Source organism: Mesoplodon bidens (genome assembly GCF_964165515.1).
Source record: "Mesoplodon bidens genome assembly, chromosome: 16".
Lineage (NCBI taxonomy): Eukaryota > Metazoa > Chordata > Mammalia > Artiodactyla > Ziphiidae > Mesoplodon > Mesoplodon bidens.
Window position 1 is genome coordinate 28,854,414 of NC_138173.1, and position 72,089 is coordinate 28,926,502.

The 72,089-nt window shown below is 38.5% G+C and overlaps 2 protein-coding genes across 2 annotated transcripts; both read left to right on the forward strand.

Moving 5' to 3' along the window:
* Positions 1–27,541: 27,541 nt before the first annotated feature.
* CA3 (carbonic anhydrase 3) lies at positions 27,542–37,115 on the forward strand. The gene is made up of 7 exons (XM_081258698.1): positions 27,542–27,823; positions 28,568–28,765; positions 31,159–31,277; positions 32,983–33,075; positions 34,139–34,201; positions 35,045–35,200; positions 36,152–37,115. The coding sequence occupies exons 1-7, from the start codon at positions 27,790–27,792 to the stop codon at positions 36,269–36,271; spliced, it is 783 nt and encodes a 260-aa protein (XP_081114824.1). The 5' UTR covers positions 27,542–27,789; the 3' UTR covers positions 36,272–37,115.
* Positions 37,116–51,839: 14,724 nt separating this feature from the next.
* CA2 (carbonic anhydrase 2) lies at positions 51,840–67,846 on the forward strand. The gene is made up of 7 exons (XM_081258730.1): positions 51,840–52,381; positions 53,494–53,691; positions 60,788–60,906; positions 61,333–61,425; positions 62,427–62,489; positions 65,325–65,480; positions 67,059–67,846. Exons 1-7 carry the CDS (start codon positions 52,348–52,350, stop codon positions 67,176–67,178), a joined length of 783 nt encoding a protein of 260 aa, XP_081114856.1. The 5' UTR covers positions 51,840–52,347; the 3' UTR covers positions 67,179–67,846.
* The last annotated feature ends 4,243 nt before the right edge of the window (positions 67,847–72,089 follow it).

The following is a 72,089-nucleotide window of genomic DNA, read 5'->3' on the forward strand; positions in this document are numbered from 1 at the left end:
ACCACAGTGAAATACTGCTTCACATTCACTAAGATGCCTATAATAATTTTTAAAGTGGGGGGGGCATTGTGCTATTCTTCAAATAGTTAAACATAGAATTACTATCTGACTCAGCAATCCTACTGCTAGGTATATACCCAAGAGAACTGAAAAGAGAGACTCAGGTACTTATACACCAATGTTTATTAAAGCATTATTCATAATAGCCAAAAATGAGAACAACCCAAATGTCCATCAAGTGATGGACAACAATGGATAAACAAAATGTCATATATTCATAAAGGGAATATTATTCTGTCATAAAGAGTAATGAAGTATTGACACAAGCTACAACATGGATGAACCTGAAAACATCATACTAAGTGAAAGAAGCCAGGCATGACAGACCACATATTGTATGATTCCATTCATATGAAATGTCTAGATAAGGAAAATCCAGAGAAAGCAGATTAGTGATTGCCAGTGCTGGTGGGAGGGGGAATGGGAAGGGATTGCTTAATAGGTATGACATTTCTTTTGGGGATGATGAGAATGTTCTGGAATTAGATAATGGTAATGGTTCCACAGGTTGAGAATGTACTAAAAGCCACCGGATTGTATACTTTTTTTTTTGTTTTGATTGTATACTTTGGTTAAAATGGTGAATTTTATGTTAGGTGAAATTTACCTCAATAAAAACACACAAGGCTGATAGGAAAATAGAGTTAGGATATAAGACTCATAAACTTCTCAGTGGCACATTAAAAAAAGATAGGAGTGTAATTTTAAAAAACAGATTGGATTCTAATAAAATTTGTAGCCCAGTTTTAAACATGTTAAGTGATTAAGGAATGAATAAATACTGTAATACATATGGTACTTTACTTTGAAAATCATCTGAAGTTTACTTGTAGAAGTGGGTGCCTTCACTTTCACCAGGCTTGCCTGTTTTGGATCTCACTTCTTTCACCACATGTACCACAGGAAGAGAACAAAGTGAGAGAAAAGAGAGATGAAAAAGAGAAGGGAGAGGGAAAAATAAAAACAAACTGAGAGGAAATGGGTATGTTAAAGAGTTTAGAGCAGGAGCCATGTGGCATTGGCCATGAGAAGGCTTATAGTTTTAGATTTCTGAGAACTGGTGACAGGTGTTAAAAGGAACCTTATAACACCAGATAAGGATGGATGTGGCCCAGTATTCTCATGAAGTATGTGTCTGGATGCATTTTATACAGCCCTATGCAGCTTCATTCAGCTGGGTGCAGTTTATTGCATTCACCTAATGGTTCAGGTTAGAACAACTTTAGATTTTCAAAACATGCATTAAAGCAGAACTGACTACATTTTAATAGTTTTTTTCATATAATTATGGCTAATTTTTTAATATTGCCCTAAAACTCAACAAATAGTAAGTTGTTAAAGATTAGTTTCACTGTAGAATCTAAAACCATATTAACACGTTTTTCATATTCTGTTACATTAAAATTTATGATCTATCTTGTTCTTTAAATAGATTGCTTACCCATGCATGATTTTATAATATCATCCTTTGGCTATTTGGAAAATATTGGTTCATTGAGTTACTAGCAAACTGACTCCAAAGACATTTTAATAAAAGGATTATATTCCACGACCACATAGTATTTATTCTAGAATGCAAGGTTGTTTCAACATATGAAAATAAATAATATGAAATAAATCAACATATGAAAATAATATGGTAATGCACCATATTAATAGAATAAAGGACAAAAGACACATAATCATCTCAAAAGATGCAGAAAAGCATTTGACAAAATCCATCACACTTGCATGATAAAAACATTTAACAAATCAGGAATAGAAGGAAACTTCTCCAGCTTTATAGAGGGCACTTACAAACCCCCATAGTTAATGTCATACTTAATTATAAAAGACTGAAATCTTTTCCCCCAAATCAGGAATAGGACAAGGATGTCCACTTTCACCACTTCAACATGCAATACAACATTGTACTGGAGATTCAGCCAGCATAATTAAGCAAGAAAGGGAAATAACAGGGATCCAAATTGGAAAGGAAGAAGTAAAATTTCTGTATTTGAAGAAGACATGATATATGAAAAAATCATGAAAAATCCAAAAAAATCTCCTATTACAGCTAATAAACAAGTTCAGCAAGGTTTCAGCATACAAGTAATGATGCAAAAATCAGATATATGTTTATAACACTAGCAATGAACATTCTGAAAGGAAATTTTTTAAAATTCCATATGCAATTGCACCAAAAAGAATAAAATTGTTACAAATAAAATCAACAAAAAAGTTCATGACTTATACACTGAAAACTACATAATATCATTGAAAGAAATTAAAGAACGAACACATGGAAAGACATCTTATGTCATGGATTGAAAACTTGATATTGTTAAGATGGCAATACTCCCTAAACTGATCTTCATAGTCAATGTGATTCCTATTAAAATTCCAGCTGTCTTTTTTTACAGAAATTGTCAATCTATCCTAAAATTTAGATTAAAATACAAGACACCCAGATAGCTTAAACAATCTTAGAAAAGAACAAAGATGAAGGACTCACATATATCAATTTCAAAACTTACTACCAAGCTATAGTATTCAAAACAGGGTGGTACTGGCATAAGGATAGACATATAGAGTACTAGAAGAGAATTTAAAGTACAGGAATAAACATTTACAGTCAACTGATTTTCAACAAGGATTCCAAGAATATTCAACACAGAAAGATTAGCCTTTTTAACAAACTGTGCTAGGACAACTGGATATCCATATGCCATAGAATGAAGAAGGACCACTATCTCACACCATATACAAAAACTAATTCCAAATGGGTAAAGACCTAAAATTAAGAGCAAAACTATAAAACTCTTAGAAGAAAATATCAAAGAAAACATAGATATAATTTTGTAACTTTGGATTAGGCAACGGTTTCTTACAGATGACACTAAAAGCACAGGAACAACAAACATGCATACATATATACATATATACAACTTCATCAAACTTAAAAAATTTTGTGTTTCAAAAGACACTAGCAAAAAAGTTAAAAGAGGGACTACCCTGATGGTGCAGTTGTTAAGAATCCACCTGTCAATGCAGGGGACACGGGTTGGATCCCTGGTCCAGGAAGATCCCACATGCTGCACAGCAACTAAGCCCATGTGCCACAACTACTGAAGCCCGCATGCCTAGAGCCCTTGCTCCACAACTAGAGAATCCACCGAAATGAAAAACCTGCTCACCGCAATGAAGAGTAGCCCCCGCTCCCCACAACTAGAGAAAGCCCATGCACTGCAACGAAGACCCAACGCAACCAAAAAAAAAAAAGTTAAAAGATAACCCATGGAATGGGAGAAAATATTTGCAAATCATACACCTGATAAAGGACTAGTATCCAGAATATAAGACCTCTTGCAACTCAAAAATAAAAAGACAAACAATACAATTGAAAAATGGGCAATGTCTTTGGATATGCATTCTTCAAAGAAGATATACAAATGGCCAATAAGCACATGAAAAGATGCCCAACAGCATTAGTCATAATGGAAATGCAAGTCAAAGCAACAATGAGATACCACTACACATGCACTAAGATGTCTATAATCAAAAAGTTGAACAATAGCAAGTGATGGCTAGAATGTGGAGAAATTGGAACTCTCTTACACTTTTGGTGGGAATATAAAATGGTACAACTGCTTTCTTTTTAAGATTTTTTTTGATGTGGACCATTTTTAAAGTCTTAATTGAATTTGTTACAACACTGCTTCTGTTTTATGTTTTGGTCTTTTGGCCATGAGGCATGTGGGACCTTAGCTCCCCGACCAGGGATCAAACTTGCACCCCCTGCATTGGAAGACAAAGTCTTAACCACTGGACCACCAGGGAAGTCTCTGGTATAACTGCTTTTGAAAACAGTTCCCCAAGAGGTTAAACAGAGTAACACTGTAACCAATAATTCCACCCATGGGTGTACATCCAAGAGAAATGAAAACACATGTCCACCCAAAAACATGTATGCAAATGCTCATAGCAGCTTTACTCATAATAGCCAAAAAGTTGAAACAACTCCTATGTCTATCAATTGATGAATGGATAAATAACACATGGTACATCCATACAGTATTATTTGTCCTTAAAAAGGAATGAAGTACTGATACAGGCTACAACCTGCATAAACATTGGAAAGATTAAGTGAAAGAATAGAACCACAGAAGATAACCTATTAAATGATTCTATTTATCTAAAATGTTAGATAGTAGGCAAATCTGTAGAAACAGAAAGTAGGTTAGTAACTGTCTAGGACTGAAGGTTTGAAAGAAAATGGGGAGTGACTGCTAATGGATACAGGATTTATTTTCATGGTGATGAAAATGTTCTGAAATTAGATTCTGATGTTTGCACAACTCTGTGAATATAATAAAGCCATTGTACCTTTGTACAATTTACAAAGGTAAATTTAATAATATGTCAATTATATCTCAATAAAAAACAGAGAGATCTAGTGATTATTAGGAGCTAGCAATGGATCATTTAAGAATAAATAATACTTTAATAATCTCATTGACTACCATTTTTTCATAAGTGGACCAGACATATAGATCAGAGAAATGACATACATGTAGGCAATGTATGTTGATTTAAATAAGTAATTTGACCCAATCACCGTTCCTTTATTTATTCAGTAATTCATTTTGCAAATTTACTGAGAACGTGCCTGAAGTATGCTGGCTATTGGAGATATATAGATCAACATGAAAAAATTCTTTATGGAATTAGCCTACTAATTAAAAACTATTTTGTAAGTTAGACAAGAGAAGTTCAGAGATGTTAAATAACTGCCCCAATATCACACAGGTAGTCCGTGACAAAGCAAGGATTTGAACCCAGTTACATTTGGACTCAAAACCCGTGATGTTCCATTACATCACACATCCAACAACACCGTGCTGGTAGGTAAGAATAGGAACTCGGTAACTGTGTAATTAGGGAGATTTACAAAGAGAATAACTGTATGCAGAGAATGTTAATTCATGGACTGATCTCAACCTGGAGGGACATCGCCAGAGTGGTCAAAGTGTTGATAGTCTTATCAACAACATAAACAAAGTTGATAGTCTTATCAACAACATAAATGAAGACACAGAAGGAAGACTGGTCACATTTTTTGTTGACAGAAAGCTGGAAGTGATAGTTAATATGCTCAAAAAAGCATCAGGATTCAAAAAGATTTCATCAGACTGGAAATATGGGCTGATATTAATACAATATGCAGGGACAACTGGCTTAACAAGAATTCATGTGAAAAAGACTTGGGTATTTAATTGAGAGCAAGCTCAATATCATTCAAAGGTCTGAGCCAAAAAAACTAAGGCATTCTTACCTTGCATTAAATGAAAAGTAGTGTACAGGAAAAGGAATGTAATTGTACTTCTAGTCACTGCTCTTGTCAGGCAAATTCTGAAGTATTTTGTTCAATTATTGTTAAGAAGAATATTGACAAAGTGGAATATGTTCAGAGGAGAGAGATCAGGAGAATGAAATGTGTCACGCAAAGAACTGGAGATGTTTAGCTTAGTATGAAGAGTTGGACCGTACAGTGGAAGTGGGAGGAAGGAAATGAAATAGCTTTTTTCAAAGACTTGAAGGCATATCTTAGGGCTGTAGGTTTAGTTTAATTCCATTTACTCTAACAAACAGAACTAGAACCCACACAAGATAGGAAGACAGATTTGTGCTTATGAATTATCTTCAAATAATTGGAGTTGTGGAAAAGAGAATAATCTACTTTGTAATCTACTGAGCAGTTACTCATGGGAATCACTCAAGAAGAGCCTGGATGACCACTTGTAAACTGGAGATCCCTGGAACTTCACTGCAGTTTGGATGAGATGACCTATGAAATCCATTTGAAGTCAAAGACCCAATAACAATTACAATAATAATCATTATTATTGTATCAGCTAATATGTATTGAGAAAGGTACTATAGAAAATATTCTACATGCATTATCATATTTAGCTCTGACAAGAACTTAATGAAATATTTTATTTTGCTCATTTCATAGATGAGGAAACTGGGGACTTAGACAGGTAGAGTAACTTTCCCAAGGATGCATGGTTTATTAGACGTAGCACTCAAACTTAGGGTGCTATGATTTCTAAGCCTCAGATCTTAATGCTTTCCTAAAAACTCTTTTAATCTCTATGTTAGTTAATGAGTTATGAGACTGTGATTGTGAGATAATTTAACTCAAATTCTATCTGTTCACAGTGAATATATTGGAGGGTATTGTATTGCTAGACATCTGAATAATTCAAGGTAAACAGGAACTCTTATCTTTGTGGAGAGTAAAAGTCTGTCCAGTGGAATTTCAGGATCGACATGTTCAGTGTTTAAAAAAGCAAGCAGCTTAGCTCATATTTTCATTCTTGGATTATTTTAAATAAGACAGTGCCAGAGTATATAAAAGCAGATAGCTTGGTTTCAGATTTTCACTCCTGAATTGAGATTTCAATATGTATGCCATGATAGCAGATGCCTACCAAAGAGTGGAAGGAGTAAGGGATGGAAATTACTGTATTTACTCTTGCGGTAGGCAGATAACTTTTCTGCAACTTACATAGTGGTTTTGATTTCTTATAAATAGTGAACCAGTGACGAACAGGTGGCCTCTGATATGCTGCTCAGAAAAACGTGTTTAATTTGAACTTGTAGGTCCCACCACAAAGTTTAAGTCTTTGGAAGAGACAAAGGACAACAGTGTTTTGCTTCAATAAATTCTTTTCTAGTTTAGAGTATTTTGAGGACAGTCAAATCAGAAATAAATTCATTCATTCATAGATTTTAGGTAACAAACAAATTACTATAGATTTTAATAAGTAGAAGAAAGAATATACATATGGTGCACTCACAAAAATTAAGGAGAATCTACTTGGGTGAGATGACCAAGAAAGGGCACTTGGAGTTGGTGACTATTTAAATTTTTTTTTTATTGACATATAGTTGATTTACAATGTCATGTTAGTTTCAGATGTACAGCAGTGATTCAGTTATACATATATAGATATATATGTATATTCTTTTTCAGATTCTTTTCCCCTATAGGTTATTAAAAAATATCGAGTACAGTTCCCTGTGCTATACAGTAGGTCCTTGTTGGTTATATATTTTATATATAATAGTGTATACATGTTAATCCCATCCTCCTAATTTATCCCTCTCCCCTACCTTTTCCTTTGAGAACCATAAGTTTTTTTTCTATGTCTGTGGGTCTGTTTCTGTTTTGTAAATAAATTCATTTGTATCTTTTTTTTTTCAGATTCCACATATAAGCTACATCATATGATATTTGTCTTTGTCTGGCCTACTTTATTCAGTAGATTAATCTCTAGGTCCATCTAATCCAATGGCATTACTTCATTTTTTTATGGTTGAGTAATGTTTCATTGTGTATAGATAGATAGATAGATAGATAGGTAGATAGGTAGATAGATAGATAGATATCACATCTTCTTTATCCATTCATCTGTCAATGGACATTCAGGTTGCTTCCATGTCTTGGTTATTGAAAATAGTGCTGCAATGAACACTGGGGTTCATGTATATTTTCAAATTATGGTTTTCTCCAGACATGTGCCCAGGAGTGGGATTGCATGATCATATGGTAACACTATTTTTAGTTTTTTAAGGAACCTCCATACTGTTCACCATAGTGGCTGCACCAATTTACATTCCCAGAGTTGGTGAGTTTTAAACTGAAGCCTGAGTAAAGGGAGAGAACCCAGGGGAAGAGCACTCCAGATAGAAGACACAGCAAGGTGGGACTTCCCTGGTGGTCCAGTGGTAAAGAATCCACCTTACAATGCAGGGGATGCGGGTTCAATCCCTGGTCAGGGGACTAAGATCCCACATGCTGCAGGGCAACTAATCCCGCGCACCTCAACTAGAGAGCCTGCATGCCACAAACTACAGAGCCCACGCTCCCTGGAGACTGTGTGTCACAACCAGAGAAGAGAAAACCCGCACGCCACAACTAGAGAGAAGCCCGAGCACCGCAGCGAAAGGTCCTGCATACCTCAGCGAAGATCCTGCGTGCCAGAGCTAAGACCTGACGCAGCCATAAATAAATAAATAAATAGAAGATGTAGCAAACTGAAAGGCGCTGTGGCTGGAAGGAGTTCAGTATAGTCTAGGCATACACAGAAGAGACAGCATTCGTCCAGATGAGGGATGTCTGTGTCTTGGACTAGGATAGTAACAGTGTAAATGGAGACGAGTGGATACACTAGAGGTATATTTTGGAAATTGAAATCAGACACTAGAATGAATACTATGCATGTATGCAATACCCTAGGTGCAACACATATGCATACAAATAACTCTAGAATCCCTATTCTAATTCTATATAATCTCAAGAAATCTTCGACACGTTTCAGTCTTTTATCAAAAGTCTTGAATATAAGCAATTCTTTTTCCTTAATGGGATCCTCCTTCAGACAATTCACTCTCTATTAGTTAGAAAATCCCTCCCTCCCTCCCTCCCTCTATTCCTTGCTTCTTGCATTCCTTCCTTTTTGCCTGCCTGTCTTCCTTCCTTCAGTAGTATGTATCAATATTACATGGCTACTTGTTGTCTAGCAATGGGCTAGCTACTGAGCATATGGTTATGACCAAACAGTGCTGGTTTCTGCCTTCATGAAATTTTAATTTAATTGAAAGCTAATTAACGCAGGGCAAAATTTTACCTCTTCTACGTGTCTATGTTTTTTAAGCTAGTAATTGCTGATTGCTTATTAATATCAGGCAGTATTCTAAACACTTTATAAGTGTTATCTTAATTAATCCTTAAAACAAATACATCCCCACTCTACTAATGAGGAAGCTGGGGCTCAACAAAGTTACTGTCCCTAAGTAAGTGGCGGAGATGAGGTTGGCGCCCAGGTCTCTGGAACTCTGAGTTCTACCTCTTAATTGCAATGTATTGAGGCCTCTTTAATTCTATTTTAAAACTAACTAACCAAATATATAAATAAAAGCCAATGAATGGACAAATAAAAACTTGCTCAAGCATCAACTGTTTCTTGCCACAGCTGAATCTGTGGTCTTCCTTTAGTTGGAAGGGAACTGGAGAGTTTTATACCTCCTTTTCTCAGGCTGCTCTGGTCTATGTGCATTTAGATATATTTCAAGAGAAGTCATAAAATGGAGCTCACCGGGCACAATATCAATGACCTATTAGTTAACCTGAGTCTCTAACTGATAACCATTCATTATCTCCTTATATGAAGAAAACAAGGTATTTTTGTATATTTCCATTGTCTCATTTTGAAGATAACTAAGTTGAAATGTAGAAATTGAGTTTTGTTTCTTGTTTCTTCCTCCTTGTGCAGCCACACAAATTTCACTAGTGGTACTACAAACTCCATTTGAGATCTGTAGCTTCATCACATGAAGCATTGTTTTACTAGAATCAAAATAATGCAAACTATTGTTCCCCTCTTGCTTTTTACCTCCAGTTCCACTCCATGTAATAGTCAGAGTGATCTGCAAAGGTGAATCAAGTCGTATTCCTCATCAGCATTACATTCTCCAACAACTGCCATTGCACTGAAGTAAAAGATCAACACTTCCCTGCAACCTACATGGCCCTACATGGCCTAGCCTCTATCATCCTTTCTATCCTTGCCTTATACCACCCTCTCCCTTGATTACTACCCTCCAGACAAAGTGTTCTTGGAGTTCCTTCCACCTGAAATGCTCTTTCTTGAATTCTTGCAATGGTTAATGTTTTTCCTGTTTCAGTTCTTTTATTTCACGTCCTCAGGAAACTCTTCCATAATTATCATATCTAAAGAAGACCTATCTTTTCCAGTCTCTCCAGTGGATTTTTCCCTATAAGCCAATGGTTATTGTCTGTTTATTTGCTTTTTGTCAGTGCCACCCAACTAGAATGTAAACTCAATGAGGAGCGCAATCTCTGTTGCTCCTTAATTTATCTCCAGTGCCTAGTACAGAGTTTATAGAAGCATGTAGAAGGCATTAAAAAACTGTGTTGGATGCATGAATAGGTGATATTCTTTCAATTACATTCTTTAGATATATTTTAAAAACCTACTGGATTTTGATAAAATATTATTCCATTTGGAATTTGCTGAATTGGGTATGTCAAATATACTAATAGGAACTTTAGAAGTAATAGTTACTATGATTAGTCACCTGTATCACAGGCTAAGAGGACAATGCTGGACTAGTCACTGAATAAAATAAATAAATTTTTGCACTACAGTGACTTGAAAATTATGAAATGAAATGTGATGACCTCAGAAGTTTCTATCTGTTAGTTGACAAAGAAACCATTTCTGAGAGACAGGGTTTGTGCTAAGATTTGTGACATATCATTTACCTACATCTGTAGTAACATCTAAATGGAAGGTATATGTTTGAGTCAAAGTATATTAAATTTATGAAATAAATGATTATAATTTATATTTTCCATGCACTTCAGTACTTATATTTCTGGATTTTAAAAATTACTCTGTTCTTGTTAAAAGAACAATAAAATTCTTTACAAGGTAAGTAATAATGAACAACTCTTTCTAAGTTACCACTGCCAAAGAGAGATCCTTCTTTATTTACTTAAATAATGTACCTTAAAAAATCAATGTAGATGTTAGTAACACAACATTTCAGCAATGTGAAAGTGTGAAGAAATTGTTGTTCCTGAATCAGAACTGATGGATTCATTTTTTGAAGTTAGTTTTGGGCTCATGTCACTTTTTAATTATGGCAAGGAGAAAGTTTGTGCAATATCAGATATACTAGGCTGCTATTTATTTCTCTTATCACCATGTCCCAGACTAGGCAGTGTTGGTGGTTGCAAACTGAGTGCTGAACCCTGGACAGCAATGCCCATTACTCACCCTCTCAATCAAATATCAATGTGGAAAGTGGTGACTTAAGCCAAAGGTGAAAAGATCTGACCAGCTGTTCCTCTCCAGCTCAGTTCTGATTCCTGTGTGAAGAAAGAATACCTTAGAAAAGTAATTTTGAGTCCGAATACAGTGATTGCCAAGCAAAGAATCTAGCTCTGTTTATTTTGGAAGGGCTACATGCATCAATCTGGCTGTGAGCAAGGTATTCATGTGTGTGCTTCTGCCCAAGAGGGACAGCAAGGTTCATCCATCTCATTTGAATGGAGATTCCTCTGAGTGAATTTTTTGTCTTCTCTACCCTGTCCTTGGCGCCTTCTGAGAAGAAGAATGTCTTTAAAGTCAATAATAAATGATTACTAATTATGCATGAAACTGAAAACCAAAAGTCTGGTCAGAATGGGCACCCTTGAGGATTCAAGCTCTGACAGTACAGAGGGATAAACTGTCCTAAGGGTTAATGTCAGTAGAACATAGGAGTTTAACGAAGGATTAACGAGGGATGGTGAGGCAGCAGGATAGATTTCCAGGCAGGAGGAGGACACTCTTGTTCTCTGATCATGTTATTCCCCATCCGACCCACCACTTTCCTATTGGTTCTTGTCTGTGCTTCTTACGTATCAAGTCTAAATTGGAACCTTCTTGGCCCTGAAGTGTGGATATTATTTCCAATTTTTCCAGGTTGTTGACATTCATAAATGCTAACAATGATTAGGTTCTCTGGTCTAAAGAAGCTCTGGCTCTTCCACATTGCAATTTACTTTTACATGTGATAAAAGTAATTTTCATTCAGTTATATTCCATTTTCAATAGGATATTCTGAAAAATTAAGTTATGAAGACTAATTCTGATTTCTATTAAGTAGTATTTTGTTTCAAGGTTAAAACATATTGGATCTTAGAAAATAATTTTTTAGTGTTAAATATAAATTCCTTAAAGTCTTTTGAATTCATATGATACTTATGATGTATGAAGAAAAACACATTTTACTAAAGACAGTTCTGATATGGAACTTTAATTCCAAAAGTTTCAGTTCTAGTTACACATTGAATTGGTTCCAGGAAAATATTTATTCTAGCATGTAACAAAACACATTTGTTTTAGACATCAATATTTATGTTGATGTCTTTCAAAACTTTTAGTTTTACAGGGTTTCATATGATTATCTGTTTATACTGCATTATGCTTTTCAAGCTACTTTTTTGTTGGGGACATGGTGAGCTAGGATTTCACAAAGGAGATATTAAAATTTTATCATAAACCTTCCTCTGCTAAAACAAGGCAGATAACTCATGTAGCAGAGCACAACATAAAAACAATAGTTCAGTGCAGTTATTTGCTCTCCAAGTGGAATTTCCTCTTCCTAATCTTACATTTCATATGAATGAGTATATACTGTAATCACCTTGAAGACAATGTAGCTTACCATATTGTGCTCATAGTTGTGTTTTTCTTTACATTGACAATAGTCAACTAAAGAAGTTTCTAGTTTGAGAAGATTTACCTTAAAATTTCACACTGGTTTAAAGTTATTTGAATACCAAAGACCAAACTATATGCCAGGGATTTCAGTTGATTGTAATTTATAAGAGAAATTAATAATTTCTCTTAAAAATTAAATTAAGTAAATAATTAAATTTTCCCCATATCATTACAAATCAAGAGTATATATTAGGTTGAGTAAAACAAAGTAACAAACAATGTTATAAAGCCATATCTGAATAGAAATTAGATTTTTTGCTATTTTTTTTTGGTTTTCATGATAATAAGCATTATATAATTTTAATGAATACATGTTAATGCCTTAGTACCTGTGAGAAGTATTAATTCCCCAAAAGATTAAGGTCTACCAACTTAGAGAATTCAAATATTATATGTGATATTTGATGATCATAGATATTCAAAGATGAAGGGACATTCCCAATCTGTAGTCCAGTCCTCTCATTTATGTATAAGAAACATTACTTGAGATGTTAGGCAGATTTGCAAAGTTACACACATAGTTAAGGATGGGACTAGAATCTGGGTTTCCCCATGAAGTTCAATGCAGTTATCAACTCCAAAAGTGGCTCATTTATACCTTCAATGCTGTCAAATGAATTTTTTTACCACATAGAGAAATGTGAGATACATGGCTATGAATTTATCAGAAATTACATTTTTTTTTACACGACAAGATAGTCCTTATCATTTAGAGTCAAAATCAGAAGTGTCCAAATAACTTCTTCTAAAGACAGCAGAAAAAAATTATTCAATCTTAGGGTATGAGGCATGCTGAGACACTATTGAAGGAATTTTTTAAAAGTAGTGCATGATGGCTTAATTTACAGTATTTTTTTTCTTAGTGGGACATAAAATAATAATTTATCCTAGGATCAATAGCATTTACAGTGGAGGAAATGAAGATATTTAAATAGCATTTTTTTATAGAAGGAATTTTTACTTTTAAAATACTGAAAATTGGAAATAGGAAGAGGTTAGTAAAGGGGTACAAACATTCAGCTATAAGATGAACAAGATCTGGGCTTCCCTGGTGGCACAAAGGTCAAGAATCCGCCTGCCAATGCAGGGAACACAGGTTCGAGCCCTGGTCCTGGGAAATCCCACAGGCCGCAGAGCAACTAAGTCCGTGCACCACAACTACTGAGTCTGCACTCTAGAGCCCGCGTGTCACAACTACTGAAGTCCACACGCCTAGAGTCCGTGCTCCACAACAAAAGAAGCCACCGCAATGAGAAGCCCGCACACTGCAACAAAGAGTAACCCCCGCTCGCCACAACTAGAGAAAGCCGGCACGCAACAAAAAAGACCCAACCTAGCTATAAATAAATAAATAAATAAATAAAATGTATACATATATATATTTTTTAAGATGAATAAGGTCTGAGGGATTTAATGTATAACGTGTTGACTTGCTAAGAGAGTAGAACTAAATGTTCTCACAATACAAAAGGATAAATAGGTGAGGTGATGGATGTATTAATTAACTAGATCAGAGGAATCCTCACAATGTATACATATATCAAATCATCACAATGTACACTTTAAATAGCTTACAATTTTACTTGTCAATTATACCTCAATAAAACTAAAAATTACAGAAAATTCTGCAATTCTATCAACATAAAATTTTTTGAGTAGATTATTTAAATTTTATTATTTATTTGGAATAAATATGATAAGATAGCTGTGTGGCATATTACACTAATTCAAAGACTTCTATTAGTCTTGATTACTTAATTTTGGGGAAAAATACTTAATAACATTAAAAGCCTATAAAATTTAAACAATGTGGATATTTTTCTGCTGTTATTCAGAAATTTGATGAAAAGCAATCTCTAATGTCTCTTAATGCCTTTAAAAGCCATAATTTTAGGTTTACCAGGTTTGTGCCTTACAATTAAAAAAAAAAGACATCTTGAATTTCTTCCTAAATGAAAACTCCACAGCTCTTAAATATTTATTCAATTAGCTGTTTAAAGTGAGAATAATGACAAATGTGAAATGTTAGTTTTCAAGTGCTTACACATACGTTATTTCTTTTGGTGCTAATAACCAAGTGTAGTGTGCAGGGTAGTTGTTACTATACTGAGAAGCTAACTGACTAGCCTAGGCTAGCAATACTTTACAGGAAGAGCCAGAAGTGGAATTGGAGTATTTCTAGCTCTTAGAGAAATGAGGTTGATGCTTGATTTTGCTCAAGGAAGAAAAAAATTTATACTGTATGGGAAAAAAAACCTCCCACCCCAGTAAAAAAAATACAAAAAACAAGTCAATGCAACTCTAACAGTGGCTTGGTCTTGAGTTAGAATAGCAGCAGAGAGGAAAAGAAAGCAGTTTTAACAGAGAACTGATCTTAAAGATGAACCAATGCCGTTTCAGTGTGAAATTTTACATAAACACTCACTATGTAGTCTGCAGAACAGTTGATGTAAACAGTTTAGCTTTACCAGGTATAGACAATGAAAAGGACAATGCAGTCAAAGAGAATAGTGTGTGAAAAGGCATAGAGGTAGGAAAAAATAAAGTGTGTTATGGGAAGAGTGAAGGACACTCTGTAGCTGAAGCAGAGGGTAGTTGAATTTGGAAGGAAAGGCAGGGATAAAGTGGAAAAGCAGGTTGGATAGACTTCTGAAGTCCCTGAATGCCATTCAGGAGAGTTTGCATTTCACTTTTAAAAACTCATTTATCAAATAATATACCAAAGAAGTGTTAAACTTTGTAGGAATAAGAGTGTTTTTAGTTCTTATCACAGGGCTTTTGAGTGTCAGTTAATTTTGTTACATTAGATTAATACATTTTGCACATAAATGGTCACATATGGTTAAAAAAGTTTACTTCAACTCCTACTGCATGAAGGGTCCATTAGATAGAGCAGCTCAAAATAGTTCAAGGAGAAGGTGACTGCTGTGGGTATTAATTTTATCTTACCCCCGCAGAAAGCATCCTTCATCTCAGTAATGTCTGTGGGTTAGCTCCTGTGCTCTGTGACATGCACAAAAGGCACTTTTATAACCAAAAAGGAATGAAGAATTTTAAGGGAAGTTGATTGTCCAACGAGAAACTGGATAGAATGAACAAGGCCACAGAAGGGTACTAACTTTGCTGAATAAAAATACACTGGCCTAGACTGTGATAAGTCCTTTACTATGGTGTCTCACTGAAGTCTCACAAGAACCCTGTAAGGCAGGCATTATTCTCTCCATTTCACAGATGTGCTGCTTGCAGCCAAAGAAAAATTTAGGCAAATGGCCACCTAAATGCTATGAAATGTCAAAACAAAACACAATTCTACCTGTTAATTTTGCAGACAAATACTGCCATTAAGTTATTGAAAACTAGAATTGATAATCTAAATTTGGTCCTAAGAAAAGTTATCATAAATTTCAATTAATGCATTTTCCTCAGTTTAAGATGCTATTACTGCATTTCAAAAGAAGAATTTGTATTTGGAAGAAAAGAGTGTGAATTTATGAACACTGATGATCAAATATTATTGCATAGATCTGGGGGGAGGGGCTCTTCACCTTTGGATTCATGCTCCCACTCTCAAATAAAGTGACTATCTCAGGTCAATACATTTAGTGAGGGACACCAGTTGGGACAAGGTCTCAGGCTGCTCTGCAACAAATTTGCTGTGAACAGGAGCCAAAATCTAAGATTTTTTCCAAGTAGCTCAAACTGATGACAAACTCAGGGACTGGGCCTATCAGGTTTTTACCTTTTTTACCTGGAAGAAGGTAAAAGTTTTGTTATATATGATAGTTAAACAGATTAATTTAAAATTTTGATTTTTAGAGGGAGAGATGGATAAAAGGGATCAACTCTATGGTGATGGGTAGAAACGAAATTTTTGGTGGTGAGCACATTGTAGTGTATACAGAATTAGAGATAGAGGGGAGATCAAGAGGGTGAAGGAGGATGATGCAGAGCTTACGTTCCCCCAAGAACACATCGAAAATACACCTACATGTGGAGCGATTCTCACTGAAAACAAACTGGACACTGGCAGAAAGACTCTTAATCCAACCAAGGCTCTAAGCAATATCTGCATGGAGTCAGGTAACAAGGGAAGATAAGGGATCAGATTGGGACCTGTGAGCCAGGGAGGGGACACAGAAGAGCAGGGGATTACATGGGCTCAGAGAACCTCCCTTGGGAGTGAGTACAGTAAGTCCCCTACAAACAAACTTTCAAGTTGAGAACTTTCAAAGATGTGAACGTATGTTCACATGTCTCAATCACATAAGTTAGTTCACATGTCTGGAGTACAGTGTCATGTGAGTGTATCCTCTACAAGTGGTGTGCTTTTGTGTACTTTACTCTAGAGTACTGTTGCTGTGCAGCATGAGGAGCTTATTAACAAAGACCTGATGGAATTGGAGGTCCAGAAAAAGGATGTGATGAGAGACAAGAGGAAGAAGTAACTGAAAAATTGAAGAGATTCATGAAGCAGGAAATGGTAAGTGGATTTTCTTTATTTGAGGAAACACTGTTAGTTTTTGAGGCACAGGACCCAAATGTAGAACGGTACATGAAGGTTGCAGCAGCCATTCAGAATGCAATCCAGTGCTACTGTGTCATCTATGATGAGAAAAAAAAAAAAGAGCTACTACCCAGACATCACTGGATTGTTTATTCAAGAGGGTAGATAGAATTGAATCCAACAAGGAACCAGAACCTGTGTCATCCAAGTCAGGCGTGAGTGAAATTGCAGCTTGCCCTCCATCTCCTATTGCTGATGAATCTTCAGCTCTACCATCTCTCACCTCCTCTACCTCCTCCAGTCAGTAACTCTTGTTTCCTGTTCACTCGAGGCCAACCCCTGTATGCCAACTGTTGTACTATACTATTGTACTTTTCAGGGTATTGTTCTGTAAGATTTAAAAATGTTTTCTTTATTTTTTGTGTTTGTTTTTTATGTGTTATTTGTGTGAAAAGTATTATAAACCTATTACAGTACAGTACTATATAGCCGATTGTGTTAGTTGGATACCTAGGTCAACTTCGCTGGACTTACAAACAAATTGGACTTACAAATGCACTCTTGGAATGAAAGTCGTTGATATATAGGGGACTTACTGTACTTCAAACCACATATGGAACACTCTAGCCCTGGGGTCTGACACTAGGGGGGCATGTCTCCTTAGCAGGTTTGAGAACCAATGGGACTAACAGGAGGGCTGTAATAAACCTAGACTCTGCTTATGTGCACACGCTTGCTTACTCTTGAAACAAGGCAGAGGAAGCAGATTGAAACTGCCCAGGACTTGCTGGTTTCCTGCAACAGCCCCAGTATGTACCGCAGCCTGAGTTGAGTGCTCACTCAGGCCCTGCTTGCTCTGCAAGCAGTTCCACACTGGGATGAGGGCTGCAGTGGACAAGAGAAGTATGCAGTTGTGAGGGATGTAGCCAGCTGGGAACTGAATGGGGTAGGGGCAGCCATTGCTAGCACTTACAGGGACAGTGAATCGGGATCAGTCCAGAACTCTGACTGGTGCTGGATCTGCCACAGCCAGTGCCCCAACCCATGCTGAGCACCTACTCCAGCCCCCCTTGCTCCAGCACTGTTCCTCCTGGGGTGAGGGCACCAGTGCTGGGAGAGGGGAAAGCACACACTTAGAAAGAATGGAGACAGCTCAGATCTGATCCTCAGGGATTCTGCACCAGCAACTTAGAACCCACTCCTGCCCCCAATAGGGTGGTGTTGGCCACTGAGCAGAGGAGAAAACGTGCTCACACCTGGCTCTGGCTTTAGCCATTCCATCTCCAGCCCCACCCCCTACCAAGGTGGTAGCTGCCAGCACACCCTGGGGAAAAACTTGACTCATGCCCACATCAGATCCAGCCTTCCCACCAAAGCCACTGGCATGTGCAGACTATTTAGGGATGCCCCATATAAGGACACCCCTCAAGACCAGGATAGGTAATGGTTTCACCTAATTTCATAGAGTCAGAAAAAGTTAAGCAAACTCAAAGGAAAGAGGAATTTGTTTCAAATGAAAAAACAAGAAAAAAACTGAAAAAAACAGCTAACAAAACAGAAATAAATAAGTTATCAGATAAAGAATTTAAAACATTAGTTATTAATAAGAATGTTAACTGAATTATGGAACAACAAACAATCAGTGAGGATTTTAACAAGAAACTAGAAAATATAAAACATAACCAGTCAGAGCTGCAGAATAAATAACTGAAATGAAAAACACACTAGAAGGAATTAAAAACAGATGAGATGATACAGAAGATCACATAAGTGATATGGAAGACAGAATAATGGAAATCACTGAGTCAGAACAGCAAAAAGAAAAACAAAAAAAACTGAGAACAGTTTAAGGAATCTCTGTGGCAATTTCAAACATACTAACATTCATAATACAGGATTGCCAGAAGGAGAACAGAGAGAGAAAGGGGTTGAAATGTATTTAATAAAATTATAGCTGAAAGCTTCCTGAACCAGAAGAGGGAAACAGATATCCAAGTGCAGGAAACAAAGAGGGTCCAAAACAAGATGAAACCCAAAAGACCCACACCAAGACATATCATAATTAAAATGACAAAATTTAAAGATAAAGAGAGAAATATAAAGGCAGAAAGAGAAAAATAGTGTCACATACAAGGTAACACCCATAAGACCATCATTTGATTTTTCTGCAGAAACTTTACAGGCTAGAAGGAAGTGGAAAGATATGTTCAAGCTGTTGAAAGGGAAAAACCTGCAACCTAGGATACTTTACCCAGAAAATTGTTTAAAATTGAAAGATAAAGAAAGAACTTCTCAAAGAAGCAAAAACTAAAAGAGTTCATCAATATTAAACCTATCCTAAAGGAAATGTTAAAGGGTCTTCTCTAAGTGGAAAAGGAAAGGCTACAGCAAAAAGGTAAGAATTTATAGGAAAGAAAAAAATCCCAGTAATAAAGGCAAATATATAGTAAAGGCTGTGGTTCAATCACTTATATAACTTAGTATGAAGATTAAAGAACAAAAAAATTACAAAATCAACTATAAAGACAATAAATAGTGAAGAGATAAACATCAAGATATAAAATATGACAACAAAAACACAAAATGTGGGGGAGGGGAGTAAAATGTAAGTCTTTTAGAATGTATTTGAACTTAAGTGGCTACCAGTTTAAATCAAGTAGATATAGTTATAGGTCAACATTTACAAACCTCATGGTAGCCACAAATCAAAAATCTACAATAGATACACAAAAACTAGAGAGAATGGAACACAAGCAGACCGTAAAGAAAATCATCAAACAACAAGGGAAGAAACTATAATAAGAAGAAAAGAACAGAGAAGAACTACAAAAACAACCAGAAAACCAGTAAAAAAAAAAACAAGAAGTATATACTTATCAATAATCATTTTAAGTGTCAATGGACTAAATGTTCCAAGAAAAAGATATAGGGTGGCTGATTGGATAAAACAAGATGCATTTATATGCTATTTACAAGATCCTCACTTCAGAGCTAGAGATAAACAAAGACTGAAAGTGAGGGGACAGGAAAAGATATTTCATACAAATGGAAATGACAAGAAAGCTGGGGTAGTAATACTCATATAAGACAAAATAGACTTTATTTTTTATCTATTTATTTATTTTTGATGTTGGGGGTAGGAGTTAATTAATTAATTAATTTATTTTTGCTGTGTTGGGTCTTCGTTTCTGTGTGAGGGCTTTCTCTAGTTGTGGCAAGCGGGGGCCACTCTTCATCGCGGTGTGCGGGCCTCTCCCTATCGTGGTCTCTCTTGTTGCAGAGTACAGGCTCCAGACGCGCAGGCTCAGTAGTTGTGGCTCACGGACCTAGTTGCTCCGCGGCATGTGGGATCTTCCCAGACCAGGGCTCGAACCCGAGTCCCCTGCATTAGCAGGCAGATTCTCAACCACTGCGCCAACAGGGAAACCAACAAAATAGACTTTAAAACAAAGTCTGTAACAAAAGACAAAGAAAGGAATTATATAAGAATAAAGGGATCAATACAAGAAGAGATATAACACTCATTAACATATATGCACCTAATATATATAAAGAATAGAATAGAAGTACCTAAACATATAAAGCAAGTGTTAACAGACATATGGGGAGATATTGACAATAATACAATAATAGTAGGGAACTTTTTAACACCTCACTTACATCAATGGACAGATCTTCCAGAAAGTAAATTAATGAGAAAACAGTAGCTTTAAATGACACATTAAACCAGTTGGACTTAATAGATACCTACAGGAAAATCCATCCAAAAGCAGCAGAATACACATTCTTTTCCAGTGCATATGGAACATTCTCCAAGACAGATCACAGTGTAGGTCACAAAACAAGTCTCAACAAATTCAAGAGGATATAAATTATATTAATCATTTTTTTCTGACCACAATGGTATGAAACTAGAAAGCAACTACAGGAAGAAAAATGGAAAAAACAATGGGTCAGGGCTTCCCTAGTGGTGCAGTGGTTAAAGAATCTGCCTGCCAATGCAGGGGACACAGGTTCGAGCTCTGGCCCAGGAAGATCCCACATGCTGTGGAGCCCATGCACCACAACTACTTAGCCTGTGCTCTAGAGCCTGTGAGCCACAACTACTGAGCCCATGTGCCACAACTACCAAAGCCCATGTGCCTAGAGCCCATGCTCCACAATAAGAGAAGCCACCACAATGAGAAGCTTGCACTTTGCAATGAAGAGTAGCCCCCGCTCGCCACGACTAGAGAAAGCCCGTGCGAAGCAACAAAGACACAACACAGCCAAAAATAAATTAAATAAATAAATTAAAAAAAACCAACAATGGGTCAATGAAGAAATCAAAGAGGAAATCAGAAAATACCTCGAGACAAATGAAAATAACAACACAAATTTCCAAAATCTATGGGACACGGAAAAGCAGTGTTAAGAGGGAAGTTTATAGCAGTATGGACCTACCTAATGAAACAAGAAAAATCTCAAATAAACAACTTAACCTACCATCTAAAGAAATTAGAAGAAGAACAAACAAAGCCCAAAGTGAGGAGAAGGAAGGAAATAATAAAGATCAGAGAGGAAACAAATAAAATAGAGACAAATAAACATTAAAAAATATCATGAAACCAAGAGACTTTTTTTTAAAGATGAACAAAATTGATAAGGCTTTAGCTAGCTCATCAAGAAAAAGAGAGAACTCAAATAAACAAAATAAGAAATGAAAGAAGAGAAATAGCAACAGATACCACAGAGACACAAAAAATCATAAGAGAATACTATGAGCAGTTCTATGTCAACAAATTGGACAACCTAAAAGAAATGGATAAATTTCTAGACATATGCAAACTTCCAAGCCTGAATCAGGATGAAATAGAAAATCTGAAAAAAATATTAGTAGTGAAATTGAATTTATAATTAAAAAAAAAAAAGACCTCCCAGCGAACAAAAGTCCAGGACTGGATGGCTTCACAGGGGAATTCTACCTGACATATAAGGAACAGCTAATACCTATCCTCCTCAAGCTATTCAAAAAATTGGAGAGGAGGGGACTTCCCTGGAGGTCCAGTGGTTAAAATTCTGCACTTCCATTGCAGGGGGCATGGGTTCAATCCCTAGTCAGGGAACTAAGATCCTGCATTCCACATGGCACAGCCAAGAAAAAAAAAATGAAGAGGAGGGAACATTCCAAAATTCATTCTACAAGACCACCATTACCTCATACCCAAACCAGACAAAGACAATACAAAAAAAATAAATTGTAGGCTAATATCTCTGGTGAATATAGATGCCAAAATCCTCAACAAAATATTAGCAAACTGAATTAAACAATATGTAAAAAAGATCATACACCATGATCAATGGGATTTATTCCTGGGATGCAGGGATAGTCCAATATCCACGAATTGACCAAAGTGATACATTACATTAAGGAAAGAAAGAATAAAACTCACATGATCATCTCAATAAATGCAAAAAAAAAGCATTTGACAGAACTCAACACCCATTCATGACAAAAACTCTCATCAAAGTTGGTATAGAGGGAACATATTTCAATATAATAAAGGCTATTTATGACAAACCCGTAGCTAACACCATACTCAATGGTGAAAAGCTGACAGATTTTCCTCTAAAAACAGGAATAAGACAAGGATGTCCACTCTTGCCACTTCTGTTTAACATAGTATTGGATGTCCTAGTTACAGCAATCAGGTAAGAAAAAGAAATAAAAGGCATTCAAATGGGAAGGGTAGGAGTAAAAGTGTCACTATTTGCAGAAGACACGATACTGTATATAGAAAACCCTAAAGTCTCCACCCCAAACTGTAAGAACTAATCAATGAATTCAGCAAAGTTGCAGGATACAAGATTAATATACAGAAATCTGTTGCTTTTCTATACACTAAAAGTGAACTCTCAGAAAGAGAAAAAAAGAAAATAATTCTGTTAGAAATTGTATCAATAGAATAAAATATATAGGAATAAACTTAACCAAGGAGGTGAAAGGCTTCTACTCTGAAAACTATAAGACACTGATGAAGGAAATTGAAGATGACACAAATAAATGGAAAGGTATCCCATGTTTATGGATTAGAAGAATTAATATTGTTAAACTGTCATTACTACCCAAAGCAATTAACAGATTTAATGCAATCCCTATCAGAATACCCATGACATTTTCACAGACTAGAACAATAATCCTAAAATTTACAGGGAACCACAAAAGACTCCAAATAGCCAAAGCAATCTTAAGAAAGAAAAACTGAGCTGGAGGTATCATGCTCCCTGACTTTGTACTATACTACAAAGTTGTCAAAACGGTATGGTACTGACATAAAAACAGATACATAGATCAATGGAACAGTAGAGAGTGCCCAGAAATAAACCCACACACCTATTGTCAATTGATCTATGACAAAAGAGACAAGAATATACAATGGAGAAAAGACAGTCTCTTCAATAAGTGGTGCTGGGAAAATTGGACAGCTACAATAAAAGAATGAAATTAGAACGTTTTCTCATAACATATACAAAAAAACCCCTCACAAAACCAAAAACCTCAAAGTGGATTAAAGACCTAAATGGAGGACCAGAAACTACAAAACTCCTAGAAGAAAACATAGGTAGAACACTTTTTGACAAAAATTGTAGCAATATTTTTGGCATCTCCTAAGGCAATGAAAACAAAAAGCAAAAATAAGCAAATGGGAACCTCATCAAACTTGAAACCTTTGCAACAAAGGAAACTTCAACAAAACAAAAAGACAACCTACTGAATGGGAGAAAATACTTGCAAATGATATGTCCAATAAAGGGTTAATATCCAAAATATATGAACAGCTCATACAACTCAATATCAAAAAACCAAACAACCTGATTAAAAAATGGGCAGAAGAACTGAATTTTTCCAAAGAAGATATATAAATGGGCAGCAGGCACACAAAAAGGTGCTCAGCATTACTAATCATCAGAGAAATGGAAATCAAAATCGTAAGAAGATATCACTTCACTACTGTCAGAATGGCTAGCATCGAAAAGTACAAATAACAAATGTTGGCAAGGGTATGGAGAAGAGCGAACCCAAGTACACTGCTGGTGGGAATGTAAACTGGTGCAGCCACTGTGGGAAACAGTATGGAATTTCCTCAAAAAACTAAAAATAGAACTACCATATGATCCAGCAATTCTGCTCCTGGGTATATATAAGAGGAAAATTAAAACATTACTTTGAAAAGATGCATGCACCCCAATATTCATAGCAGCATTATTTATAATAGCCAAGATATGAAAGCAACCTAAGTGTCCATCAACAGATGAATGGATAAAGAAGATGTGTCTCTCTCTCTCACACACACACACACACACAATGGAATGCTGCTCAGCCATAATAAAGAATGAAATTCTGCCATTTGCAACAACATGGATGGACCTGAAGGGTATTATGCTTAGTAAAATAAATCAGACAAAGACAAACACTGTGTGTTATCACTTATATGTGAACTCTAAAAAATAAAAGAAACAAATGAATTTACAAAACAGAAACAGATTCACAGATATAGAGATCAAACTAGTGGTTACCATTGAGGAAAAGGAATGGGTGAGAAGCAAGACAGGGATAGGGCATTAAGAGGTATAAACTACTATGTCTAAAATAAATAAGCTACAAGGATATATTGTACAACAGAGGGAATATAGCTGATACTTTATAATGATTTTAAATGGAGTATAATCTATAAAAATATTATACACCTGAAAATATTGAGTTGTACACCTGAAATTAATATAATATTGTAAATCAACTATATTTCAATTTTAAAAAAGAATTAGAAATATAAGGATGTACACATGAAACTTACATAATGTTATAAACCAATGTTACCTCAATAAAAAGTAAATTAAAAAAGAGATAAACTGAAGGCCAAAAATTATTTTTTTTGATTTTTTATTGCCATATTTACATTTGTATCCCAGAATTTGTTCTCTGAAAATAAAAATGTGGTAGAAAATACATATCCCTATAACATATAAGATATTTAAGCACAATTATGTAATTACTTCAAATCCTAATTTATGCTTTGATCTCAGAGGTGAATAAATAGGCAATTTCTCACTTCTTTTGTCTGTTTCTGATGCACTCGAAACACAAAATGTATCAACTTGCAGAAGATTTGACTTGGTTATATTACCTAGCATCTTGCAAAATAAAATGCCAAATCGAGAGTAAAAATATGTTTAAATTTTATCAACTTAGATCTTTCGAGTTTATAATTTTAACATAGCACCTGAAACTTCTACATTCAGACACTCCTTCCTCCCAATAATTTTATTTATCCAAATTATCTTCCTTGATTACTCTGTTTTCTCTCTCTGTCTCTCTCTCTGTCTCTCTCTCTTCCTTTCTCTGTATGAACACACTCATTTTGGGGGATAAATCTTACAAATTGCCCAATACATCAACTTTCCAATAATAGTACTAAGAGAAATACTATGTACATGCTAAGGGATAATTTACAGCTCTTTTTCTGGCATTATTTTTCTCAGTGTATACCTAACAGTTTTCATTTTTAAGTCAACTCCAGAAATCTCAGTGTCTTGGACACAATTTAGATTTTTCTCTTTGCTCTGCTGACAGGGAAGTTTGAAATTTATAGACAAACATGCTGGGGTAAATCAATTAAGATGCAGATGATTAATTTGGGGTTTCTGAAAAATATATTATGGTCTAAAATGACATGATATAAACTGTCTTGAAATTCCAATTTTGATTAACTCTCACAAGAAAGTACAATGAATAAACCAACATTAGTTTTCAAGACCACAAGCCCAAACCTATTAAACATTTCACTTTGCAAATTCTAACTAGTGTTTATGTGAAATTATGTGCTATTGTGCAAGTGTTTAATTTATTATTTTGCAGTCTTTTTAAAATTTTAATTAATGACAAACCATTTTAAAACTCTATGCATAAATAGTAACAATATGATGAATTCCTGGATTGTTGGCCTTGCTTGGTATAGAGACTTTATTAAAAAGTTTTATCTGTATCATTACTGTATCAAATAACATGAAATTTAGTTACCAATCTTCTAAACACATATAGCAGAAAAAGAGAGATGGAAACAATTTCGTGAATTGGCACAGGATCGTAATTTACTAATGCAAATAATTATGCAGAATATAACCTCTATTAACCACAAACTACAGCAGCACACTATCACAGTGAAGCAGAAAAATGACCCAAATATGCCAACTCAGTAGCCTTTCTAATCCAACACTGACATATTTGAGCTCAGAGTCTAAGGGTATTTGCATTGCTGTTTGCTTGGATTTTCCAAACCATCTCAGTTCTTGATTCACATCGCTATTGTGTGGATCAAATAATCCCTGGTCACAAAAATACGCTGGGGAGTGACTCCCCTGGCGTCCAGGTTATGAGTGTGGTTAGTCATTCCACATGCCTTGGGGATGAGCTATCTTTACCATGATGAGAGATTTCCTTTTCAAGTTTTGTAATCCCCAAATACAAAAGCCTAACATCAATAAAAGTCAAAGTAATTAAGAAAATGTATATTACAACCTTGTTCAAGACAGCACTGGAATTAGGCTTATCTCTTCTTGCTGTCTTTTTTAGAAATAAAATTAATACTGACCTGGAACAAAGAAAAAATTTTATATACTCTTAAAACTGTAAATATCGACTACACTGGTTCTTCAGTGTGAACTACAACCAGACATTTAAAAATATATCTTCGACATGTGCACACTGGATATTCCAGTTCTATTCTCCTTTTGTGTGGGTTATCATACTATAAAACAACTTGGGAGGGGGAGAAAAAAATACAAAGCAATTCTGGAAAACTTTTCCTCTCTCTTTTCTTCCAGTCTTCCATTATGTCTTGGAAAATGAGGTCATACGTTTTACACAACATGGCTCACTTTATGTTCGTGGCCTTCCAACACCCCAGAAGGTTCTCGACTTTTCGTGAGCAGACTTACAGCTCACGCTGTCGGTAAATCAGGCTCCTGCTCTGCGGTAACCTGCATCCAGATCTCTCCCCGATTCCCGAGACCCAGCCTTCGGAGTCCTGAGGACCAAAGGGACCCACGAGGTTAAGAAATGCTGTCTGGTGTGGTTCCAGGGATCTGGCATCGTCAATCTCTCAAGAATAACAGAGTTAGAGAACCTGCCCTCCGGCCTCTTTCTTCCCATCCTTTGCTGCTAGGATTTTACAAGTTGCCTGCAAGGGAGTCAGACGTGGGTCAGGCAAACAAACGTGTTCTTTCCAGCCACCGAAACCGGATCGCTGGAGCGAAATAAACCCGCAGAAGCATCTGGAGACCGCAGCCAGACCGGCAGCCTGCGCTAAAAGCAGCTTCTAAGAGAGGCTGCAAGTGCCGGCGGGCTGCAGATTTTAGTTGGAGGCTAAGCACAACTACCACGCCCCATCCCCCCTTACCAAAAAAAAAAAAAAAAAAAGCTTGGAGGAGGGAGGGAGGGAGGAGCGGAGGAGGCAAAAGTCGCCGGCACTTCTGCACATCTGCGCGCGGGGCTAGAGAGCCGTGCAGCTTTAGGAGCCGGGAGGGAGGAATAGAAGGGCCAGAAGAAGCGCTTCCAGGGAGAGGGGAGGGGAGGGGGAGGGGGAGGGGGAGGGGAGGGAGGGGAAGGATGCCCTCCGCCCATCTCCCCCCACCCCGACAGCTGTCCAGCTCTTGGAATTCATTGGCTTCCCCACTCCGCCTCCCAAATACCACCCCAATCCTGTTTAGCCCCCCACCCCACCGTCGCTGACCTAATAAGGCCATGCAAGTGTGGGGGGACCTATATAAAAGGTGAGGGCTCGCGGGGACTGTGCGCGGCGGAGGAGAGAAGGCAGCAGCCGTCCAGCGCCCAAGAAAACGACCATGGCCAAGGAGTGGGGCTACGCCGACCACAACGGTGAGTGGGGGCAGCGGCTCCCGGTCAGTCCGGGATGGTGCTGCTCAGAAAGTGTGCGACTCCAGTAAGTGCGGTGGAGTCGATGGAAACTAACATTTACCGGGCACTTCCCGAGTGCCAAACACGGCTGACCCTTTTACTTTATATCTGATTTAGTTCTCCGTGCTGTGGAGCTGTTAGTACACCCATCGGAGGAAACTCAAGCGCAGAGAGGTTTGGTAACTAGCCCAGATCACAGTGCCTCTGACGGAGAAGTCAGACCACCGAGGGCCAGTTCTCACTGTCCCCTTCTCCATGATACTGGGCAAGCACTTAACCTCTCTGAGCCTGGTATTGGTCTAAGCTGCTCTGCCTGCAGCTGCTGCCTACCCATGGGAAAAGGAATATGGATATGCTCTGAAATCTACCTAGGGTCAGTGTTATTTTATTCCAGCTCTATGACAGAAGATGGCATTGGTAAAACATGTGATGAAGTCCACTTCAAAAATAAGGCTTTGAGGCTATACTTGAGCAAATATATGGAAAATTTGAGGAAATACACGGAGTTAAATACAGTCTCCAGGTATACTATTAACAAAACTATGAACAGGTCTTAAACACTAAGCCTTGTATTGCCCAATCTAATATTCAAGACCTTTTCATAATCACTGGCTAGCCTCTGTGTATTTTGCTGGTTTAGTCACTTAGAAAGAGGGCTTGGATTGTGCCACCAAATAAATAAATCCCCTCAATTTGATTTCCCAGGTCCTGACCACTGGCATGAACTTTACCCGATTGCCAAGGGAGACAACCAGTCGCCCATTGAATTGCACACTAAAGACATCAAGCACGACCCTTCCCTGAAGCCATGGTCAGCAACTTATGACCCCGGCTCTGCCAAGACCATCCTGAACAATGGGAAGACCTGCAGGGTTGTGTTTGATGATTCTTATGACAGGTCAAGTAAGTATCACACTTAGGTAGAGGCACGTGACCATTTTCAATGTCCATATTGACAAAATGTGATTTATGGCACAGCAACAGAATTGGTGGGAAGCGGGGGGCACTTCTCTGAAAAAGGAGATGACATTTGACTTTGCTCTAGTCTTGAAGAATTATATTTATACATAGAAGAGGAATGTCTCACTCTCTAATCCTGGTCACCCAGCCTGCTACAAAATGGCCTCATGCCCAAGCTAAAAGTTGGCAATGCATTCCTGAAATGAAGCTTGATAGGGAGGTGATGGTAATGAGTCCAAATGAGTGTTCTTCAGGCTCTGATGGTCTACACCTGGGGGGTTTTCTACTTCCTAACCAAGGCCTGGAGAGCAAGGCTCCCAGTCCCAAAAGTGGCACAGATTCCATTCTACAGAGCAAGGAACATAGCAAAGAAACCAAGTAGGTACTCTCTTCCTCTGCTGTGTGGGTAGGGGCCAATCCAGGGGAGAGAGTAGACCCACTGTATGAGTCAAGAAGACTTGCCTTCAGTGCTTCAGTGGGGTTTATCTGACTAATCATTTTGGTGAGTGTTTTTGAAGAATCTGACAATTTCTCCTTGAGTTGTGATTTGTATTTGTGTGAAAATGAAAAAACTCATGTTTAAAGAAATCTCTTTATTTCACCTACACTATTAAGCAAATCAATGACATAAAAGACAGCTAATTAGAAATGCTTTATTTCACTGTGAATGAAGTAAGAATCTACCTTTAGCATTTTGGTGCTTGATATACAGTAATACATTTTCCTATAACCACATTTGTAAAAAATTTAAAATTATCCTTACTGATGTATAGGAATGATATTCTCAATGATGTTGTAATTAAAGAGTAATAGTTATAATTTCTACCTACTAGCAGTTTCCAGGTAAGAAATATCATAAAAATATATTTTCTTAAACAATAATCTCGTTGGTATCTGCTACTTTTTTTCTCTTTTCCATTTAAATCAAGTTCCATTCTGAAGGATTAGTAACAAAATTAAACAGTATCTGTTAGGTTGGATCACATGAAAATGACTTTTTGTAAGCAAACATGATTGACTATTGACAATTTCATATAATTCATCCTAATAAATTGGACTCATATGAACAAATAATAACTGTTCCTAGTGGTTGGATAGAAAAAATGCAGTTAATCAAACCACTCATTCCTACATGACCATGCTTATATAAGCCTTGTTCTATTGTTTTAGACCTATACTATGGCTTTCAGTGTGTCATTTCAGCCCCAACAATTGGTCAATCTTTTCTAGAATAGCTACCCTCTGAATTCTATTTTGAACTAGCTTATGTTGCTAAATTTTGATTTTAGGGTTTCTGTATAGTTTCCAATATCCTTTAGAAAATATTTCAACTTCTAAATCACTCCCCAGGCTGAATGAAGTGAAACCAAGTTAAGTGCCAGGTTGAGGTATTTGGACAGCAAACTCACATTCATGCTATGGAGAATCATCTTGTTTAGGGGTCTACATTGATTGATTCCCTGGGAAACTTCTGAATTTTCCATTTCATCTCATTTGAGTAAACACAGTCTGAATTAGACGTGGATGAGAGCTCTTGCCTGTAGTACTGAAGAAAAGTGTAGTGAGGCAAGGCATGGAGAAGGAATTCACATTTGTTCAGTGATGACTGTGCTGGGCACTGTGATGAAGAGTTTAAAGCCCTTAATCTCATTTAATCCTCACAGCAGCTCTGAAAGGTCAGTATTATTATCACCTTCAGAGAGATGCAGAAACGGGTTCAGAGGAGTTTAGCAATTTGCCTGCAATCACACAACTAGCAAGGGGTGGGGCCGGGATTGGAACGTAAGTCTGCCTGGCTCTCAGCTACCCTGTTCTCTCCAATGCACCACACAACAGACCTGTGCTTTGCTTGTTTTCATTGCCCATCTCCTGTTTTAATTTTATTTACATACATGTTAAATTGACATTAAAAACATAATAAAACAAGAAAACAAAATCAGAAGGACAGAGAAGAGAAAGCATTTATTTTGCTTTTTTTTTTTTTTTTTTTTTTTTTTGCGGTACACGGGCCTCTCACTGTTGTGGCCTCTCCCATTGCGGAGCACAGGCTCCAACCGCGCAGGCTCAGGGCCCTGGCTCACGGGCCCATGCCGAGGGCACGAACCCGTGTCCCCTGCATCGGCAGGCGGACTCTCAACCACTGCGCCACCAGGGAAGCCCGAAAGCATTTATTTTGATACAGCCCAAGACTTGAATTTGTGAGAAAGAGACCAGTGAGCTTGGGAATGGCACCATCAGTGCAGCCCATAAAGCTTAGGCTATAAGGGCTGTTTAAAGCAGGGCTCTCTGTAAAAGAAGCGTGAGTTCACTGCTGACCTAGCTTCTCTGAATCACAGTGCTGAGAGGTGGTCCTCTCACTGCACCCTACCGGCTTCGCCAGTTTCATCTTCACTGGGGCTCCTCGGATGATCACGGCTCTGAGCACAGCGTGGATGGAGTCAAGTATGCAGCGGAGGTAGGAGGAATTGCCGTTACCCACTCTGGATCTCACCCAGTGAAAACTGAAAACTGAACGATAATGACAGAATAGCATCCCATGCGTTTGCTTCAAGCCTGTAGTTATGAAAAGAGCTGCTATAGTTTAGCATAAACTGAAGCTGCCAAACATTCTAGGTTAGACAGTTAAGAGAGTGTAGGTGAGTTAGTGTCATGCGTGAAGAATTTCAAGGTTGTATTTAGAAATTGGATAGCAGCTTAATAATAATAATCTTTAAAAAGCCAGGGACCTGACTGGAACTGAAAAGATAATGGTAGCTAATACTTATTAAGTGCCTACAAGCACTAACTCATTTGATCCTCTCAGCACCCTATGAGATGGGCTACAGACAAGGAAACTGAGGCACAGGAAGGTTACATAACAAAGTCACACAGCGCATGAGTTCTAGACCTGTGCTCTACCTTATGCTGATTGGCTTCATAGTTCATCATCCTGCCCAGTGCTCGAAGCTGCCTCTTTTACAAGACTGTGGTGCTTTAAAAATAGCACTTAGTAATTCTGGCTAACGCTCATGCTCTAGTCTCTTAATGAAGGGTGTGCATATGTGTGTGTATGCTTTTATATGTACATATGTACTTATACAGAGATAGCTAGATATAGATACACACAATTTAATATGAACAAATACTACTCTCTGGTCCAGTTAACCCATTAAAGGAAGGCATCAAATTACAAGGAAATAAGACAAGCCTCCTGCATGTTCTCTGTATAAAGCCAAGCCTATAAGGGGTGACAAATGCCCTGGAGGTGAGGATAATTCCATTTGTACTGCCAGACTCTTCCAGAGTCAGACTCTGGTCAACCATAGGAGCTGAGACAGAAACCTTGGAGCCACTTGTGGACACTCTCTTAGGCAGCATCATTAGGCAGCCTAACTAAATTTGACTAAACAGTTGAACTAAACTATAGGAGACCCGAAGTACTTCCCTGTGATCATTTCTCTACAGCCCATCTAGACAGCCAGTGACAGGATAAATTAATTGAGAATGCCCTCCAGACATCTTCCCCCCAAAATGGGGAAAGTTTAGTATATTCCTTACAAATGTGGGCAAGGCTTGCAGTTTGGTCTTTACATGTGGGATTATCTCACACTTTGGGTCTTGAATAAAATACTTCTAAATTGCCATGAACTATTGTATTCTCTTGCCATTCTATATAACGCAATGTGAAAATTTTGACTAATTTAACTAGTGTCTATGTTATCACCTTAACATTATTAAGGTAAGGTTACCACTCGGTTCTAGACCATTTGTTGCTGAAAGGAGAGAGGCATGAAGACACGTAAGAATTTGTCCCCTTATTTTTCCTCTCCTACTTCCCAGTTAATTGTGACTTTAGAATGTTAGCAGATTCCTGTTTGTAACTCTGTGTTTCACTGTTTGATTTGGTCAGAAAAAGGATTAATGTTATACACAACTAAAATAATGTTTTGAATTGGTTTAACGAAAGTTCAGATTTCACCGATTCTACCTATCATAACTTTTAATTTGAACCATTAAAAGTCTTACCAAAATATTGCATGTTAATTTTTAGAATTCTGTCAACTTCTGTGAGAGTGTTCAGCAACCTTAGACTGTATAATTATTGGGTTTATTGTGAATAAGTTTATACTTATTTCCTTATTTTAGGAATTTACCTCATAACCTCTGTTCTATGGTTTCAGCTTCATTTGGTTCACTGGAATTCAAAGTATAACAGTTTTGCAAGTGCTCTGAAGCAACCTGATGGAGTAGCTGTGGTTGGCATTTTTCTGAAGGTAAGGTAAAAATTGACCATATATTTTTTTTCAAAGTTTAGTTCCTTATCAATGCTTAAGTTTTACTCCCTCCTTTTATTTAAAGGGCAGAGAGGAATGAATTTCAGTATTCGTTCAACTAGTCAAGATATTTCTGTTAAGATCAGCTCAAAATTTTTTGCTCTCCCTTAGAAGAGTAACTTTTGCCATACTTCAGCACCCCTAGCACTTCTAAGTTTTCCCAAGATGCAGGATGTATGTGTGTGTGTGCGTGTGTGTATGTGTGTGGTGTGTGTGTAGGGGCAGTGGAGATGGAGCCTTTGAAGGAGCTTATCTCAGTGGCAGTGAGGGCAAGGGCGGCATTGTTCATTACCCTTTCCTGCTACTCCACGTCAATCGCAGTGGAAACCAGAAAAGCCATTGCTGGGAACGTCTGTGATGCTGAGTCCCTGGCTGGACATCCACTCGGCTTAGGGTGGCCACCACTCACATGATCCCAGGCTAAGATAGCACATGGAATGTGTGTGTTGTTGAGCCAGCCTTGGTTTAGAGAGGACTTAGTGTCATTAACACATGAATTTAGTGCTAACATAATCTAGATTTTAAGCCAGAGGTGAAAATCTAGCTTCTTTCTTTTTGAATGACCTAATTTGTTTTATGTTCTGAATTCATTGGGTCATTTTCAGTGCTTGAACACAGTACTACAGGAAGTGGAGTGGGTCTGAGCAGAAAGACAACGAGTATAGTTTTAGATACATTGAGTCCATCCTAGCTCTAATTCTATTAAAAAGAAAAGTAGACTGACTTCACAGAGAAGGTCAAGGACATAGATGTAAACCAACATGTAATTTGTGGTTTTGTACTTCAGAGGCCTGGAGTCCAAGTTTAGTTCAGAAAATATATACTCTAAAATCTTGGGGGGGGGAATAAACTTATGTTTTTGCTTAGTACAAGATATTCTGACAGATTTATAAACACTAGTGGTAGATGGATGGATTAAAATTAGTTTTTAAGACAATCCTAAATTATGGAGAAGAGAAAAATATAGTTGTTGGTTTTCTTTTTCTTTTCTTTTTTTTTACAGATAGGACATGAGAAAGGCGAGTTCCAGCTGCTACTTGATGCGCTGGACAAAATTAAGACAAAGGTAAAAAAAATCATTTTCCCTCCCAGAACATAAAAGCAGGGTATGTCAATTTTTTCTTTTTACATTTTCAAGTGTATTTCTTTCACATAAAATGTGTTAGTAAGTTTGATGAATATGCTAAGCATACATATGAAAGCAAATGCTATTATATTTGTATGTATATTTTTATGGTTTATAGTTTTTAGAGCAGTTTCACATATATAAGTCTATTTAATCTTCATAGTCAACCTGTCAGATAACTACATTTTTAACGAAGTGTTTGAGAGAGAAGTTGAGTGGTGTTCCCTTGCCCAACACACACACACACACACACACACACTTACACACATGCAGAGGTACTAAATGTTTGGGTCCTAGTGTTTTCCTTTCTCTCCTGGGTGGCACCTGTATATTTTAAATCTTAACAGTAGATTCTTCCACTTAGCAGACTCACTTTAATTCTTTCTGTTCTAATCAAACGCTTTATAGTTTTACCACCAGAGAAAGTAAGTATCCTGAGTATGATACTCAATAAAAATGCAAGCCTGTTTTGCATCATCGAGAACCACAGCATTAACTTGTATGAAATATTTCTGTTACAGTTTAGAATGTTTGTCCTTTTTATTGAGAAATGATAGATTTACAGTGCTACCTAGAGTGAATAAGGAATAAAATTGACTGTGGCAAAGTCATACCATGCAAACTGGCCTCCCCCATCTGCCCTTTATTTCTGAAAGGCACGTACTTGTTCACAAGCTCCGTTTTCTCTGTTGCATTTGAAATCCATTCTCCCCAAACGGTGAGACGCTGCGGCAGGCGATGCGCATGCGCCCGCTCACCGCGCTGGGTCCCGCTGTCTCCCAGGGCAAGGAGGCGCCCTTCCCGAAATTCGACCCGTCCTGCCTGTTCCCCGCCTGCCGAGACTACTGGACCTACCATGGCTCCTTCACCACGCCTCCCTGCGAAGAGTGCATCGTGTGGCTCCTGCTGAAGGAGCCGATCACCGTGAGCCACGAACAGGTGAGCGGCGGCCGCGGAGCGGCCTTGAGAGCACGCTGACTTACCGTCGCCGGCAGGCTCTGTGAGATACAGATGCTAAACTGAAAATATAAAGCAGTAGATGCTTACCAAACAGCGCTGCGACTGGAGACTTCATAGTTTGCCCCGGTTAATGACGATCAGCCTGTTTAACTTAATAAAACTCAACTTCCAAAGGGTACCAGGCTAAATGCAAAAACAATTAAAGGTGGTGGTGATGCTGAACAATGCCCAAGTTTGTGCTCTAGAAACACGGAAGGGTACAGATCCATATGAGTTAGACTTTGCTAATTTGGAGAACTCCCAAATACTGAGCCCTGTTTAGGAGATGGAATGGTAAATACAGGCCTGGGGAGAAGATGCTGGTGGAAGGGATTGAACATCCTTGTGAGGTGTATACTGGTTCCCCAGTTTTACAGCTAAATAGGTTGAGGCTCAGATAGGTTAAGCAGTTTGCTCATGATCACACAGCCAAGGGCAGGATCTGAGATTGCAGCTCCAGTCTGTCTGCTTTCAATACCTTCGACCTCTCTCCTCAGACCTCCCTTCTAAGTGTTCATGTACATTGACTTCATTAACTTATGCAATGAAGGGCCAGTTGAGCTTATTATTTGCACTGTCTTCCACTCCTACATAAGGGATAGATTTCATACTGATCTGTCGAATTAAAATAATTGTTCCAGAATTCAGGAGGAAAAGGTTTTGACCAGAGGGTATGGTGATCCTGTATAAAAGGAAGAAAAGTGTTTTTACAAATTAAAAAAAAAAAAAAAAAAGGTTTTTGTTACTCAGAACCAAATAACTCTCACTGGACGTTGGAGACAAGTTTTGTAGTTTGCTTGTTTAGAAAGCTGGCGATTTCTAACTGTCACGCGCTTAATGTGTCCACTTGGTCCGAATGTCACGCTGACAGCCTTCCCTCGCCCCTTGCAGATGGCCAAGCTGCGTAGCCTCTACTCCAGCGCGGAAAATGAGCCCCCGGTGCCCCTGGTGAGGAACTGGCGCCCTCCACAGCCTGTCAAAGGCAGGATAGTGAAGGCCTCCTTCAAATGAGGCTGCTGGAGCTTGCCGTCTTCCGGGAAAGGAAACCGACACTGCAGAGCTTGGTTCCTTGCCTCCTTTTGGTTCTTCTTACTCCAAGTATATTTCACTTTTCCATACCAAGCAATGAAGATGAGAGATGTGATCACCAAGAAACCGGAATTAACTACTGACAAGATCTAATATGAAAGCATTTGGCCTTTTAAATAATCACCTTTCCTGTAAAAACAGCATTTCTAGTAAGGTTTCAAAGAAGAAGAAACAGTTGGAAGAGAAAAGGTAGAGAAAAATGGCTGTTGGGAACCATTTTTGTGTCATCTTAAATTCACAGAACTTCAGTTTACTCTTTTCATGTTATGAGTTATCCATCTTAAAGAAATAATGAGTAATTATATACGTGGGGGTAGAGGTGTGTGAAGATGGTATAGCAGTTCAGCATAAGCCAGAAATTAAATGACTGTGGACACCAAGAACTGAGATGATGATGTGTTTTAACCTTTCAATAAAACCAATAAGAGGTCCATCACTTATGAACATTTAAAGTACTGTAAAGATTGCCTGGTTTTGATTATCAGTGAAAGTAAAATACACGGACTAGGAGTTTTTTAAAAAAATTTGACCCATTATTTGAATGCTTTCTTTATAAAGATGTTGACTTTATCCTAATATTTTTCTTTACCTGAAGGAGGGCCATTTATTTTTCATTTTACTACTTTTATCTTTGCATGCTTATTAAAATAAAAACTGCCTCTGATATCTTTCTAATTTCAGCATGGGATTAGTGATTCCTAGAACATGCAGGAATGAATGCCTGCACTTCAAGTAAAAGCAGTTGTACTGATCATCAAAACTAATAAAGACATGAATGTAAACAGTTGAGTGTTGTATTTTTTAAGGAGGGAGAACATTGTAAGTTTGCTTTTATAACTGAAGTGACTCAAATTCTGAGTTGGGTTGGAAGTTACATTCCTTGTAGAGCAGCTGAAGCAATTACTGGGGGCTTTCCGAGGAAATTGCAGACCAGAAGAGGAATGTGTAGCCATACATTTGACAGTGTGGACTAGTTTCCAGAGGCCTCAAAGTTGGTTTAGGATTCTGGGGTCCAAACCAGTACCATGGTTGCTAACTTAGGGGCATGGAATCAAGTCAGACTGTAGCCTTTATGCCCTTATTTTTTTTAAATGTGCATCAAGGTAACACCAGTCTAACACTGCAAAAATCCATACATTGAGACCTTCAAAAATATCTTTAGACATAAGCCTAATTTTGCAGTTAGTGGCTTTGATAAACCTTTTATCACATCACTGGCTAATATGTTAACTTACTTTAAAAAATAGCAGCAATAACTGAATTACCCTAAGGAATGAAAATGGTATTGGGTCAGGAGAGTCCTGCAATGCTGGAAGTCAAGTCATGTGACAGAGCCCTAGGAGGCTAATGTTATTTAATGGTTTACCAGTTGGGTCAAGTAAAACCAGGTTGGTCAATGCAAACTGGTTGTGTTAATTAAACTCCTTGAAATTAGGAGGTGTGGAGCCTTCATCAGTTAGTGGTAATACAAAAACTGATTCTCTCAGGGTACTTGGTAATGCTGGGAGCACTGTAAAAATGTACCCAACGTACACTCTTATGTGGTGGAGGAACATATGACTTAATTCTAGCTACAATGGTGCTTACACAAGCTTACACAGGCTGGACAAGGCTGGAACTGTTTTAAGGGAAAAATGTCTAATCAAGAGAAGGTATCTCCCTAGACCATGAGCTCCATTAGGGCACAGACATGAATCTTGTACACTAACGTCCCCCTTTTTGCCTAGTATGGTATCTGGCACTTGATAAGCACTCAACAAACATTTGATTTCATGAACATAGATGAACCCAGGACAAATACTCATCTTCTTTAACAACACAGGATTAAGACTAATACTGTTTTTTGCTCATCTCATTCAGTTTGGGTGTCCTTGGAAAATGATCTCTTTAGCTTCAGGTGGTAGCCTTCCAGTAGAACATATATTCCCTGCCTCCCATCCAAGTCATTGCCAATGATCACAATTATCACCCAACTTAAAACTTCCTTTGGGGTTTCTCTGGTGGCGCAGTGGTTGAGAATCTGCCTGCTAATGCAGGGGTTTGACCCCTGGCCTGGGAGGATCCCACATGCCACGGAGCAACTAGGCCCGTGAGCCACAACTACTGAGCCTGTGCGTCTGGAGCCTGTGCTCCGCAACAAGAGAGGCCACGATAGTGAGAGGCCCACGCACCGCGATGAAGAGTGGCCCCCGCTTGCCACAACTAGAGAAAGCCCTCACACAGAAACGAAGACCCAACACAGCAAAAATAAATAAATAAGTTAATAAACTCCTACCCCAACATCTAAAAAAAAAAAAAAAACTTCCTCTCAACTTCTCCCTGCAACTCAAAGTGCTGAATTATTATAAATGTCCATTAGAATATTGAAACCACACTTGTGTCTTTATTCAGTGGAGGGACAATTTTCCTGATCATGCACAGTCTTCCAAACAATTACATTTTAGGCATACACAGCCTACAGAGGGGACATGGCTAGGAGCTGCTGTGGTGAAAAATGTTTCCACATCTGCCAACTTTTGTTCTTCAGATATAATCATTTCAGATATTTTAAAACTTCAGCAAAGGGCAGAAACTAATTTGAATGAGTTGTGTTATAATAGTCAGATGATTATATCCTTAAAAGTCTATGAATGGGGCATCATCAATAAGAATTTACTGAATATAGGGCATTGCTACATTTTGAGAGGGTGTATATAATTCCTACCCCTTTAATGGGAGACAGAATATATTTATGAAGAGGTAAATAACTATTCAGGACTACTGACCCAAAATTCTTTACGTGCAATCAGTGAATACTTATGTAGATGAATGGGAGGTATTCTACATAGAACATGTAAAACTGAAGATTTTGGTGTCTAACTATAATCATTTACATAATTAAATAAATATGCGTGAAATTGATCAACTATAAACAAGCTTGGATAGATGTGAAAAATTAGTATGTCAGTTACTCATATAAGAATTGGCACAAATAAAATTGTTCTAAAAGAAATGCATATGGTCCAAAACCACATCAGATACCATGTATAAATAAAATTAATGCGATTTTAGTTTCTCCTCTAATACCCTCTTATTTGATATTAAAAAGGAACTGTGGACATGAGCAAAATACATTATTTTAGCAGACAAAGAATAAGTGAGAAGTAAGAAAAACTGTAAATGTCATATTTTTAGAAATTCTAAAAATTTCAAGTTTACTATATGAAGATTTAATGATTTTTTAAAAATGACCCCTAAGGTAGCACTTAAAGACTTAAAATGCAAATAAGAAGACAAAATCAAGTTTGCATGTTATTTTCATTTAGATCACTGGATGGCAGCAACACATTTAAAAAATTTCACTTGGGGGCTTCCCTGGTGGCGCAGTGGTTGAGAGTCCGCCTGCCGATGCAGGGGACACGGGTTCGTGCCCCAGTCCGGGAAGATCCCACATGCCGCGGAGCGGCTGGGCCCGTGAGCCATGGCTGCTGAGCCTGCGCGTCTGGAGCCTGTGCTTCGCAACGGGAGAGACCACAACAATGAGAGGCCCACATACCGCAAAAAAAAAAAAAAAAAAAAAAAAAAAAAAAATTTCACTTGGGTCCCTAGATGACAGCCAAATAATTACAAAAATGACAAATGAAATGTCATTCACAGAGCAATGAGGATTTTTATTTTTAAATCCTGAATACCCTATTTCCTTTTCCCAAATGTTCAATATTAACCACCAATATCTATCTGCAACAGAAAAGATGGTGAGAGAGTCTTACATATTTCTGATAATTTTGTTTTAAAAACAAATGTCAATCTTTTTTTAAAAAAATATTAATTAATTAATTTTTGGCTGCATTTGGTCTTCGTTGCTGCACGCAGGCTTTCTCTAGTTGCAGAGATCAGGGTCTACTCTTCATTGCGGTGCACGGACTTCACATTGCAGTGGCTTCTCTTGTTGCGGAACACGGACTCTAGTTGCATGGGCTTCAGTAGTTGTGGCTTGCAGACTCTAGAGCACAGGCTCAGTAGTTGTGGCGCATGGGTTAGTTGCTCCACCGCATGTGCGATCTTCCTGCACCAGGGCTCGAACCCGTGTCCCCTGCATTGGCAGGCGGATTCTTAACCACTGTGCCGCCAGAGAAGCCCCTTTCAGAGAATTTTAATAGCCAAAAGTGAGGCCTGTGTGTTAGTAGTTGGTACACTAAAACTGAGACAAATGAGAAATGAACATTTTACAATCCTGTTCAGTCTTCTGGAGGCCTGGGTACAAGGTACACAGCACTCCCCCAATATGTGGCCTCAAGCAAGTTAACTTCTCTGTGCCTCATCTGTGAGGCAGGAGTGATAAAAGTACCTGCTCAGAGGGTTAAGTATTAAATGAGTTAATATATGTAAACCTCTTAGAGTAGTTATTCCAGACATAATAAAACCCTCAACAACAGTTAACTATTATCTTCTGTAAGTTAATTTTACTTCAACCAAGAAAAATTCCAATGGCTTATTCAATACTTAAAGTCATATTTCTTTCTTGATGTTTCTATGAGTAAGGTCATGAATCCGTCTTATCAATTGAGGTAAGACTAAGGAGTTAGTTACCATAATGGGCTCACCTAATGAGTTCCCTCTGTGCTTGGCATTGGGGAAATGGTTTCTAAAAACAATGGCGATAACTCTTGTCTGATACTTTTCAGCAGCAAAAACAAGTTGTGTCTCCATTAGAAACCAGCACGAAGCTAGAAGGGGTGATTTGGGGAGGATCAGAAAATTTTCTGGAGGAAGTTTCTATTCCAGAGCTCTGCACCTGACCTTCTGAGAAAATGTATGATTAACAAAACATCCAGAAACTAAACCGAAATAGAGAGGTGAGAGAACTATGGTGTTCATTCTGTTTTGCTGACTTTGGAATGTTGGCAGGATAGAGTAGCTCAGAGTGCTGTGTGAAGTGGAAAATCTGTCCTCACCATAAGTACAGGAAGTCTCTTGCCTTGAAATTAATTTGGGACTTGTCTAGGCATGTCATAAAATCAGAATCCTGAATGAGATGCACAAGTCATCCTGGGGGATGAGTTTATCCATTTGGGGGCAACTCAGCTCCAACTGTACAAAAGGAAATAAAACAGTCGAGGCTTAAAATCCAGGATCCAGGGAATGACTAGAGAACTAATTAACTACTTCAGATCTGAGGGCATTTAATGGCAACCACTTGACAACTTGACAAGGTGGATAATCACAGATAATCAGCAGAAGTAAGAGTGAGTGTAACAGTGCGGTCACAGGGGACCAAGTGCACTACAGAAGCATAAAACCCAGTGATTTAAAAACTAACTTTATCCAGGTGAGAATTGACTTTGTGCAGTAAACGAGGAATCAGATTCTCCCTTGTATTTAAATTATTCCCAGGTAGAAGAGCCTGGAAGCTCAGGAAAAATATTTTGGCCATTAAATGTACATATTCTGTTTCAGCATGCCCGTACATTTCTATCATACTCACTCAGCTCATTTGAAATTTGGATGGTCACAAACACATTTGTTCAAGGGAAGTCATTCCCCCAAGGACAACTGAGTCCCATGAAAGTATATGACAAATGGAAGTGTCTGAAAATACAGTGCAACTTGGGTTCAAAGAATTCACACTTCTCCCTCTTGTGTGTGTGATTGGTTTAATGGAACACAGGACCCCAGAGAAGGGGCCTGACATGGATAGGCAGACTGTACAAGCCAAGCAGAGAAGATGGAAGGGTGGGGCCCAGCCCAGGGAAGAACTGAGAACTAAGCAGGAAAAGGTGCATTTCGACAGTCAGCAATACGGAAACTTTCATCCAGTGAAGACCTATGGCTCAGGTTCTTGTACCAGGAATTAATTAATTTTAAGAGTAACAAGATTACTTATCAATCTATCTGTAATGTAAGTCGGTGTGTGCATGTGTGTATGTAAGTGTGATGAGTAGTGGGGGCAGGGAGATTTTAGGAGGGCAAGGACTTTCTCTGTCTTGTTATACTATAGAGGCCCCAGTACCTAGCACAATTATCTGGAACATAGTCAGTGCTGGAAAAGTACTTGTTGAATGAAGGGAGGAATGGATGGGTGGATGGACAGATGGACAGATGGAAGAGGCAGTGAGAGTCCTAAAATAATGAATGCCAGTCTAAGTTCCTGAGCTGGTGGGAGCTATGTCCTCATCCTAGGAAGATCAGTGACTGATATCTGGAAGACAAGCAGGTGTTTCCATTGCTGCCACCCAGGCTTGTCTGCACAGAGAGTGTGTGTGCCAGAAGAGAAAAAGTTTTACATGTATCCAAACCTTATCATTTGCAAGTTTAACTGAGTATAGAAGAGACATATTTTAAGAGATATAAAAGAAGATTCTCTACCAGAGTATTTATCTCTTAGCACCCATGCTTCTAATATGCAAACTGAAGGTAGTTGGCAATGAGCCTGTGACATTGGGCTCTGGTGATACTAACTGGCACGATTCATGCTCATGCTTGAACTTTTATAAATTTGCCTTTATTTTCTCATTTGTCACTTTAGTTCTCCATTTCATTCACCTTTGTGCTCATAGCAATTCCACATACATAATAAAGATAACTCTTTAACTCAAATGCTTGTGTTATGGCCAGAAATGAGCAAAGTATGATACTTTTGAAAATTCAGTAAAGAGTTTCAACTGACAGGTTCCACCCCACCCAAACAAATGATGGTCAATTCAGGTAAATGTCCTGCTCTCCACAAACAACACAGACATATACACCACATATATCCTCACACACTTGTAATTACTACCTGGAGCTTTACAATATAGTGGATGATTCTTTGAGAAAAACATTTACTCAGGCAGTGGTGGTGAATTTACCAGAAATCAAACTCAAGTTCTGTTTTGACAGGTGGGGAGGGGGGTAGGGAATGCTAGTTGGTAGCTCAATTCATAACTAGAAGTGTAAATCTCTGGTTGCCTCTATAATTTTTTTTTTAATTTAAAGAAGTATTTTAATGATATTTCATCAGAGGTCTAATTTCTTTCTTTTAGTTTGTTTTCCCTAACAAAGGGCCTGTTGTCAAGATTGTGAGGTGACTAAGCCTCTTGTTCTTAACAGCTTGATATGGAACATTGATTAGGCCCTTGTAGGGGTGGGGAGTTTCAGAGGAATTATAAAATAAGCCCAAGGAGCAAAGAAGAAAGTTTGCAGCTTGCTAAGAATGTCATGGTTTTAGCTGGGCAGAAGCATTCAATATTTGATATATAATTTTATAAGTATTTGCATGTGACTAAAAAAAGCCCTTTTCTTTAAAGGATTTCATGCTTTTCAAAAGCAATTATGTGTTGAGTATAAAAGAAATAAAAGTAGGTCAAGGATCTACCTGGAAGCATCAAGGAAGAGAAAAAAAATGAAAAGAAAGAGTCCACCTTCAAACATTACTCAAGAGAAATTGTACTAAATGTGGCTGTGACTGCTTAGGGGAAGGCCTTATCGGGCATGGCCATGGTGCCCAGCACACTGGGCATGAAATACATGGTAAATAGTGATATCAGTGTAATTGGAAAGAAGGAAAAGATAGCTAAACCAAGGGCACAGGCGACCTGAAAAACCTGGTCCTGGGTCACCTAGGCCTCTAGGCAAATAGTGGACTCCAGACTCTTTTTGGATGATGTAGCCACTAGGGCTCAGTTTTAGAACATGAACCCCCAATATAGAATTTTTAAAAATAAATTATATACTCACAGTATTATATTGCTATATATGTTATAAAATATAAATAAAGTGGAAATTTTCAGGGAGTGAAAAAATAGCTATTAAGAGAAACATTCTCATGTTTTTTTTTCCTGCCTGGAGTGGTCCTTCATGTGCACCCCAAGGTGTGTGCATTGCGTGTGGAGGCGGCTGGTTTGGAGCCATCCATTAACAAGACCAGCTTAGACAGTCTCCTGCCAGCCAATCAACTTCACTCTGTTCTATGATTCCTCACCTCACTCACTGGGCCACTGTTGCATTCACTGTCTCACCCAGTGAGGATTAGCTGAGTGTAGAAGCAGAAAGGATAACTCTATCACACGTGTTAGAAAAATAGTGCAAATAGGCCCTGCTGTGAATTGTGAGAAGTCTAGCACACAGTTTTGACTGACCAGTTTTGACCTTGGGTTGGGTGTTTTTCTGAACTGGTTATAATCTCTTTTAGCTCAGTCAAAGATGGCCAAAGAAAAAAACAAGAAAAAGAAGAAAGAAAAAGGCATCTCATCATATCAAAGTTAACTCAAGGGACATTTACTATACTATTCCTTCTGTCCCTTAAAGTATGGAAATTTATTCATTCAAGTGTGTATTCTGTACAAGGCACTATGCTCTAGAGGAAGAGAAAGAGAAGGAAGAAAGAAGAAGAAGAAGAAGAAGAAGAAGAAGAAGAAGAAGAAGAAGAAGAAGAAGAAGAAGAAGAAGAAGAAGAAGAAGAAGGAGAAGAAGAAGAAGGAGAAGAAGGAAGAGGAGGAAGAGGAGGCGGAGGGGGAGGAGGAGGAGGAGAAGAAGAGGAAGAAGAAGAAGAAGAAGGAGAAGAAGAAGAAGAAGGGGAGGAGGAGGGGGAGGAAGGGAAAGAGAGGCAGAGGCACTCAGAAATATGGAGAAAATTTGTGTGGAATAACTGAAAACGTTGTGACTTGTAAAACAAAGAAAACTTTTGTGAAGTGGTAAAAAAAGTGCACATACGTAGTAAGAAGCAAAGAAGTATAATGGAAATGCTATGGAGTTTCAACATCAGGGGCAATATTTTTAGGTTATGGACTACTTCTCTTTTATCCCCAAATCCTCATTTAGCCATCCAAAACTTTCAAGATGTCTTTTTTTTTTCAAGATATCTTTTCTTGCATAAAATAAACTTAATTTCTGCTTAGGATTAACCTGGATAAGTACAAAATGAGCAAACTACAGAATTATAAAATGTAACCATCTCTGTTTCCTGTGGCCTATCCATATATATTTTAAGATTATAAAAGTGCTGGTTTCCCATTTGTATGCTCTTAAGACAGTTTCCAGAAAACCAAACTTATCTGGATCTAAGGTTTCCAAGGGCTATTCTGGCATGAGTGACGCTCTCGAAGCATAAAGTAATTTACTTTACTCCTGTTCTTGAAATGACGGCTAAAGGCTAAGGTTCTCACTGGGGGAAAAGACATAACTACATGGAGACACTTGAGGGCACCCTAACCAACAGCCTAAAACAACAACAACAACTCATTAAAAGTATATATTCAAATTTAAAATTTGGGGTGGGAAAGTGTGTTTTGCCTCTAGTTTATGACACCAGTGAATCCTGACTCCTGTCCTTGATAAGGGGGAAAAAACTGCTTGTCATGCCTATAATTCCCCTTGCATGGAAAAGTTAAATTGTTCTTGTTACTAAAAGGAAGTCAAAAATTCCCCATTCAAGGTGGTGATTCATAAGCAAATGAGAAGTTTAATCATGTGATAAAGTTACTACTAACATAACCAACTCTCATGATTTGGTAGAAAAGCATTATTGAAGATATGCTGAAGCAAAGTGAATAAACAATCATTGTAAGGTGCAGACGTGAGATTTTATGCTTTTCTATCCAATCCAACCAACACAAATGAGTGAGAGCATATTATGGGCAAAGCACTCTCCTAGGGCTCATGTGTTGCTGGATACATACATAATTTTTACAAAAGCGTTACCACACAGATACTCTTAAGGCAGGGTTTCATGATCATGGTACTACTAACATTTTGGACTGAGTAATTATTTGTTACAGGGGGCTGTTCTGTGCCTTATAGGATGTTTAGCAGCATTTCTGGATGCCAGTAGCACACTAACCCCCCATCAGTTGTGACAAGCAAAATGTCTCCAGACACCGTCAGTTTTGCCCCCAGGTGAGAACCAATGTTCTAAGAAGAGGTGGACTTTTTTTTTTTTTTTGCGGTACGCGGGCCTCTCACTGTTGTGGCCTCTCCCGTTGCAGAGCACAGGCTCTGGACGCGCAGGCTCAGCGGCCATGGCTCATGGGCCCAGCCGCTCCGCGGCATGTGGGATCTTCCCGAACCGGGGCACGAACCCTTGTCCCCTGCATCAGCAGGCAGACTCTCAACCACTGCGCCACCAGGGAAGCCCAAAAAGGTGGACTTTTATTAAATTGAATACTTCATGGTGCCACGTGTGGTAGCTGCCATGGAACATAAAATATTTTAAATGTATAATTTGCATTTTTAGTGTAATTGTCTCACTTAATATTCTCATTCTAGTTCTAGTTGATTGAAACAATGTTTGAATTCACCAACTACTCTTAAAAATTAAATAGATTTAATTGCTACAGAAAAGTTGAAATGTTACTAGCTTCCCGTGAAAGAAAAAGACACACTTAGGAACTAACTTTTTAAACGTCTGAAAAGCAGTTTACTAAGGGAAGTTGAACTCATCTGTTTATTAGATGTATACTTGGTGCCAGCTCCTGCCACTTTAGTGATTGGTAAGAAACCTGAAAAATGACAAGTATGTCGATATAACTTTGTTTTACAGAATAGTAATGCATGCATAATCCGAATGCACTGTTACTATATCACCTTGAGGCCACAGAGCAGATGGCTAAGTACTCAAACTCTAGAGTGGGGCAACCTGGGGCAAACTGACCTACATCTATGCCTCAGGGCTGTGTAAAACCTTCAGAATCATGCTTGCAGCATAATCAGATTTCCAAAAATGTTATTTTTTTTATAAGAGTAGGAACTCCAAACATATTCCTTAAGTAAATGTGAGTTTTTTCATTCAAGTTAGAGAAACAGAAAAGCCAATTCATGATTTTACAATGGGAAGTACTATAATAATAATTATACCATCTATTCAATAAAGGAAATGTTCCAGAACCATATCTGCTATCTTCCAGATGTTAGTTCTCATCATAATGCTTCAGACCTAGAATTTCCCCCTAATTAACAAATAAAGCAAGTAAAGTTCAGAAGGATCGTGTAGTTCACTCAAGGTGATGGTAAAACAGCACATGAGTGTTAGAGCCAGAATCTGGACTCAGGTCCATCTTCTCAGAAAGTTCATTCCCACTGCACAGTTCTATGCCTCTCTGCTACACTAACAAGAATCCTAACGGAGCAGCTAAACACATCAGGCATCATGCTAGCTTATGTGACTAAATCACACAAATTAGCCCATCTAACACTCACAACAACGCTAGGTACTCTTATTACATTTGGGTGTAGAAACTCAGGCTTGAGGAGGTGAAATAAATCATCCAAGGCTGAGTAGAGGGTAAGTCATAGAAGCTGAATTCAAACTCAGGAAAACTGGTCTCTTGGCCACTATGTGATACTGACTCCCATCCTACGGTAGAAGAATGTCAAGAGACTCAGAGGCTAAGAGGGAAGCCAGAACCAGGATTAAAATGGCTTGATGGGTCAGGAAAAGGAGTTTGAATCTTTTTGTGAAAAGTCATCGTCAGATGGTCAAAGGCAAGGGAGTGAGGGAACAGCAAGTGCATTCTGGGAACCTCTACCAATTTCCTCATCCATAAAATAATCAGACTGGATAATCTCTAAACTCCTTTTAGTTCTGAAGCACACTATATTATTGCAGTTTGTATCATTTCCTTCCTTCCAACCTCCTGGTGGCTTCCCTGCACAATTAGTATAAAACTCTTCCCTGGGAGAAGGGTCTGAAAGGCTCTGCGAGTAGCTGCCCCTGCCTGCCTCTGACTTCACCTCCTTGTCTTCTTTTCCTGGATCACAATACTCCCATCACAAGGTTTTCTGTTCTAGAAATGTCCTTGATTAGGGCCTTTACATTTACTTTTTCCTCTGCTTGCAATGTCCTTCCCCGGATCTTTACTTAATGGTTCCAGAAATGCCACTGCCTTCAATAGGTCTACCATAACCACTGCACCTACAATAACATCCACTCCATTACTCATTATCTCACTGGAAATTCACTTTTCTTGTTGCTTATTCATTTACTGTATGCTACCCCCATCCATCCCCATGTAAGTTCCACGAAGGCAGGGACTCTGTGGATCTGGTGCATGGCTGCAGCTCGTGTGCTTCAGCCTGGCACATAACAGTACTTGACAGATTTGAATGAATGAATGGGTGGATGACTACAGTTTTTACAGCCCACATAGTACCTAAAAAATAGTCAACACATAACAGGAGTTCAAAAAACATATAACAGTAGTAATGATAACTAGGATTTATCAAGTTCTAAATATTGGCACTGTGCTAAATCTTTTATACAAATTATGTACATTAGTCCTTGCCTACTCTAGCAGGTGGGTAATTTCATTATCCTAGTTTTTCAAATGAGGAAATTGAATCTTTGCAAGACCAAGCAATTTGCCCAAGGTCAGAGTGCTAGTAAATTAGCCTAGGTTAAAAACCAAGTCTAATTTCAGCACAATGTTATTAGTTAACCGACTGGCTTCTGTACAGAGCAACTGCTATTGCCTCCATTTGGATTAGTAACTTCATAATTTCAAAGAACATTACTTGGGTAGTTACTAGTTGTGTCCTGGGGCTCATGCCAGATAAAAATGATAGATACCTAGGATTCAGGGTGAATAATGTGATACAGTTCCCAACCTCAGGTGGCTCAGTTTAATAAGAAAAACAAATATGCAAGTGTGCTAGAATGGCCTTCTCCATAGCCCAAACATTCCTCCCTCCCCCCACAAAAAGATGCATGCTGCGGAAAGCTCGTTCTTCTTGTTTCCCTGAACCTTGCCCAGATATTTAATTTTGCATTCATTACATTATATTCTAACGGTTTAGCACTGTCTGGGGTGAACTGAATAGCCACCATTTACTGAGTGCCTTGATGTAGCAGGTGATTTATACATAGTCTCTAATTGAATCCTTACAATAACCCTGAGGTGGGTGTCATTATTCCTACTTCACAAATGAGCAGCCAGCAGCTTCTTGGGGTGGTGGATTACAACTTGATGATCATAATAGTGTCTGATTAGAATGTGGTATTGAAAATACTTGGATGGATGAATATGTGTGCAAAGACCTACAGGAGCCCCAAGAAGGGATTGGCTCTTAGCCTCCATAGATATTTACTAGAAAACTATGATTGTAACAAACATGAGACTAGTTAACTTTTTATTATCTTATTAGTTCTGTAGTTAAATTGTTAATAAACTATGTATATTTCACTTTGTAAAATATATTAACAATGTCTTTACTTTGAGGGGGGAAAAGCAAATACTTTTCTATTTTATTTTACATTTTTAGCAAGATTAATATGTTAGAAGCCTTTTTATTATGATAATTAGAGCATAGACTTCAAGATTTTTATATTATATTTTCCTGATCTATAGCCTACCATTTCTTCCTCCTGGGGCAGGAAAAATGTGCCTTTCTTCAGGTACTGTACAGTTTCTTTATTTAGAATTATTCTTAAATGAACAAGTCTTTCCCTCTAGTAGAAACATTTGGGACAGGATAATTAATATTTTTTATATTTAAAAATCCAATCTTAGAGTAGTCTTTTGAACATAACTGAACCATGACTGCCTGCTAAGAATGCCCTCAGTAAAATAAGTGACATTCTGAATGTATCTACATGAAGGCACAAAGTAATCTCCATCATTGAAAAAAAATGGACAGAAAAAAGTATTGACAATCACTGTAATAAAAAAAGTTAATAAAAAAATGTAGATCTCTGCTGAATATCCAAAAGTGAGATATATTTTCTGCCCTGCAGTGAGCATGTGACATTCTCCCCAAGAGCAGCTCTGTGGGGAGGGCCTGCTCCACTGAAAATGAGTTCATTTTCCAGAAGTGAGAGAGAAGGGGGAAACTCACTTGAATAATAAGAATCTATTTTCTGAACTGCAGTTTGGTGGTGTTTGAAGTTTTAGAGATATTTAATAATCAAAATATACTCTTATTACTTCCATGTTATTAAAGCCACAATCCAGCTCCACAGAAAATGAGAGGGATACAAGGATTCCAGCAGATCTGAAAGCCTAGTTACCTTCACAGAATCTTTGGAACCCACTTTACATTCATAGACTTAGTATTCAACTCTTAGCACTTACCAACTTTACATCCCCAGGGCCTAGTGAAGAGTGTCGTAGAAACTGCAAGGCCCTCTCCTTTTGAATTAAGTAAATACTTCAAAATTATGTAAAGAATCAAAATTATTTTACTGGGCTCCACAAAAGACTAGGCAGCTACAGAGGCATAAGTAAAAGGTTCTTTGTAACTACAAGCTACATTTTCTGATGTTACTAGAAATCAAAAATAGCTCATTGCCTAAGAATTCACGGTGACATCAACCAGAAGACCCCAACACAAAGAGGTATACACTTTTCTGGAGTCTTAGGACAAAAACAAGTAAGTCTAAATATGAATCATATTTGTTTGTGTGGAATTGACTGAAATAAATAGTAAATAATGATTTTGAGATCAACATTACAAAAATTTATACTAACATTATAATTTATCCTTTTATTTATCTATAAGAGTAATATGATGTTAAGGCTGATAGAAATGTGTAAAACTGTGTCCTGCCGCCCCAATTTTAACTCTAATATTATGCTCTCAAAGATCACAGAGATCCACAGGACAGAAAATCTTTCTCCACTTTTTGTGGCAAAGTCCCTTGAGGGAAATGAATTCTGTCCCCACCTCAAAACAGTCCTGACTTACCCATTAGGTACAGGAAAAACAGTGACTCAGGCTCACAACCCTTTTAGATATCCATGAAAATTTTTCTTTTAAAATCAGAAAAAAAATTGAATATTTAGATCAAAGAAAATGTTTAAATATATAATATTAAGGTATTAATCTTTATATCAATACAGCCATAAATACCTGTATGTGTGTGTGAGCTTGTGCATGTGTGTATGTTTATGAAGGGACCCATAAAGGGAAAATGCATAGGGCCCAGGAAAGCTATAATGCTGCCTTGTCTCAAAAATATCCTGTCTTAAATTTCTTTCAGTTGGTTTTTAGGTATGCCAGATGCCAAGTTTCCTTTGTCAGCCAAGGAAATTCTCATCTTTTTGCAAGAAATTCTTTCTTTTACCCAATTCCTGTTAGAAAAGTGATTCTTTAGAAGTTTTGATTGCTTTAAATCAATATGTACTCATCTAGGAAGTCTCTCCCGCAAAGTTAATTTTTGAATGTAAAGAGAAAAAAGAAGATAGGAAGAGATGAGCGCTTTATATGAGACCTTGACAGCTCTCAAGGAAATGCGTTCTCCCTTGCTCGCCTCAGTTTGGACTTATGCAAAAGAGGCTCTCTCCTCTTTCTTGATTTATTCCACGGCGTTCCAGCAGGGGGAGCGTGGTTCTCAGCCCTAAGCGGCTCGCTCCCCAGGGCCTCAAGGGACCTTATCCCTATTTGCCCCAAGGTCATAGCTCCTAACCGAGCTTGCCGGCCCAGGGCCGGGGATACCGGTCAGCAACCCTCAGGGCTGGAGACCTCGGCGCGGGTGGGGCCAATGGGGCGGGGCGGGAGGGCTCGGAGGCCAAGGATGCGATCACAAAGGGGACAGGGGATGAGAGGCACCGGGCCCGGGTCCCGAGCTGTCAGCGCTGCCGCCAGCCTCAGCGCCCTGGAGGGGGATGGGGTGCACGTAGACGCTCCGCAGCCCAGTCCAACCCAGGAGCCCAGGAGCAGCTGCCGCCGCCGCCGCCACGCGCGCAGAGAGCTCGGAGCCTCGTGGCTGCCCAGGGACCGGGGACCCGGGCCGCGGGCCGAGGGAGTCGGGCGTTGGGAGAGGAGCTCTTGAACCTGGCCGAGCGCCCGCCGGGAGGGCGTTCTCCCCGCCCCCGGAGGCTCTCCAGCCCGGCCCGCCCCGAGCGCGGGGAGATCACCTCCGCCTGTCACCTCCTCCCCGCGTCGCCCAGGTCCAGGGGCCCCCTCCCCCGGGCCGCCCCCAAGCACGAAGTTGGCGGGAGCCTTATAAAAGCCGGCGACGGCGCGACCCGCGGACACACGTTGCAGGGGCCAGAGCAGCCGCCGCTTAGATCCGCGCCAACTCTTCAGACCGGACCTACGGCGCGACCATGTCCCATCACTGGGGATACAGCAAGCACAACGGTGAGTGCGGGCGGCGGGCGGCGCGGCGCGGCGCCCGGGGCCCCGGTACCCGCAGCGCCCGCACCTACTGTTTACCGCTGCCGTCCGGAGCACCCGAGGCTCAGATGAGCCTCCGGCGCCCGCCCCGCCCGCAGCTCCCAGGAGCGGGATGCCCCCAGCGCAGAGCCGGAGACCACTGTCGAGGAATCCCTGCGTCCCGCTGCGGCGCGCAGGGCCCGGGGAACGGGGTGCGCAGCCGCAGCCGCGGGACCCACGGAAAGCCACTCCAGGGTCACGAGCCGGAGACCATCCTATCCCGACCCAGGAATAAACTAGGAAGGGGTGTGAGGAAACATTTTAGTTGTTGATCGCAGAGAAATTAGGGAACCCCCTTCCCCCCACACCCAACTTCATCCTCAGCACCACCTGTGGCTAAGACTCTCAGCACGAACTGTTCCGGGGCATTTTCTTGGGCTGGTCTGGATTCTTTGCGCTGATTTCTGAGTTTTCCTTTCATCTCTCGACTTCTTATGTTCCGAGGTCACCAGGAACCCGGCTTTATCAGGGCCGCAGATCTGGGTTCTCCCAGGCCAGCAAACGCAAGGGAAAGATGTGTCTGGCGCATCTTTGAACATCTTTAGGGGTTTGGGGATCCCCAGGTCATGGGGATCCTGACCATTAAAGGAGGGGTGCCCGGGCCTGAGCAGTTGACTCTGTCCTTACATCTAGTCCGAGGACTCGAGGAAGGAATTCCGATCTGCTGGAGTGTCCTAAGTGAGCTTGCATATCCCAAATCCTAATCACAAACCCAGTGTCAGTTGCTCAATTTCAGTAAAAGGAGCATAAACATGGCTAATATTTATATGCCGCTCACTACTTGTTCTAAAAGCTTTCCATGTATTGATTCTAATTCTCACACCAACCTTTATAAGCTAGATGTTATTATTACCCCCTAATACAAATGAGAAAACTAAGGCACAGATTAAATGTTTTCCCAAAGGTTATTCAGCTGTTTGGTGGTGCCGCCAAAACTGGAGCTGAGCAGTTTGGCTCCAGAGTCATTGCCCTTTTCTAGGGGTCTGTATGTGCCCTTCCCCACATTGGGGGGTTCACATGTCTGTTCTCAAACCCAGGACCCGAGCAATGGCATAAGGACTTCCCCATCGCCAAGGGAGAGCGCCAGTCCCCTGTTGACATCCACACCCAGGCAGCCGTTCATGATCCTACCCTGAAGCCTCTGTCTCTTCGCTATGAACAAGCGACTTCCCGGAGAATTATCAACAACGGTCACTCTTTCAACGTGGAGTTTGATGACTCCCAGGACAAAGCAGGTCAGTGTTTAAAAAATAACTTGTGCATTTCAGCCAGTAGCTGTTTTCCCAGCTTAACAGGAGCAGCAGCAGGACCCCTGTAATACTACACTCTGATAATCTTCATTAAGTTGCAGTCTCTGAGGAGTAGGCTAATTACTTTGAAGTGGCAGGGGCTGTCTCTCCCTGTAAAATTCCTGGTTTTTATGTAGGGCATTGAATAACTGTGATATGCCTGGGAAAAGTCACAAAAGGCAAGGTGCCCTAGCAACAGAGATCAGCAAAGATGAGATTTGCAAAAAGTGAACTTTTAAGACTCTTTCTAAAATATTTGTTTCCCAGAATTGATGCTTATCCAAGAAAAAGCATATCCTAGGGTGATCTGCAAAGTAGCAGTGAGAAGAGTGATGAAAACCTAATACTTTAAAATCCTGAAATTCTTGGAAACATTGTATTTACAAATATTTTCTCAGCATTGGGCTAGTGTGATAAAGGTGGCTGTGTATCTTGGTATCCACCCAGAAATTCATTCCACAAAGGAAAATATTTTAGAGTTGGTTGGACATACCTGGTCCATTACTGACAAAACCAATTACCATAATTTATTTGTAGTGAGGCTGTTTACAGAATGCCCTTTGAATTGTTCTTTTTTTCTTGCTTAGAAATAGGAGAACAATCCCCTTGATTTCGTTGCCAGTGTCCTATTTTCCTGAGTGCTTTCCTCTGAAGGGCACTGAGTGAATGGAGCTACAAACACATTATGTGTGGTGGTGTGGGAGTCTGGGAGGCAGGGAGTATTGGGGCAAAATGAGGGAAGATAGAGACAACATTCAATAATGCTGTCAGAATGTTGGAGTAATGACCTATAGTACTCACATGGTATATAAATGTAATTATAGTCATTATAATAGAGTTGACTATTCTCTTTCAGTAGCTATCCAAAGTATTCAGTACAGTTTTGAAAAAATTCTTCCTTCCTCCCCTCTTGGGAGTGATAGTAACTTAACCTAAGTTTTTGTTTTCTTAACCATAAAATTGAAGTAGCAGTAGTATCTATTACAGAGGAAGGATTGAATGGGACAGACATATAAAACCTGGTGCCTGGCACCTAACAATTCCTCAATAAATGACCATTGTTCTTGTCGGGTCTACACACCATTTGACTGCCTTTATTAGGAAATTGTTGTAGCTATTGCATCTCTGATAAGTTTTTTGAATTAAGTTTTTAATTAGCTTTAAAATTACTTCCCATCACTTGATGGTATTTTAAAATCTTGCTTTTATATTGTCCCAAACATGCCATTTATTATATTAAACTATGTACTGATTTTATATATGACATTATTACATAGTAATATGTCTTACCTTGAATATGTCAAGTTCTGATGGATTTCTACATAAGCAGGAACTGATGAGAGCTAGCCACCTTTGTCTAACTACTTCTGGTGAATAACACATATATTACTAAAGCAACTGGCCATGTTTAGATTGTGAAACAGATGAAAATCAAGTGGTTCAGATAGAGGCTCAAACCCATGTCTTTAGAGACAGAGGTATTATTCACCTAGTTTTTATGCAAAAAAAAAAAATTCTTACGAATACCACTTATATGTAAGACAAGCTAGGCATCTTGAGGGCAGGATGGAGTCCTGGTCCCTCTCCTGCATCCCCAGAGGCCATGATGGCGATACCTCAACTAGAAAGACATAGAAATAATAGATGCTGACAGTCACTTTGATAAGTGCAACAAGGAAGTATTCCAAGGAAATATGGAAAGCAGGTTTGGAGTTGGCCTGAGCAAGTCAGAAAAGACTTTTCAGGGTGAATAAAGTTTGTGGTTGAAGGATGAGGCTTGAAGGATTTCAGTGTCTTGGAGCAGACTCCAGGCAAAAGGAAGTAGGAAACATGGGGGACTTGAGAGAGCCAGGCAAGAGGTACAGTAAAAACAAGAGCAGTGAATGTTAGAAAGACTTGTTCTCCTTTAAATATGAAAGACTCCTTTGTACTTTTGCCCATACCTCTTCAACATTTGCAGTTGTTTTGATTAAACAAGGAAGCTTTTTTTTTTTCTAGAATACAGAATATATTAAATGTTGATGTTAAGGGAAAACACATCTACAGGATAGAAAAAAGAAAACAAAGTGAAACAAAACCAATCATACCATGCAGAGAAACACCCTTTAGACTTTTTTTTTTTAAGATCCTAGACTCTCAAGTTAGAACAAATGGTAGAGATACTCTAGTCAAACCCACTTAAAATAAACATGAAGAAACAGAACACTCAAGAGTTTGTTACTTGCTAATCATCTCCTTCCTAGTTTGTTGGAATGAGACTAACTGGCAACCACTTAAAAACAGAAATTGAATAAGAATCTTTGAAGGACCATCATAGTTAATATTTAGTGTGTTTGTACTTGTACCATGTTTTTAAAAACTCATATACTTGGGCTTCCATGGTGGCGCAGTGGTTGAGAGTCCACCTGCTGATGCAGGCGGACACGGGTTCATGCCCCGGCCCGGGAAGATCCCACATGCCCCGGAGCGGCTGGGCCCATGAGCCATGGCCGCTGAGCCTGCGCGTCCGGAGCCTGTGCTCCGCAATGGGAGAGGCCACAACAGTGAGAGGTGCGCGTACCGCAAAAAACAAAACAAAACAAAACTGATATACTTTTCTGTTCACTTAAGTCAAAAAACAATTTTTCATTTTGGTCATTCAGTTTTTTAAAATGGACAGTTTATCATCTCTTCTTGTTAGGAATTATTTTCATGGTGTTAACATTTTTAGATATCCTTTATTTTCTGTAGTTAAATGCTTCAGTTCATTCACTTCCCCCCTCCACCCCCAGGGAGATTTCAGTCTTCTAGAACTTCTCATAGACTCAGATTTTCAGATGTATCCTAAGTGTTATCTTATACCCAAACTTAAATACTTGGGTATAAGGAACTGAACTGGGAGAATTTATTGCTGTGTTTAAGCTTGAGAGAAATCTTTTTAAATGTGGAATTAATAGGCTTTAACTAGAAGCTTGAGTTAAAGCTCTCATCAATCTTCTAAATTCCTTTAAAAATAAACCACCTTGGGCCTCCCTGGTGGCGCAGTGGTTGAGAGTCCGCCTGCCGATGCAGGGGATACGGGTTCGTGCCCCGGTCTGGGAGGATCCCATATGCCGCGGAGCGGCTGGGCCCGTGAGCCATGGCCGCTGGGCCTGCGCATCCGGAGCCTGTGCTCCGCAACGGGAGAGGCCACAACAGTGAGAGGCCCACATACCGCAAAAATAAAAATAAAAAAATAAAAAAATAAAAAATAAACCACCTTAAATTAATGAAAAATTGTTAATCCTGTTAGGTTTTTTTTTTAATTATTAAAAAATAAATCTTCCTGCTTGAGATCTTTTATTACATGGTTCATCTGGGATAGAAGAATAGTAGTCAAATTGTTAACTCCTGCTAACTTATTAACTTTTATTAATGAGTTTAAAACTCTCCTGCTTTGTAGCAAAGTTAGAGGCAAATATCATTGAAAAACCAATGCTCAAATTATTGGGCCAACCCATATACAACTCTCACATCATTTCTGCTTTTAGAAATTGGAATATTTTTATCCATTTTTATTATTTCAAGAAAGAGAAGGAAGGAAGCTGAGTTCACCTGTGCTCATTTCAAGCAGATCATTGTTTATATGATATAATGGATCGTCATACAAGAGTCCTGCTTGATTTTCAGGGACTTGCTTTTGAAGCTTTAACATTTTCCTTTTACAAACAATTATAAATTAAAGGAAACAGAACAACAAAAAATGGAAGGGCTTATCCTGCATACTGCTAACGGTGTGAGCAGAACCCTAAGCTTCTATAAAACTGACAAAAGCATTCTAGACACTGTATTTAATTATGTTCATGTCAAAGAGTTACTTTTTTTTTACTCTCCTACAATTGCCATAAACCTGAAACTGAAAATTTCTGTTCTCTTGAATCTTAATTGTGCTTACACTAGTGAAAGTGACAGCTAAACATTTCACTACATAAAAAGAAATGGAATGTGGGTGTCTATTTCTCAGATTTTTCTACACTGACCTTTGTTTTTTTAACCTTAGTAGGTAGCCCTAGGATTATTGACCACTGCCGAAAAACCAAAACCGATTTAATAAATTTCAAATTATTCATAGAGAAAATTATTCACCTGCTAGAAATGTGTTTTTAGTAGACTTATTCATTTACTTCATTAATAGGAAATTCCTTAAATTTTAGTTTTAAACTAAGGATTATTGGGAGTAGTTTATTTACATTTTGGAGTTAAGAGAGATGATTGACATTCACTAAGGTCTTTAGTTTGTTATTTGGATGCATCTTATATTAAGTAATAATAAAGTGATTAAGAAGGAAAAACATTTTTAACATTAAATTTTTAATTTGTATAAGTATCTAATTTATTTCAATATTACTGGAATGAATCTCTTTTCACAAGTAATGTATAATTTACATAAGTAATATGTATAGGAAGACAGATTATAATATTACATTTAGTGCCTATTTTGTGTTATATATATAGTATGTATAATTGATGGAATATCATAAAAGTTAAAATCTTCTGGGGCTCTTGGTTTTGAGATTTGGATTTAAATTAACTTTGGATGAGTCTTGGACAAGACATTGAGTCTTTGAGTAGAAAACCCCATTTATGTATCTCTATCACTTGTGGAAAACAGTTCTGTGGTACAAGAGGTGATTGACTCTTCAGAGCCCCACTAACAGATTTTACAGAGAAAAAAAAAAATTTTTTTTTAAGAATATCAGCAATTTCTGATATTCTTTAAAATTATTTTTGCATTAGAAAAATAGGTTTTATTTTAAACTGGGGTAGTTTAGAAAATGGCTTAGAGCAATCAAATTAAGTAAAAAAATAAGTAGATCCAGAATATTGCATAAGCTCCATCTTTAACCTTGTCTTTCCTATTTCTCAAATAAAAAGATGTATGCTACCTTTATTAGAGTTTATGGCAATTTATTATTATAACAATGTTTTAAGGGATTTCCTTGACTAAACTCCATGCTAAGAATTTGCTGAGGAGTGACCAATTAGTTGAAGAAGACCAGAAATTTTGCTTTTTGTAGCAATTAAACTTCAAGAATTTAATACTTTTCCTAATTACAGTGGGCTTCTAATCTACATAGCAACACAGTCTTATTTTAACAGGAGTTCAAACAGGTATCTGGGAATAATAGATTAGCCCTGAAAGTGTTTAATCTTTGAATTTAGAGTGTTTCTTTTTTTTTTTTTTAGTATTAGAAAGCCTTATTTAATAAAAGCTCATATACTCTTGCCTAATTCTAAATCTTTTCTGAAATAAGATCAGTTATCTCAGATGCTTATTACGGTTTTATTTAACTAATTTTGCCACCTGGTAGAATTAATGATGTTACAAATGGTTTTTATGATCAGCCAGTTAGTTAGTAGTTTAAAAAAGTTATTATAAAGGAATTAATTTTGGTATCAGTTTACCTTATAAACATATATTTTGTTTTAAGAGTATATATAATTATGAAAAATGGGAATTCCTTCATTTTGGAAAAAGTCTATTTTGGGGATATAAGGATAATTCTTTCTTTATCAGATTTAGAAAAACACTTCTACAATAAAAGTTGTTTTTAAGTTTCAAGAGATATGATATTATCAGAATACATCCAAATTCATGTTTCTTAATAGATCTGTAATGTAATACCATTTATAATTTGTTCTCTCGCTCTCTTTTTTTTTTTTTAAATTCTTTTCTTTTCCTGGCCTATTGTAAGGCAGATCTGGCAGCCAGAGGTTGTATCAGGAGCTATAGAAAGGCCCGACTGCTTAAGTATCTTCCAGCCAGCTTTATCTTTTCTTTGAATAGATGAATGGGTATTGCTACCATCTAAGCATATTTAGGTGAAGAGCGAACAAACTTTTTGTACAGACTTTGTCCCTTGGTTTTACAAAGCCAAAATTAGTTTGGGCTCATTACTCTGTGGAATTATAAACCAAAGCTAATAAAATACACTTATAACAAAAGGTGTTCTAATCCCAGTTCTAGAGAAATAAAATTGAAGTAGTAGAACTAAACTAATTTTAAAAGCTTTTATCAGTTAAGTCCCATTAATACATATAAATTAGGTAAAAGGCTTTTTGGAGGGAATGGGGGAAACAGTGATTTCTTACTATTTTAATCCTCTCTTAAGACACAGCTCATTAATTATCTACAGATAGACTATAGTCTAAGAATGTGATTTCTAATATGGATTTAAGTATAATAAAGTTACATTAATATCAGAACAGTAGAATCATGGGATGGTTATTAAAGTTAGAATTTCAAGAAAGCATTATGCACTGCATCTCACAGATGATCAGTCAATTCTTAGTGAAGTAGTAAGTAATTGGAGGTATCCTTTCTACAGATGAGCAAATTAAGATCAGAAAGTCAAATAGAACATTTTAAAGGTATAAAGCTAATTAGTAGCAGGAACAATCTGCTGTGTAAGGAAAATTGTAAGCCTGTGTATGGAAAATTGATTTTATGTTGTTAAGCTCAAGGGAATGCTTATTGTTTCACAAATTCTGGTAAGAACTGGTATCAGAGGTTAGCAAGGCCGGCTGAAGGTCAGTCACTGGGCCGTGGCAGAGGAGAGATTCCTCAGCTTGCCGGTGTGCAGCAGACAAGCACTGGCGAGCAGCTGTGGGCACTTCCTCCCTGATTCACAGAGGAATTCATAGTTCCCCTGAAAATTTCCTCTCTCTGAACCTGAACCTGAAACTATGAGGAGGCCCCCAAAAAAACCTGGAAGAGAGGTGCCACTGTGCTCAGAAAACAGATGGGAAAAGCATCCATCCCTCAGTCAACACAAGTGAGGAAAAAATAAGACAGTTGAAATGATCCTCTTCAGCTCTGTAGACTAAACCTGAGTCTAGATTTAATTTTCAGAGTGAAAATGTTGGTTCAGGCATAAATTTAGTACTACAAAATGGGATTAAAGATTGTAATATTCAGTAGTGTGTGTTTCACGTGCATATGTATGAGTGCGTGTGTATGTAAATGTGTGTGTGTGTGTATATATATATATATATATATTTTTTTTTTTTTTTTAAATTTTAGTACTAGAAGGAGGACCCCTCACTGGCACCTACAGATTGGTTCAGTTTCACTTTCACTGGGGTTCATCTGATGAGCAAGGTTCTGAGCATACTGTGGATAAAAAGAAATATGCTGCAGAGGTAAGATACACTTTTTTTCTTTCAAAAGCTTAATTTTGTAAACTCAAACCACCTCTTTTACAAAGGACCTTCACATTTGCTTTTTATAACTTTTATTTGTGATATTACGATTAATGCTGCAAAACTTTCTCTAAGACCTCCATTTGCACAAAATTAATGAATTCAAATCGGAGGACCTGTTTTAATGGAAATCTAGAAATAAACCTTCTGTCTTTCCTCAAAAGTATGCAACTCTTTGTCTTAGAGTTGTTGAAGGAATCACTTGATATTATGCCAATTAGAATTAAAATACAAGTTTAGATTTAAAATTATCCACATTTTCACTTTCTTTAGTAACCTCTAGCTGTGAAGAAAAGATTGCTAGATAACTGTGTAGGCTTTTATCATGTAAATCATTTGTTGTTTGTGATTTTGTCTCCACTTTAGCTCCACTTGGTTCATTGGAACACCAAGTACGGAGAGTTTGGAAAAGCAGCTCAACAACCTGACGGACTGGCTGTTTTGGGTATTTTTCTGAAGGTTAGTTGTTGGCCCAATTCTTTTTATCCCCTGTTTTCAAAAAAGATTAACCGGACAGAACATTCATAACAAATAGGACACTCTACAAAGAGCCTAGGAAATGCCTTTGGCTCTGAAGGCTTTTCAGGCTTATTTTCCTGTGTATCTGCTAGTAGCAGTAGAGATGGAGGTCAAAATTGCAGAGGTATTTCATAGGCACCATTTGGATGTAAATGTGAAGGTTATATACATGTGAAATGTGAAATGAGAAAGAGGCATATTTTGGATGAATACTAGTATTTTTTTTCATTCAACCTTAAGCTAGATAGTATTATTTTATGATAGTGCTAAATTAAGACCAAGTTTTGGAGAAGTGAAGCACAGTGACTCCATATTGGAGAATTCAGGCAACAAGAGTAGGACATACAGGTTGAGCTGCCCTCTGGATAGTTGTAAACCCAGTGGAGAAAGGTCTGGGCTGCAGGTTCATGGTTCTGGAAATCCTGGGTCAAGGTGGAAGCTACAAGTGTATATGAAATCATCCAAGGAAAGCATGAAGAAGGAGGATAAAACTGCTCAGCAAGCAACCCTAAGAAACTGCAAACTGTAAGGAAAGATGCTGATTAAATGACTAAAATTGAATACAGGAGTCAAGGGAGATTTGGGAGGCTGGAGAGCAGAAGGAAAGCCAAAAGAGGGGAGACTTTTTAAAAGGAGGGAAGACGATAGCGCAAAATCCTGCATGAAGCCTAAAGTAAGCACGTGAACAGTGCTCTTTGCTTTGGCAGTTGGAGATCACTGGTGACATTTGAGAAGGTAACTTCAGGGGAACTACAGGGGCAGAAGCAGAAGGAGGTTGTCAGTGAAAGAAGGGAGATCAAACTAAGACTGATGGGTGGCATGTAGCAAATGGTGGGTTTTGGTTCGCTATTTGGAGAAATTTTACCATAGAGCTGCCCTAATTAAAAGCTGGTGTAGTGCCAACTGGAATACACTATCTTGTCCCTTGTCTCTTTCTATAGATTGGTGATGCTAAACCAGGCCTCCAGAGAGTCATTGATGTGCTGGATTCCATTAAAGCAAAGGTATAGTTGAATTTTTTGCCACCTGAATAAAGTACCTATTTTCCATATCCCACTCATTTTTGAAAATTCTTTTGCTCAAATTGAATAGTCTCGGTTTGACGTGTGGTGCTTAGATAAGCAGTTAATAAAGGTAAAATATTGCTTATGTGTTTATTTAACTTATCTTTAACCCAAAGTTGATCCTAATGATTGTATAATTTTAAGACTTGTATTTATTTAATCTTGCTTCCCATCATTTGAACATCCATATGCAAAAGTCAGAGAAAATCATGATTGCAAGGAGGCTGAAAGATCATCTGGTCAAATTATTGACTCATTCATACAGCAGATATTTGCTGAGTACTTACTACATGCTGGTCACTTTGTTAATATAGGAAATACAGTGGTGAACATGACAAGTCAAGTCATGCTTTGTGGAGATTTATATTCTATGACCGCTTTGAATTCATGTTTAAATCTGCTCCACAGCACAGTTGTGCTGAGGTCATGGAGTATCTGCTTATAAATACTACCATCAGCAGTAGCAACCTGGCTTTATAAAACTCATCCTCAAATCGAAGCAGCATCTATCTTCTGAAATGCTCACCTGTTACCCTGAGCTTGACTCCCTTGATTCATACAGAATAAACCTGATCCTACAACACTAATTCAAAAAGATATATTCACCCTCTCATTCACTGGAGCATTATTTACAATTGTCAAGACAGAAACAGCCTAAGCATCCAGTAACAAATAAATGTATAAAGAAAATGTGGTATATAGATAGATAGATATAATGGATTCAGCCATAAAAAAAATGAAATCATGACATTTGTGACAACATGGATGGACCTTGAGGGCATTAGGCTAAGTGAGATAAGTCAAAGGAAGAAAGACAAATACCATATGAACTCATATGTGGAATCTAAATAAATAAGCAAAACAAAACAAGCAAACAAACAAAAAAACAACTCAAAAATACAGAGAATAGATTGGTGGTTGCCAGAGGTGGGGGTGAGGCCAAAATGGATGAAAGGGGTCAAAAGGTACAAATTTTCGGTTATAAAATAAGTCATGGGGACGACTTATAAATAAGTCAAAATAAGTACTATATTGTCTATAGTTAATAATACTGTATTGGCTATTTGAAAGTTGCTAGGAGTATATTTAAAAGTTCTTATCACAAGAAAAGAAAATTCTGCAACTATATGTGTTGACAGATGTTGACTTATTGTGGGTGACCATTTCACAACATATTCAAATATTGAATGTTTACATTGTATTCCTGAAACTAATATAACATGTCAATTATACCTCAAAAAAAAAAAAAAAGAAACAAAGCAAAACCTAATCTTCCTTCCACTTGACCCTATTCTCTATCAGCCTTTTACCTACCCCCAGGCTAATTATCTTTAGTCCCCTTTAACTAGTCTTACATGACAGTTGTCTCTTTGCAGCAAACTTGTCACTCTTCCAGTAACTCTTTCCTGTTGCTTCTGTTGCTCTAAAAGCAAGGTGTCCAGAACTGAATACAGTTCTTCAGTTCTGACCGAGCCATCAAATAGGACAGCAAGACAAATACCTCCTCATCAAGGATACTATATATTTTCTGTTACAGCAACCTAAAATTGCATCATTTCAGTGGCAGCAATTTCACTTTAAATACTGGCTATGATCATTTAATGACTTAAAGAAAAATATAAGGGATTATTTTAGAGCAGGGGTCCCCAAGTCCCGGGCCACAGACAAGTACAGGTCCGTGGCCTGTTAGGAACTGGGCTGCACAGCAGGAGGTGAGTGGTGGGCAAGTAAGCAAAGCTTCATCTGTATTTATAGCCGCTCCCCATCGCTCACATTACCGCCTGAGCTCCACCTCCTGTCAGATCAGCGACGACATTAAATTCTCATAGGAGCTCGAACCCTACTGTGAACTGCATATGCGAGGGATCTAGGTTGCACGCTCGTTATGAGAATCTAATGCCTGATGATCTGAGGTGGAGCTGAGGCAGTGACGCTAGCACCGGGGAGCGGCTGCAAATACAGATTATCATTAGCAGAGAGGTTTGACTGCACAGAGACCATAATAAATCAATTGCTTGCAGACTCATATCAAAACCCTATCATTCGGGCTTCCCTGGTGGCGCAGTGGTTGAGAGTTCGCCTGACGATTCAGGGGACACGGGTTCGTGCCCCGGTCCAGGAAGATCCTACATGCCGCAGAGCATCTAGGCCCACGAGCCATGGCCATTGAGCCTGCGCATCCGGAGCCTATGCTCCGCAACGGGAGAGGCCACAACAGTGAGAGGCCCGCGTACCGCAAAAAAAAAAAAAAAAAACACAAACAAAAAATACCTATCAGTGAGTGTCAAGTGAAAACAAGCTCAGGGCTCCCACTGATTCTGCATTATGGTGAGTTGTATAGTTATTTCATTATATATTACGATGTAATAAAGAAATAAAGTGCACAGTAAATGTAATGCGCTTGAATTGTCCCCAAACCATTCCACCCCCTCCCCTGGTCCGTGGAAAAACTGTCTTCCACGAAACCAGCCAAAAAGGTTGGGTACCTCTGTTTTAGAGGACAAGGTGAGAAAATGGATAGGTGAAATTAAGAGTCAGGTTCTCTTGCTCATATCTGCCAATCTAAATTTCCATGTCAAATGTCTTCTGTTAATTTGTTTTATTCTGTTTTCTGGTGAACATGGAACATGGAACTTCTGGTGAACATGGAACTTCTCTCTAAAAAAATTGAAAGTTTTCTGGGTACCAGAGGGGAATATTTCTGTTTCCTATTCTCCTGCCTGCCCCCTACTCTGATCATGTGACACTTTTAACATGTGTATTTCCTTGTTCCAGGGTAAGAGCGCCGACTTCACTAACTTTGATCCTCGTGGCCTCCTTCCTGAAAGCTTGGACTACTGGACCTACCCCGGTTCACTGACCACCCCTCCTCTCCTGGAAAGCGTGACCTGGCTCGTGCTCAAAGAACCCATCTCTGTTAGCAGGGAGCAGGTCTGTTTGCTAAAGTCAGGTGGAGCATTTAGTCCAGGCAGAAGGACTTGGCCTTTGGAGTCAGACAGACCTGGGCTTTAATCCTCCTCCTGCTGCTTCTAGCTGTGCAACTAGTGCCAACAACAGTGCTTGGCATATATAATCAGCACTCAATAATTATTTTTTGTTGTTAACTATAAACTTAGGCAGTTTTTTCTTTTTTACTCTAGAGTTGGATAAAATTGAAGATTACATGAGAAAAGTGTCTGTCACCTAATAAATGCTTTTTCGTAAGCTATGAAGAAACTGAGGCTGGGAACAAAGAGATTTTATATTCAAGGGTGCATAGGTATGGGTGATAATTCCCGGCCTACTGCTCACTCACCTAAGAGCTTACTGCAGTTTATTTATGTCAGAATACATTTCTGGATCCTGACAAAGGCAAGAGTCATCCCTTAGAGAAAATATGTCTATTAAAAGTCACTCCAGGGCTTCCCTGGTGGCACAGTGGTTGAGAGTCCACCTGCCGATGCAGGGGACATGGGTTCGTGTCCCGGTCCAGGAGGATCCCACATGCCGCGGAGTGGCTGGGCCCGTGAGTCATGGCCTCTGAGCCTGCGCGTCCAGAGCCTGTGCTCCGCAACGGGAGAGGCCACAACAGTGAGGGGCCCACGTACTGCAAAAAAAAAAAAAAAGTCACTCCAGATTGCTTTAGCAGCTCAGACCAGAAACACGTTTCCTATACAATGTAGTTTGTGCTGTTTGAGTGATCAGTGCACTGCAGTGACAATGGTTGTGCATGTTACAGTAGTTGGCTTACATGAAGTTGACTTCCTGGGGGGTGATCGAGGGAATATTAGTGGACCAAAGAGATCAGGTTCAAGGCTATTGATTCATGGGCAACTACATGACTTCCCAAACCACCCTTCTTCATTTAGATCAAGTCATGTTTAAGGAAAGGGAAGTGCCACTTTGCAAAAACAACCTCAGAGAAGAAAAAAACTGGTTGAGGGCTGCCTATGTCACATCACTGTGCCAGGAACTGACACAAGTTTAAAAGGGAATCAAAATTAACAAATGATAAGGATTTGAAATCCCAGCTTGGGCAGATTCATTCCTGTGTTTCTATAAATTTAAGAAGAGATGTCAGCCCAACATTCAGCCCCGGAATTTGAAGATCCTGGATCACTTCATCTAATTGTACAGATGCTGTCGTTTATCTTCCCTGGGGTAGAAAACCAAACCTCAATTGGGATCTAGAATTGTTATTATTACTTTACATCTCAGAATTATTTTATAGGCTTTTGATGTTTGATTATAGAATTAAAAGAGGAAAAAAACAAGCTCACCAAAAATTTCCTTTCAAATGACAGCAAGATTTTGTGTGTATTTTATAGAAATTGATTTGTTGTATAAACACATATATATGTGATCTATATGTGATTATATATCTATTGGGAATCAAATTAAATTTTGAACATTGCAACATGGAACTGTGAATATTGGGGAATGTATTTCAAGATTTAACACAAACACATAATTGAATACTCCTGTGAAACTTTTATTTTTAATTTTTTCATCTTTGATTTTGTCTTTTAGATATCAAAATTCTGTACCCTTAACTTCAACGCAGAGGGCGAACCTGAACACCTGATGGTGAACAACTGGCGCCCGACTCAACCACTGAAAAACAGACAAATCAAAGCTTCCTTCAAATAAGATGGTCCTAGAGCCAGTGTCCAATGAAGAGTCTTTGGGTTTCCCTTTAGCTAAGCGCAAGTCTACCTTGGTGAATTGGACCCTGGCTGCTTTGTATCTATCTGGTTTTCTAGACCCTTCTAGACCTGACGTGCTTACTACTAAAATGTGAAAACCTAGACCAATTATCAGGCTTGACAGAATTGCTGTGACTGGTGCTTTGCTTATGGTAGTAGCCTTTTTGTAACAGAGAATAATATAAGGAGTAGGAGAAAAGTACCTTGATTTTGTTCATAGCACGTGGGCTAATGAGCACTCACAATTGTTCACTAAAATGTTATTTTTAAAACATAAAAAAGTAGGATGATTGAATGCAAAGCCATATAATGAGACAAATTGAGCTGTGTAATATAAATCAGGTAAAATAGTCATGATCCTATGTAATGTAAATCAGATAAAATAAATGTTTGTGGTTCCAATATGGTAAATTAAAGAAAAATTTTAAATTCATATATATTTGTAGCAATGTTATCTTAAATATGAATTATGTTGTAATCTAGTGACTTTTGAAATATAGGGATGTAAATGAAGTATTATCTGTAAAGATTGTTATAGTTGTGATACAGAGTATATTTCCATTCAAATAATATATCATAACTTAATAAATATTGTATTTTAGATATATTCTCTAATAAAATCTGGAATTCTATTTTGGGTTATTTTATTTTATGCTGGGCAGTGGGTAATAGTGGAGGAGCAAATGCGTACTTTTATAATTCATATTAATTCACTGTTACTAATAAGCCATCATAATTGACTTTCTCATAATTGCTGGAGTCTCCATAAAAGGAAAACCCCTGTAGGTCATTTATTATTTGCCAAGCACTGTTTTAAGTGATTTGTGAGCACTCACTCATGTGATCTCCATGGGGACTGATCCTACAAAGGAGAGAGGAAGTGGTGATATGAACAGCAGAAGGGGGGTGGGGGGATGTCCTGAATCAACACGTGCTCCCTGGAAATACAATAAATAAAAATCCATTTTATTCAAAAAGGGAATCCAAGTGGTACCCAGAAGTAAAAGAGTCATTCGAATCTTAGGAAGGTAAATTACCCTATTACAGGTAGGAAGAAGAGTAGATAGATGAAATATCAATCTCCCACTACTATGGCTATTTTGGATCTAGCCCCATGCCAGGACCATGGATGTCTGGCTAATGAGTTATTATAGGAAGACAAATTTAACACATAACTCAGGTTCCACACTTCGAGGAAAAAAACCTCTTTCTTAGCAGAAATAGCAAACTCTCTAAACTCACTCTCACCTGCTTTCCTAAAGAACTAAGTGGAGTTTTCTGCAGAAGAAAGATCACAGGCTTTGGAGTTTGATGATTTGTTTTGAATCCCAGCTCTTCTCAACCTCTCTGATCCTGAGTGTAAAAAGAGAATAACATCCAGGATATTCATAATTATATGGGGTAATGTCTGGTGTATAAGAGGTGGTCGAAAATAACACATTTTAAATGTGGTTGTGTGTGTGTGTGTGTGTGTGTGTGTGTGTGAGTTTGTCAACTTAGTTTCCTGGAACAAGGTTTCTCCTCTAATTTGTTGTTTATTGCTTTGAGTATGGAACCCACAAAGCCAACCTTAAACAGAATCGTGTATGAACTAACGCAAGAGGGAGGAGATATGGGAATGTATGTATAAGTATAGCAGATCCACTTTGTTATACAGCAGAAATTAACACACAATTGTAAAGCAATTATACTCCAACAAAGATGTTAAAAAAAATCCCTTATTTTTCAAATCAAAAAAAAAAAGAAAAGAAAAGAAAAAGTAAATCTACTCCATGTGAGCTGCAGAGGGCCTCTTCTAAATACGAAGAGTTTAATTTGTGCATATTTTTACATATTGGTTATCAGTTATATATGGAAGTAGAAACTTGTCAACAACTGAGTTCTATATATAGATGAATTATGATATTCTTGGTGCTTAATAAATGATCTCTATATTCTGCAATGAAAACTTTTTATATCACTTTCAGCTGGGATTACATGTAATCAGGAGACATTTTAATTTTTTTTTGAGAAACAAAAAACTTTCACAAATTATTCTAATTTATACCAATGCTTTCCAGATGTTCCATCAAAATATTCCTTAAAGCAGAGAAGAAATTCCTTAGGCACAGTTTGGAGTGCATCATTGCTTCTTTAAAGTCTCATGTTTTACTAAATTTACTCAAAATTTCCATTCTACTCTGTATTATAGCCATGTTCATTTTTAACATAAAATATTTTCAGTGGCTTATAACAATTAATAAAATTGGCACTGGAGCAGTGTTCATCCTGCAACTTATTGTCACTTCTGGTTATCAGGTGTGCCTGCTGGGACCCAGGTAGCCTCAGTTTGAGAAGTACTAATAAAGTAATGTTGGGAGGCAGGAAACAATTTAATGTTAACTATTGAGGATTTTGATTATATAATATTTATTTCTCCAAGGACAATTTTTAGTTTTAAATTGAGTTCACCTTGATACCTTAATGCAGCAGTCCCCAACCTTTTTGGCACCAGGGACCGGTTTCTCGGAAGACAATTTTTCCATGGATCACTTGGCGGAGATGGTTTTGGGATGATTCAAGTGCATTACATTTATTGTACACTTTATTTCTATTATTATTACATTGTAATATATAATGAAATAACTATACAACGCACCATGATGCTGACAGGAGGCGGAGCTCAGGCAGTAATGCAAGCGATGGGGAGCGGCTGTATATACAGATGAAGCTTCACTTGCTCGATTGCCCGCCGCTCACCTCCTGCTGTGTGGCCCGGTTCCTAACAGGCCACCAACTGGTACCTGTCCATGGCTCGGGGGTTGCGGACCCCTGCCTTAATGGATATCACAATTGGTATAAGTATGTTTACATTTTTTAAAGTATATTTGAATTTTTCTTCTGCATTTCACTAATAGGATTCTAACTCAGCTATTCTCACTGAATAAAAAGAAGGAAAGTAACATAAATGATACTGTAGTAGGCATACAGGGGCCCTCCAAAGATGCCTACATCCCCAAATTGTGAATATGTTACCTTACATTGTAAAAGAGACTTTACAGATTTGATTACATTAAGGATTTTGAAATGAGGTGATTATCCTGAATTATCCTCATGGGTCCATTGTAATCACTAGGGTTATTATCAGAGGGAGACAAGAAGGTCAGAAGCAGAGGAAGGAGATGGGGCAACAGAAGCAGAGACTGGGTTGATGCAGCCACAAGCAAGGGAAGCTGGCAGCCTCTGGAATCTGGAAGAGGCAAGGAACAGACTCTCCTCTGGAGCCTCCAGAACCAGCCCTGCTGACACCTGGACTTTAGCCCTGTAAGACTCACTTTGGACTTCTGACCTCTAGAAAGGTAAAATAATAAATCTGTTGTTTTAAGCCGTAAGTTTGTGGTGATTTGTTTTGGCAGCAATGGGAACATAATACAGATGCAGGAATTATATGGAAAATCCATATGAAAATAAACTGTGAATAGCCAAAAGTTTACCTGTCCAGCCTTGGAGCCCTGGTAGAAATCATTCCTTGGCCTAGAATGTTCCTCCTCTCCATCCCTAACTGTGAAATCTTACCCGTCCTTGGATGCCAAGCTCTAACAACAGCTCTTAACATCAACCCCCAATCTCTCATTCAGAAGAGTTTGTGATTCTATGGCTTCTAACATCAGTACCCTTCTCCACCTGGGACTACAATCATGACACATCTGTCTCCCTTCCAGCCTTGAAAGCCCCTGGAGGGCAGCTTTTGTTTCACTGCTGAGCTCTGTGTACATAGCTGGTGTTTGGCAAACATGTGTGGGATGGAATTAATCAGGAAAAGCCTTCTGAGGGGAGTAAACTTTGTCCTAGATCTGAAATGAGTCGAGTGGGTGGGTGTTGGAAGATGCCCTGCTCTCAGACGTGCACTCTGCACTTTGTGTGCAAAGAAAATGTAGCTCTTTATTTACTAAGGCTCATCTCAACTTCCCCAGGCCCACCCTCATCCACAATGCTCTGTGTAGTGGTGGTGGGGTGGTTGAAAACTCAAACCTGCCACCAAAGAGCATCTCAATCTATTCTGGTTTGAAGCAGATTTTTAAAGGTTTCCTATCTCTAATTCCACACCAGGCCACACAAATGGCATGTCTGGATGACTGGAGCAGGCCTGGATCCGTAAGAGGTCCCCTAGGTGCTAGATGGCCTCCGCCGTGGAGTGGCCTGCCTAGGCTGGCCCTGGCCTCAGTCTGTGTCTGCTGACACTTGTTTCATCTGGTCTTTGGAGGTGTCTATGGCTGAATTTATCCCCACCACTGCCCTGATTGCAAAGTTCTGTACTCTCCCATTATAGCCCTAGGAGAGGGTCCAGGTGAATGCTGTTTCCAAAAGGGAACAGAGTATAACGAAAGCCCCTTTCACACAGGAAGAATCATACAGAGACAGCCTCCCTCTTCTGACCCAGGTACTGGGGGCCTTGCTTTCCCCTCATCACCCAGATTTGACCCTGAAAGAAGGTGGCAGTGGGGATGAGGACATTGGTACCTGACCTCTTTTCTAACTTCCCCTCCCATCCTCCTCTTTACACTGGTCAGAAAGGTAGTCTGTCTCTTCTTCATATATGATGGGGCTGCCCTTATACTGTTTTCTTCTGGAAGCAATATTCACCAGAACCCTTCCCCACAGTCATAACAGCAGATAAAATGCACATAAAGAAAATTGGTTTCACCAGTAGAGGAAGGTCCATCAGAAAATATTTCAAAATTACTATCGTTGCTATACCTAGCAATATGTTGTTATGGAGACTTCAAGAGATCTCTTTAGCTTAATTGGTAAAAATCTAGGAGATATTTAATTTGTGTTTCTTCCCCTTTTCTCTCCATTCTGTCTCTGTCCTGAA

Bases quoted from the DNA above. Each gene is read 5' to 3' on its own strand.
- CA3 (XM_081258698.1), top strand. From the start codon at position 27,790: ATGGCCAAGGAGTGGGGCTACGCCGACCACAACG. The intron at 27,824-28,567 runs GTGAGTGGGGGC...TTGATTTCCCAG, and splicing joins GGGCTACGCCGACCACAACG to GTCCTGACCACTGGCATGAA. The intron at 33,076-34,138 runs GTAAGGTAAAAA...TTTTTTTTACAG, and splicing joins TGGTTGGCATTTTTCTGAAG to ATAGGACATGAGAAAGGCGA.
- CA2 (XM_081258730.1), top strand. From the start codon at position 52,348: ATGTCCCATCACTGGGGATACAGCAAGCACAACG. The intron at 52,382-53,493 runs GTGAGTGCGGGC...TCTCAAACCCAG, and splicing joins GGGATACAGCAAGCACAACG to GACCCGAGCAATGGCATAAG. The intron at 65,481-67,058 runs GTCTGTTTGCTA...TTTGTCTTTTAG, and splicing joins TCTCTGTTAGCAGGGAGCAG to ATATCAAAATTCTGTACCCT.